The sequence below is a fragment of the Quercus lobata genome, chromosome 8 (genome assembly GCF_001633185.2).
Source record: "Quercus lobata isolate SW786 chromosome 8, ValleyOak3.0 Primary Assembly, whole genome shotgun sequence".
NCBI lineage: Eukaryota > Viridiplantae > Streptophyta > Magnoliopsida > Fagales > Fagaceae > Quercus > Quercus lobata.
In genome coordinates, this window is record NC_044911.1 from 26,708,860 (window position 1) to 26,779,601 (window position 70,742).

At 37.2% G+C, this 70,742-nt stretch overlaps 5 protein-coding genes across 8 annotated transcripts in view; 3 read left to right on the plus strand and 2 right to left on the minus strand.

Annotated features, from left to right (window-relative positions):
• Nucleotides 1-3,305, plus strand: part of LOC115955940 (protein DJ-1 homolog B) — an 8,221-nt gene extending 4,916 nt beyond the window's left edge. The window contains exons 6-9 of one of the 2 annotated variants that reach the window (XR_004084226.1): nucleotides 1,804-2,004; nucleotides 2,078-2,218; nucleotides 2,627-2,891; nucleotides 3,214-3,305. Coding sequence is in view for 1 of the 2 variants with exons in the window: in XM_031074355.1 (XP_030930215.1) it covers nucleotides 1,804-2,004; nucleotides 2,078-2,218; nucleotides 2,627-2,833 (549 nt within the window). In the remaining variant the exon portion in view is untranslated. Of the gene's footprint in view, nucleotides 1-1,803; nucleotides 2,005-2,077; nucleotides 2,219-2,626; nucleotides 3,101-3,213 lie in introns of those variants that run through there. The other variant, XM_031074355.1, reaches the window with a different exon arrangement.
• A 17,627-nt stretch (nucleotides 3,306-20,932) lies between these two features.
• On the plus strand, nucleotides 20,933-28,776 carry LOC115957329 (cold-responsive protein kinase 1-like). Of its 2 annotated transcripts, none has more exons than XM_031075549.1 (7): nucleotides 20,933-21,161; nucleotides 23,321-23,469; nucleotides 24,411-24,526; nucleotides 24,652-24,862; nucleotides 24,943-25,180; nucleotides 26,195-26,345; nucleotides 28,336-28,776. In XM_031075549.1, exons 2-7 carry the CDS (start codon nucleotides 23,397-23,399, stop codon nucleotides 28,735-28,737), a joined length of 1,191 nt encoding a protein of 396 aa, XP_030931409.1. In that variant the 5' UTR covers nucleotides 20,933-21,161; nucleotides 23,321-23,396; the 3' UTR covers nucleotides 28,738-28,776. The 2 variants fall into 2 exon arrangements, with proteins under 2 accessions (XP_030931409.1, XP_030931408.1); XM_031075548.1 differs by having other exon boundaries at nucleotides 23,353-23,469.
• Nucleotides 28,777-30,883: 2,107 nt separating this feature from the next.
• On the minus strand, nucleotides 30,884-32,974 carry LOC115957970 (ABC transporter G family member 10). Of its 2 annotated transcripts, XM_031076331.1 has the most exons (2): nucleotides 32,469-32,974; nucleotides 30,884-32,258 (listed from the first exon to the last, which is right to left on the minus strand). In XM_031076331.1, the coding sequence occupies exons 1-2, from the start codon at nucleotides 32,734-32,736 to the stop codon at nucleotides 30,898-30,900; spliced, it is 1,629 nt and encodes a 542-aa protein (XP_030932191.1). In that variant the 5' UTR covers nucleotides 32,737-32,974; the 3' UTR covers nucleotides 30,884-30,897. The 2 variants fall into 2 exon arrangements, with proteins under 2 accessions (XP_030932191.1, XP_030932190.1); XM_031076330.1 differs by having other exon boundaries at nucleotides 30,884-32,974.
• Nucleotides 32,975-39,642: 6,668 nt separating this feature from the next.
• On the plus strand, nucleotides 39,643-41,367 carry LOC115956667. Its single transcript, XM_031074976.1, has one exon. It carries the CDS (start codon nucleotides 39,643-39,645, stop codon nucleotides 41,365-41,367), a length of 1,725 nt encoding a protein of 574 aa, XP_030930836.1.
• Nucleotides 41,368-43,379: 2,012 nt separating this feature from the next.
• On the minus strand, nucleotides 43,380-44,104 carry LOC115956668 (tropomyosin alpha-1 chain-like). Its single transcript, XM_031074977.1, has 3 exons — nucleotides 44,072-44,104; nucleotides 43,755-43,997; nucleotides 43,380-43,646 (listed from the first exon to the last, which is right to left on the minus strand). The coding sequence occupies exons 1-3, from the start codon at nucleotides 44,102-44,104 to the stop codon at nucleotides 43,380-43,382; spliced, it is 543 nt and encodes a 180-aa protein (XP_030930837.1).
• Between the last annotated feature and the right edge of the window lie 26,638 nt (nucleotides 44,105-70,742).

Sequence of the window (70,742 nt, forward strand, 5' to 3'; positions counted from 1 at the left end):
ACAAGCTACAAATTTGAATGATTAGCGATTTTTATCTTTTTGTTTTGTAATAGGCTTTTTGTTGAATAATTTGTTGACTTGTTATTGGTCTGGTCTTTTTTTTTGGTTTATGTTTGTTATTATTTGGGCCAATATATTATTGTTGTTATTTAAGCTTTATTTATGTATTTATTTATAAAAGGGATTAAGGATTATGTTTCGAGGTAGAATTAATTTTGGAGTAATACTATATCCACAACATTTTTACAATAAATCTTATGAAAAAAGCTGTTATTGGGGGTTAAAAAAATAATATCAGTATTGGGCTTAAATTAGAATCAGTAACAGTTTATCACATTGGATTTGTTGTGAAATTATTTTGAAAATTAAGAGTGTGCATGGGTTGGGTTGAGGAGTTTTTTCAACCCAACCCACCATGGTGGGTTTAAAAAAATCCAATCCAATCCAACCCAACCCATCACAGGGGTCTAACCCAATGCACGTGGAACGGTTCGGTTGGACCCATGGATTGGATAGTTTTTTTTTTTTTTTAATTACTATTATTATTATTATTAAATTGAACATTAGAACAACACCATTACAAATAAGTGCAAATTTATAATTAAATAATCATGAGCATAATACCAAAGACACACAGACTATATGAGGAGAACTTAACTTAGGGTTTGAGTTTTATTTAGGAAGAGGGGCAAAAAAGTAAATAAAAAATTTGTATAATATATATCTTTAATATATTTTTAAAATTTTAAATATATATAAAATATAGGTGAGTCGGGTTGGGTTAGGTGAATTTGTGAATCTTATGACCTGAACCCAACCCAACCTACTATATAAAAAAAAATTCATAAACCAAGCCAGCCCACCAACCCTTAAAAACCAACCCAACCCAGCGGGTTGGGTTGGATCGAGTTGGTGGGTTTGCTGTATACTCCTATTGAAAATTTTGTGAATATAGCATTACTCTTATTTATGTTGAAGTTGAACCCAAATTTTTGTAATTCTCAAGTCGGGTGTTCAACATTTTTATTAGGGTGATTACAATAGGTTAGTTTAGCCTATAATATTTTTTTTGGAAAGTGTATACATTTTTTTGTGCAAGTCAGGGTGGTCACTGGCTTGCATGTGGAGCCACCAGTGATATGCTATATAATTAAGAAAGCAAAGAAATTAGATGTTGGTGCCTAGAACTGGCAATTGCAACTGAGTGACTAGATGTGCAAATATATCTGAAACTAAGTTTGATTCCATGCAGTCAACCCGAGCTACTTATTGTAGTTGTATCACTTGACCTTGTAATATGAGTTGTGTTATATTCTAATAAATTTTTAATTAAGTGTCCTTTTAGAAAAAATTAAAGTGTAATTTGAACATCAATTTGGTTGGATTACCAATTAATTAATGGTAGGGATCCAACTTTCCTTTTGTCATAATAATCCTCCCATTTACAGTCAACTTATTGAGCATGTGGGGTAGATGGAAATTTACTCTCTCCTGCGATTGTTTGAGGTTTTCACATAGTAAAAATCAAACTTGTAAAGCATTTTTGTATTTAGTAGTTTTAATATATTTAAGTAATGACTCTATCCTTGTTTGCAGTTTCCTTGTTATAATCCCTTGCCCTTAATAATGCAGAGAACTTGGTTGAGATATTTCTTTATAAAAGCACTGATATCTTGTCTCTCATATCTTGTCTTTACGAAGAATTTGTGATGTGCCTTATTGCTTGCATCTTTCTTTTTAAAATCTTGTTAGGAAAAATGTTTTTGACGAATTATGAGCATCTGCATTTGCTTTTTGTTTCAGATTCTTGTACCTATTGCTAATGGCACTGAGGAAATGGAAGCTGTGATGATCATCGATATTCTTCGACGAGCGAAAGCAAATGTTGTGGTGGCCTCTGTTGAGGATAAACTAGAAATTCTTGCTTCTCGTAATGTAAAACTAGTGGCAGATGTGCTCCTTGATGAGGCTGCTAATCTTTCATATGATCTAATAGTCTTGCCAGTAAGTTGGAGGATTTAGATTCTAATTGGCAATAAACAATTGTTTAGCATAACTACATTCTGCATATTTGTAGGGTGGACTTGGTGGTGCTCAAGCATTTGCAAACTCTGAAAAACTGACAAACCTGCTAAAGCAGCAGAGGGAATCAAATAGACCTTATGGAGCAATATGTGCCTCCCCAGCTTTAGTCCTGGAGCCCCTAGGCTTACTCAAGGTATTGCCTTTAAGGTGTCTGGATCAAACTTACCTTATTATCCAAACCACTTTCTCTACAATGTCAAAGAAAGATAATAAATTTTGCAAATAATATGCATGACTCTATCTATGTTGCACAACCTGATATTATCTTATGCAATCAAATAACACATTTATTCTTTTTCTTTTGTTTTTTGAGAAACAAATAACACATTTATTCAATTACAAGATTTGGAAGCAAATTATTTACTTGAATAAGTGCCGCTGTATAGACCATAATGCCCAAGTTCACCAGAAACACTAATCCCTATATCGTTATTGAATTTCCTGTGATCTATATTGTGATCCAATGCCTTTTTAATGATATCACCTACATGTTTCTTCCATTCATATTTTCTGCATTTTGGTGCTTACTACTTTGATCCAGGGTAAAAAGGCTACAGCTTTTCCTGCATTGTGCAACAAGCTGTCAGATCAGAGTGAAGTTGAAAACAGGGTTGTGGTTGATGGCAATCTCATCACAAGCCGAGGGCCAGGAACTGCCATGGAATTTGCACTTGGAATTGTGGAGAAGTTATTTGGGCGCGAGAAAGCACTAGAGCTTGCAAGAGCAATGCTTTTCATTCGCCCATAGACCTTGTGCAAGTGTATGTTGTCTGTACTTGTATTAACGTCTGCAGAGACAAAATATGGTGAGATGAATTCATATATATATATATATATATATATTTTTTTTTTTCAGAACCCAGACTTAAAAGCCTGGAAAAGATGAATTCATATTTGAATATGAATTCGCTTTGCAGTTATGTATGGCAGTTTTGTGTATAAATAAAAATATGAATTCACTTTGCAGTTATGTACGGCAGTTTTGTGTATGAATAAATGAGTTTCCTATGGCATTCGTTATAAGAATTGGAAACCCAACGTTGTCGAACCACTTTTTCTTGAAAGTTAAGTCAAAAATTAAGTTCATATTTTAATTTACTTTTGCTCCCTCTGTTACTTCCCATGCAGGTGGGATTTAATTGATGCTTCTTTAACTAATGATGCCTGAGTAAGGACACCGGTTAACAAAAGCTTGCTTTGGTTATGTTTCCATAACAGCAACCCAGTTAAGAAAGTCCTTGAATCGAGGGGTATTATTCTTGATGCTTGCTGCCCCTTATGTAGAAATCATGAGGAATCTATCTTACACACACTAAGGGACTGCCCGATTGCTATGAATTTTTGGAAAAAGTTTTGAACTCCCCAAAGCATGTCCAATTTCATGCATCTGAGCTTAACAGATTGGTTAAGCACAAACTGTTTGGACAGCAAGCTGAACCGAATCAATGGAATTCCTTGGTCCATTATTTTTCCTTTGGCTGTGTGGAATTTGTGGAAACATAGAAATAGCATGGTTTTCCAAATCTCTCCTTTAAATCTAAACCTCCATTCCCTTTGTATGAAAGTTGCCACTGAATATTTTTGTTGTGTGGGAAAAGGGCCGGCTTCCAAAAGGCATTTTGTCATTCCAGTTTGTTGGGATAAGCCACAAGAAGGGTGGTTTAAACTCAATTCAGATGGTGCTTCCTTGGGCAATCCAGGGAAGGCAGGAGGGGGAGGGCTCATACGTGACTCCTGTGGCAGATGGATGAAAGGATATATGAGATATATTGGTATTAGTACAAGCATTATTGCTGAATTTTGGGCTCTTAGGGATGGTCTCACGCTTGCCTCACAGCTAGGAATCACACACTTGGCTGTGGAGTTGGATGCCAAGGTGGATGTGGATCTTATCCTCTCAAACAGATCATATACATCACTCCTTAATGACTGCAGGTACTTACTCGGGCAATTTCAGCAGACCGTGATCAGGCATGTGTTTAGGGAGGTTAACAGAGGAGCATACAGCCTTGCTACAGGAGCTTGTTCCTTAACTTCTGATTTTGTTGTACTTGATGTTCCCCCTACCCCTGATCTAAATGTAATTGTAAATTCTGATGCAAGTGGTTTGTACTCGCCAATACTTCACCTTTTGTGGCTAGCTAATATAATTATCTCCTCTGTTGACAAAAAAAAAAAAAGAAAAAAAGAAAAAAAAAAAGCTTGCTTTCAAAGAGTAGCCATTTACCATTTTTGATTAATGTTATTTTCGTCCGTAGTAGATGTTGCAAAAATTATGTTATTTTACCACATCAAAGACCTACTTTATTATTTTACCACATCATTTTACAACATCTCATTTATCAGATGTTTTATCATTCAATTATATACATTAAAATAATATTTATTACACATTAAAATAATATATTATCACATTCTCATTATCATCCACAACATCAAAGTCCAATAAAATAATAATTTTTGGTTTACCACATCTGTTCGTACCATTGCAAATTTGCAATGGTACAAACACAAATGGTATAATTTTACAACATTTGCAATATCTGATAGGGAGCTGATTTTCCTGTTTGGTGTGGGATATGTGCCAAATATTTAGCATTTGGCACATATCCCACGTCTAATGTGGGTGCTTATAATCCATTTACCATTTACCATGATTTCTGATTAATGTTATTTTCGTTAGAGCACTAGCATTGAAAAATGCTATCCTATACTATTATACCATCCCAAAAAGTCACTTTATTACTTATAGCATCCCATTTTACAATACCTCCCACATCCTAAAACTCTATTCTTATTAAAATATTATTCTTTAATCTTTTTTTATTATTTCTTTTTAACCAATTTTTTTTTTTTTCAGTTCTACTTTCCTAGGCTTTCCAACCGTTTCTTTTTTTTTTTTCCTCTGCCTCCCTCAACACCAGCTCCTCTCACAGAACCACACAGACCCATCACCGATCAACCCACCACCGATCAACCCACAACCCAACCACTACCCAAACACGACCCAAACCCCGGACCCAACCACCACCCACAACCCCTTTAAGCACCGGTCATAGCCAGAAAAAAAAACCAGCATCACAACAGAACCATCACGCACAAACACACGCACAAACACAACCATCAAACCTTAAACAGAGCAACAAACACACATAATCCAAATATCCGCCGGCGATTCGATTAACTGATTCCGGCGACATGTACAAATGAGTTTCTCTAAAATCGCACCGGAACAAAAATCCCAATTAAAAAAAAAAAAAAAAAAAAAAACCAGCATCACAACAGAACCCGATCTCCACTCCGTGACCCACGTCGTGACCAATTAGCCATACCCACAACCCACTTCAGCCCACTCCGATCTCCGACTCCGCTACCCATGCCGTGACCCGCGCCGTGACCCACTTCAGCCACTCCGATCTCCGATCTCCGTGACCCACGCCATGACCCACTCCGATCTCCGTGACCCACAACTCACCTCAGCCATACCCACCACTTCCTTTAAGCACCGGTCACAGCCAAAAAAACAAAGCAGATGAGAAAGAGATGATAATGTTTGGGTTTGAAAGAGGAAAGAGCAGAGAGATTGAAGAGAGCGGAGAGAGCAGATGATGTTTGGGTTTGGAAGAGGAAAGAGCAGAGAGAATGTGAAGAGAGCGGAGAGAGCAGATGATGTTTGGGTTTGGAAGAGGAAAGAGCAGAGCAGAGAGAATGTGAAGAGAGCGGAGAAAGAGAGAGGAAGAGGAAAGAGCAGAGCAGAGAGAATGTGAAGAGAGCGGAGAAAGAGAGAGTGAAGAGAGAGAAATCGGTGGATTAAAATATATATATTTTTTATACCATTGTGCTACAGTACAATTCTAAAGATAGAATTGTACTGTAGCACTATTGTAAAAATTTTTACAATAGTTGTGTTTAGCATCCTTTGATGCAGCACATTTTAAGCCATAAAATGCTAAAAAAGGCTTAGATATAGCATTAGCATTTTTCAATGCTAATGCTCTAATACTCTTCCTAATCCATTTACCATTTCTGTCACATCACGCGGTCGGCACTTATTTAATTTTAATAGGACATAGCAATCAGTACCTGATTTTTAAAATAAACAGCAAGGTACCCATGAAGGTTTCATTTGATAGACATAGACATAGGGGCTGTAATATGTACAGGAGCATGAGCGTAGCCTGAAGTCAAGTCGGAGTAATATTTTGTGAGCAAAGACAACAAAATATGTATCTAGAAAACGTTTCTAGTGAAGTTAAATTTAAGAAAAGTATATATAATCCTCAAAAAGGCTGAACTTGAGATGAAATTCAAGCTCAAAAATCTGAAATATTTCAGTGTTGATTATTACCATATTAGAGGGGAGGTTGTGCCTGATGTATCTTTTTGGAGTTATCACTATTTATATACTTACATACATTATATTTATTTAATTATAAGTTTGTAAACATATAATTCAAAATCCACAATTTTATAAGTCCAAATATTACCCGAAGTACATTAAGCCAATTAGGTCATCGATGCAACCTACGACTCAATCGGAACTAAAATAAAATAAGCAAGAACAAATTGGTGATCATAGTGGAAAATTGGAAATATACCAATAACGAGGAGTATGAAAACCTAAAAAGTACTAGCAATGTGGCTCAAAATCAAGAAGAAAATCAATTCAGATGTCCTTTTGTGGACTAATGCCATCCTCGTAGTGTTAGAGCATTCACAGCAAACATCTTAAAATTTTAGTTTTTAACAATTTAAAACACTACTTTATCTATTTTAACACCTCATTTTATAATTGACAAAACTTAGGTACAGTACCTTAGGTGTTGTTCCTTAGATTCCCCTCTAAAGATTTAGCTATGTGACTATTTAAGTAAAAAATACATTTCCATCCCATGAGAAAAAATTCACATGGCAGAATATTAAAAAGGGAACCTTAGGTTCCCCTCTTAAAATTTAGCCATGTGGCTATTTAACTAAAAAAATACATTTTCATCTCATGAGAAAAAATCCACATGGTAGAATGTTAAAAAAGGAACCTAAGGAACAACACCTAAGTACTGTACCTAAGTCTTGCTCCTTTATAATATACTCAACATCAAAGATTCTATTTTTTTTTTTACTACTTCATTTAAATATTCTTTTTTTACTCTTTTTTGGGTAATCTACATGAATGGTCTATATCTAATTTGGTTCCTAACCTTTCAGTATCATGTCAATTTGGTTCCGTTGTTATCCTTTGAATGAAAAAGTTTGATGTGTCAAACAAAAAAATAAAAAATTTATTTACCTACCACATCAACTACTAACTATGCAACCACATCATACTAAAATAATAAAATAAAAAAAAATAAATAACCAAATTTCAGTTCTCACAAGTTAAAGTTTTGTGAAAAAACTAAAATCTATCGACCCTCCCTTCAAGAGGGAATTTGCAGGATAGCATTAGTGAGGGAAAGAATATAATAAGTTGACATGGATGAGGAACAATACTGCACACTAGCATCTCGAGTTTTAGAGGCTCGATTTCAATCTAAATATCGAGTTTTAAATACTCGAATTCTACTTGCTGATCTGGTACTTTTTGCCACATAGATCTCGAGTCTTATAGACTCGAGTTTGTAAATAGTAAATCCAAGTCTACAAGACTCAATTTCTATAGTGAGACAGACCAAAACAAATCAGATTGAGCAGGAACAGAGAAACAGAGAACAAAGGGATAGAGGCAAAGAACGAAGGAACAGATCAGGAAGGAAGAAGAAGAAGAAGAAGAAGAAGAAGAAGAGGAAGAATAGAGGACCAGATCGAGAACAAAGGACCAGATTGGGTAGGAAGAAGAAGAGTCAGATTTGAAAGGAAGACTCAAATGTGGAAGGAAGATGAAAAGAACTGAGGAAGAGGAAGGCTTAGATGTGGAAGAAGAACGGGAACTCGAGTTTTAAATACTTGATTCCCATATGGATTTTTTTCCACCTCATCCTCCCATCACATGCAATTCAAGTCTTAAAAACTCGAGTTCAGATTTGAACTCAAGTTTTAGAGTCTCGAGATGCTAGTTTGTTGTAGATGCTAGTTTGCTGTATAGTTTGCAAACCTGACAACTAACTAAAATATTTAAAAAATATTGTTAAAAGAAAAAAAAATTCCTCCCCTCAATAACAAGTAGCAACCCTCTACAACAAAGTCAACACCGCAAACTCCTTCCCCTTCACCAGTAACCCTTTGCCTCCTTCCTTTCTTAGCACTACCATTGCCTTCTCTGTTATCTCCAATCCTTGCTCCACCACCAGCGGTGAATAGCTTCACCACATTGGCACCACCGCCCTCTCCTTATTCTACTTTATCGAACAAAGCTTGTAAATCGTCATCAACACATATTTCTTCCCTCTATTGGACCCATTCAGTAACAACAAAACCAACAGTTAGATGGCCCCACAAGCCCCAATTAAACCCTTGTTCTCCGTCATAGCCTTGCTAAATCTCTCTCTACTTGAGGGGAACAAGATGGTAATTACTGATGTTGGAGCTACAAAGTTGCTGAGCTTGGCTTTGGTGTTGTTGGTTTGAAATCATCCTTATTCTAGTTAGATTAGATGTTGGCTTCCTGGAAAAATATCAACTACTCACCACTGCACATAAGAAACCTCCTTAGAAACCAGGCTTTAGTTTTAAGTCCATACATTGTCTTTTAATGGCGTTTTAGGGTCTGCTTATCTGTATGCTTAGTTCTTTTCTTGTGTGATTGTGTTTAGACTAGTTTGTATACTTTCTCTTTACATATAACTATGTTTTCTATCTTTTCACTCAAAAAAAAAAAAAAAAATTTGTAGGTAATGGAGTCAAATTGTCAAACTTAAACTCACATGCTGACATTTGGTTTTTTATTTATTTAAAATATGATGTGGCCACATAGTTGGCAGTTAATGTGACAAGTAAATCAATTTTTTATTTTTTTCATTTGACATGTCAGACCTTTTCATCTAAGGGATAACAATAGGGACCAAATTGACATGACATTGAAAGTTTAGGGTCCAAATTTACACAATTGAAAGGTTAAGGATTAAATTAAAATATGGTGTAAATGATAGGAACCATTTTTTTAGTTTACAATTCTTTTTTTTATTCATCATCTATTTCTCTTCCTTTCTCTTCCTATCTATCTCTCTCTCTTCTTGGTAGCAATAACAATCATAACAACCACCTACCGCCACCACGCACAACCATCACCAGCAAAACCAGTCACCACAACTCATGGCCATAAATCCACCAACCATACAATAAACCCACACCCACAAACCCAACAAACCACCAAAAACCCACCACACAAACCCAACCACCCACCAAAAACCCACCACCCATACCACAACCACCCCAAACCCACCACATAAACCCAACCACCCATCAAAAACCCACCACCCATGCCACAACCACCACAAACCCCACCACCCACAAACCTACCACCCATACCACAACCACACCACCACCAACCACATCATAACACATCGGCCTAAATCAATCAAAAACCACCGCATAAGTCACTGCCACCACAAGCAACTACCACAATCGTAACCCATTCCCACCACCACCCCTACCACCCAACTGAAACAACTAAGCACCCACCATCGTCCCTGCCAAACCAACATCGCCACCCACTCCCACAACCCACCATCGTCCATGCCAAATGATCTACAAAACCCAACCGCCAAAAATCACAAAACCCACAACCCAAACCCATGATGTGACAAAAGAGAAGTGAGAGGAGAGAGAAGAGATTGAGAGTTACTAGTAGCAACTTACCTTAACAAGTTGCTAAAAAAAAATTTAAATTTGGCACCATTGATGTAGGGACTTTTTTGTGATTGAGTTAAAATAACTTAAACAATTTTAGTGTGAATGCTCTTAGCAAACAAATTAAAGCTAGGATTGCAAGCAATGCTAGAAAATGTGTCTAACAAACCAAACTAATAAGGACAACCTCAAAATATGCTATCGAGAAAAGCAACAAGGAAGATTGTAGTTGTCTCATTTTATATGGTCCGACTCCTCTCCCATTTTTGTCAAGATGGACACGTGGCAAATAAATAATCTAATGGTAAAAAAAAAATGCCATGTCATATGCAATTTACTTCTCATTCCATTCAACCTCTTCTCTTTACAACATCACCACACTAGTGCCATTCTCCTCCTCCTCCTTTTAGCAACATCATAGCAATGTCACTATCTCCTTCTTCTTTTAGCAATATCATAGCTATGACACTATCGTTAGAAAAGGTGATCTATCAAGTGTCTATTAGGGAAGATGTCTCTACAACATAGGGGCTTTCAAATAGTCTAGAGAATTGAAAAAAACGGAGGTCGAACTGACGACCCTCTGATCCAGTCACAATTTTGCGATTCATGGCATTGCCATTTTAAATGCTAAAAAGTGCAAATGAAAATATGATGAGGTAGAACCAGAGATTCTTCACATTTTGATAATACTATCCTGACACACTAACCATCAAGTTGACACGCTAAATGTTTCTATAGATGTCCATTCTCATTAAATCACTTTTATGTTCTTTTTGGAAGATCAGATAAGAGACCACCTAGATCTGGATTCACTTCCCCAAATCAAACAATTTTTTATAGATCACAATCTCTCTCTCTCTCTCTCTAACTACATGACTCTTCCTTTCCCTTATTCTTCATAACCATGTCAGTGCCCCTAAAAATTCAAGGAAATGATTTCAACCCATACATCAAAAATCCTCTCTCTCAATCGGAAGCGACCATGGAAGATACTCTTTATTGGTTTAATTTTCTTGATCGAACTGTTGGATAATGAGAAGTCATTTTTTTATTTAGAGTGTACAAACCTCTTTCTTTATTTTTTTTCCCAGGTTGATTAGGATTTACACGTACGAGATGATGAGTAGGCTACAATTTACTTTGGCTGTTTTGTAACATTTACAAAGACAACTTCAATCTCACCTCCAATTCCAACCTCGTCCACTGCTTGATTGAATATGTTCCTAATTTATTTATTTTTATGTTTAAAAACTCATATTTTAAGATTTAGTACAAAATTGATGTAGCATTTAGATGGATTACTGGTTATGGGCGAATTTGATAGCACCAAAATCGGAGAGGCTTTTGAAGAATGTGGTAAGGGTTGATAGGCAGGAAGAGACAAGCCTATTTTAAATACCATGATAAGCTTTTTCTCGCCGGAGAAACAACAATGCAAAGCATTTCACCGGGTATTAGTGCTCTTCCAAGGTTTTACTTTATTGCTCTATAATCTTTCTAATATTTTTCTAATAAAGTATATTGATTTGTATATATATATATGGCTTTAATGTTCTCAATGAAAAAAATAGTGGTATTAGATAGTCTCAATTTGCGAAACCTCATTTTTTTTTTTTTTTTTTTTTTAAATTTTTTTTAACCATTGTTTTCACAAAGACTTTTTTCATTGGTTTTAGAAAAGCAAAAGGATTATTATTTTTAATGCTAACACAAAGCAATAATCCTCTAATATCCTTTGAATGAAAGTATATTATGAAAGGAAAGTTGTGAGTGAAGAAATAAAACCTATGAATGTGATCCTCCCGTTATGGAACCATTCTTCTTCACCACAATGCTCAGAGCACCTAATTGAGGAAGCGAGAATTTTTCTCCAATTAATTTTTTTGGTTGATTTGTAATTCACACTTGTAGGGAAGTTAATTTTGTAGCCTATAACATTGCTATATATTCTCTTTTTAATTTTTTGGGATTGATCCCCATCTCATCCATTCCAAACTTTTATAGAGATCATGGTGCTAAGGTCCAAAATATCACTAGTAATGTGTCAAGGCCCAAAATATTACAAATTTAAAGAAAAGAGCCCATTTGGGCCTTCAAAGAAAGGACAAGGCCCAAATTTGTTAATCAAGGCCTACTCGAAATGAGTGAAAGGAGGTCCAAACCCATGAATGGGCAAGCTCTGGGCCTTAGAAAATAAAGAAAAAGGAAAAAATGGAGTTCAGCCCAGCCCTTGTGAAGAAAACTTGCTGGGGAGCCCAGAAAAGGACCAGACCAGGATACTTGGGGATTCCCAGAAGCTCGGGATCCTCAAGATATGTAGAAAGAAGTCAGTTGGGATTAGGACAGCTCAAGAGAGCATGCTCATAGACACAAAGAATGAAGGTGGATGTGTCCCATCAGCCACCTATGGTTCAGAAAAAGGCTGATGGCTTAGGAATCAACACTCCAAAAGAAAAAGCCTGATACCTTGGGGAATGTAGGAAGGTGGACCATGAAAGAAGGTGGTTGAGGATCTTTCGGCCTGACAGAGAAGAATCTACCCATTTAGAGAAAATGACAAAAGGTGAAGTAGCCCAAAAGGTGGATCTAAAAAGTAGCATCTAAGAGCTTTGGAAAAAGGGATTAAAAGTCTGCCCCTAGGACTCCCCCAAAAGGGGAAGGTCAGTTAGGGACTTTTAGGAGGGAAATCTCAAAAGGGGAAATAATGAAAAAATGAGGAAGGGACCAACCACCAATGTTGCTGACACAACATTGGTTCTGGTACCCAAGGTAGCAAATGAAGGGAATAAGTGGTACCCCAAAAACCCTAGGGAGGCATTATAAAAGGGAATGGAGTCAACAGCAAAAACCAGTCAGTAATAGTGAATGAGATTGAAAAGATACCTTAGAAAACTCCTTTAGAATTCAAAAAAGGGAAAAAGAGGGAAAACTCCGTGAGGGATCTTAAGACAGACACTAGAGGATATACTTGAATTCAAAGGGATTCAAACCTCACAAGTCTTAAAAGCCTCAAAGGGCTATCTAAGTCTGTGACTTTTGAACTTATTTGGACCTTGTAACACATCCCAGTGGAAAGAGAACCTAATGTATTTAAAAACTCAAGAAATAATGAAGTATTATTCATCATTCTAAGAATCCCTAACGTTTCAAGTTATCTTTTGCTATTCTTTTACTATTCCTTATTGTACAATATATATTTTGTATATATGGATGTGTATGTGTTGTAGGATCCATATTTTGTGCACAACTTGGTTCGTAATCAGTTCAATATAGCTGTGATGAACCAAGCCCAGTCCACCAATCCACAAGCATAAGGCCTAGGATCCCTATCTCTACCTGGGCCTGGGCATTGTCAAAAAAAAAAAAAAAAAAACCCACTCATGGTTAATCCTATCCTCTGTAATCCTCTTTCCTTTTCTTTTCTTTGTTTTTATTTTTATTTCTTATTTTTAATCTCATTTGAATGAAAGTATTATTTAGAAAAGAAAAGAAAAAAACCAAGAGAAAAAAGTGAGTGGAGAAAGAGAAGTGGATTTGTTAGAAATGATGGAGGAAATTAAAAAAGATTCCCTCCCTTGGGAGTGGGACCTGAGAAGGTTCTTTAAAAATCAAATTTTATATTGTTAAGTAACTAATTGAGAATGGGGAGTAGATAAAATGTCGATGTAGATTGTCCAAACTATATTATAGTAGTTAAAACCTTAGTTAGGACCAAGCATAACTTACAAAGTGAGGAGGAGAAGAATAATTTATTTCTAATTAGTATTTGTCAAAAATAGACCACTTGCTGGTCAAAAGTAGCTCCAACAAAATTGTTATCCTTATCATTATGTCATCGGGTTGCTGTCTGAAAATTCAACTCAAGAGTTGTAGGTTCCTATTGATGTGGATGAATAGCTGGCAATAGAAAAATTACAATTATTGAGATGAATCAAAGTTCCACGTTCACATTTGATGTCTCATTTGCTTTAACTCGTCATAATTTCCAAATCTGTCCATAAAAAAAAGGGTCATGCTAACTTAGGGCACTCGTTAACAATTCATTTTAGGAAAATTTCGATATCATTTTTATGGAAAATGAAAAAAGCTATCAAAATATTAATTGTTTTTTTTTTCCCATAAAAACTTTCTTTAACTGGATTAAGGGCACTCGTTAACATTTCCCTAAAAAAAATAGTAATTCCAAAGATATAAATTTTTTTACAAATTGTTGATGTGGTAAGTGGTTATTAATAAATGAAAAAGTGATGTTAATGATGGACCTAAATAAAAATTAGTAAAAAATTGGCTACATTAATGGTTTATAAAAATGTTATTAAATAGTCTTTCCTTGTAGCATTACTCATAGAAAATTGCAATGATGGGCATGAAAAAGAGTTTGACATAGTACACATTTGAATTTGATGTCAGCATGGAAAAGAGTTTGACATTCACATTTGATGTCTCGGTTGTATTATCTTGTCCATAATTTCCAGATCAATGATGGCTCATTAAATTCAGCGTGTAAAATGCTAGTATGGTTATGTTTAGATTGATAAATTACTTTCAGTCCCTTCCTCCTATTTTTTTTATTCAATAAAGATAATAAATTAATGACAAAAAACACTAATTTTTTTTTTTGGTTAACCAAGCAGATAGCATAAACTAAGCAACAACTAGTCTATTACAAAAAAACTCAGCTTTATCAAAAGTTAGCATATTATCCATCACAGGCAATGGTTCATACAACAAAAGGAAATCAAAAAGCTGGATTGCTCCCATGTTAGCAAGCTTATTAGCACATCTATAAGCTTCCCTAAATATGTGGGTCACTGTGCAGTTAGGGAAGGCTTTGATCAGCTTCCTACAATCATTCAAAAGGGGGTTCTAACATGAGATTGAGAGAGGAGGGGTTAGTAAGTAAATGTACAAGAACATCAGCATCAAGTTCTATATTAATATGTGGGTACCTCTCTTTTTGAGTAAGTAGTGTGAAGTCGTCACTTATTTTTTATACAAAAAAATAAGAAAAAATAAATATATGATTGAATTGTTCCATTCATTGATTGAATAAAAAATTACATATTTGAAAAATTGAAAAATTACATAGCTTTGGGTCCTAGTTACAAACTAACAAATAATTACATAGCTTTTTGTTCTAGTTACATTTTACCCAAAATAAAATAAAGACAAGGCTAGATCTACTTAGCCAAAGACTTAAATCTGGAAGCTAGGTTACGGAATAGGAAGGTGTTAGGCACCCATTCCGCCCAAAAAAGTCTGGTCTTCTAGACTCTTGTGACTAATGTACCTTTTTATACATGTCATGAATGATATGTTGAACATGTAATGCCAAAATTAAATCACACAAATTTATTTATAAGTGAAGTCTCTTCTTTTGAAAAGAATCAGATCTACTTTAATTGGTAAAATAAAAATTGATTTTGATTTGCCAAAATACTAGATCTGTTTTGTGGTATGTGGAGAAAAGTGGTTTCCGGAGATAAAAAATTTAGATCTGTGTTTATTACATAAAACAAAGTCTTTTGATTTGAAAAATATTAGATCTATTTTCAAGAATTAAAAAAAATGGTTTTTTGATTTATAAAAGATTAGATCTATTTTTATGATAAAAAAAAAAGGGTTTTTGACAATAGAAAAACCAGATCTATTTTTTATATGTTTTAAAATAATGAAAAAAAAAAAAATTAAGAAGAGGGTTTCACTCATAATTTAAATTCATGCAACATGAATTAAATAAACCAAACACAAACACAATCATGTTTTATCCTTTTCTTTATTTCAAAAATTTGCATGCATTAAAAAAAAAAAAAATTCAAATCTATATCTAAGGAAGATACAAATCAATTTTTTTGATAAAAAATGTTCAGATTTGCATCTAATGAAGACACAAACCAGTTTTGATTAAGAGAAATCCATATCTACATCTAAGGAAGATGCAAATCTGTTGTTTTTTAAAGAAAAATTTAGATCTACATCTAAGGAAGATGCAGATCTGTTTTATTGTGAAGAAAAATTCAGATTTACATCTAAGGAAGATGCATATCTATTTTATTGTGAAGAAAAATTCAGATCTACATCTAGGGAAGATGCAAATTTGTTTTTATTTTAAGAAAAAGAGTTGTTCACATGCAGATTATTGATATTCAAGAAAGAGATTATAACAATTGCATAAAAACAATCATGCTTTAAACAAAACAATGATTAATAATTCATAGATTAAAAAAAAAAAAAAACATTCATCATTATAAACAAGAAGCATAAGAAAAAGAAAGAGTGATTGATAACAACCTCTTGCATGAGCACTCCTTGTTCTTGAGAGGATGTTTTACGGTTCAAAGAAACTTATTCAGTTATCTTTGAAACCTAAAAACCCTAATTTTTGTAGCAAATCTTAGGAAGGATCAGCAAGTATCGGCAATTTGAAAGCCTCAAAACATGTGCCTCCCAGAGCGTAAAAAAAGTGCTGAATTATGAGGTTCAGTCTCTATTTATAGAGGTCAGAGGACTCTAAAAAATAGGCACGGACAATTAGGATGTGAATCCGGACGCATCTTTTTGTGAAAAGATCGAAAAGGGTGTGCCTTATCGTCACCTGAACGGCCAAAGCCCAAAACATGGAAATTCGGCCCTTTTAAAGTGCCGTTTGGCACTCCAAAATTGCCGAATTGGCCTTTGGACACCAAACACTCTTTCATGTTCGAGTGCCATTTGGACTCATTTTTTAGGCTTTTTTGACCGGTCCTTGTACCTAGACGTGTTTTCATTCTCCGTCTATGATTTTTATCTCTTTTTTGGATAATTCAAGCTATTTAAGAACAATTATATTGTAGATAAATACCTTAAAATAAATCTTGATAAAGTTCAGATTATCCACAATTTTATTGTTATTCAATCATCCATTTTATTCCTATGCATGCAATCCTGCTTTAAACACTAATTATCAACCAATCACATAATTATTTAAATAATTTTAATGGTTTAACCAATCAGAATTAATTTAAACTAATCATGTGTGGTCGACCTTACCTAGACGCAATGCATGTTGACCGTGCAAACTTGATCATGTGATATCTTTCAATCCGATGGTACAATTTGAAAACCGGAAACACCGTTGCGACCATTAGAATCTCATAATCATTTTTATGATATGTAATGAATGACATGATGCATGTAATACAAAGACAAAATGATGCATGTAATGCAAGAACAAATTGACGCATGTGATGCAATTATGATTTTTGGGGTATATGGATGGTTATTCAAGTCATTCTCCTTGATTAAATCATGGGTGCAAAATTGAGTGTCTACACTAGTCCAGTTTGATATAAAGTACTTGAAAAAGACTAGTCACATTCTAAGAATTAAACTTTGTTAAAATTCAGAAATTAGGATGTTGGGTCTATCTCAAAATGCTTAAATAGATTAGATTCTAGCCAAGTATAGCATGTAATACTTCAAGAAATGATTCTTTTCTTTTAAGTTTGAAGTTCCTTTATAAAGGACTATACTCCTAAGACATATAAAAGGAAGAGCATATTAAGACGGTTCCTTATACCAAATCGATAGGAAGTCTTTATGCTATGCTAAATACTAAGCTAAATATCTATTTTGCGGTGAGCATGGTAAGCAAATATCAATTGAATCAAAGATCACTTAATTTAGTAGGAGTAAATCATATATCAAATATCTTAGGAGAATGAGGGTTATATGCTTGTCCACCAAAGTGAAGCTTTGATGGTTACTGGATGTACAAATACTGATTTGTAGTTTGATTGTGATTCATGAAGTTGGACTTCAAGATATGTATTCATCCTAGGTGGTGAAGATACACATTAAGCGTAAGTATTCTCTCATTAGAGAAATATGAGTACGTAAAAAGTAGTAGTAGAAAAGATAATTTATGCAATAAATCTGGTTGAAACTTGTTTCTAAACCTTGCCTTAGAGTGACTATGAATTACTTTAAAGGGAGATAGGTGTTGGATATATGGTAAATTGTCTTTAAGAGTAAGTGGGAGATTGTTGGGGTTTATGCCCTAAAATCTAATTTATTGGCATGTCATAAATAATTAAATAATTTAATCATATGAAACTATTTATAAATGAACTAATGAGATATTATCTTTATCCATGAGATGCATAGTATGTGATTTATGTGATTTAGTCACAGAAGATATAAATTACAAGTTCTTTGTAAATTCAGAATTTTAGTTCATAGTAGGTGATGAAATTGGGCATTTCATCTGTGAAGACTATAACATATCAACTAAGATGATTTTGTCTTGATCATGGAAGTGGAGACTTTTAGTTGATATGTTTTAAGAGTTAAGACATATTGAACTGGACCACTGTAAGATATATTATTCTCCTAACGACTGTCAAATAAATAATAAATCTCACAACTTCTATTTACATCAACTTTAAATCATGAGAGAATAATGAACCTGATTATGAGGTGTAAGTTGCTTTGTTATATCAGTAGTGAGATTTATAGTTACGATCAAAATCTCAGTATGTTAGGTAGCCACATTTAATGTTGATGGAACATATATTAAACTGGGTACTCAAGGATTAAGATGTAGTAATCTTCAAAGTGGCAGTCAACATTCGTGACTTTGTATTACTACGAATATTTTAATGAAGGGGTTGCATGTACAATAAAGTCTTGGGATATAATTTATTAATAAGACCTAGAGTGTAATTATAGGAAGCTTAAATTGCAATTTACACCCTCAAAGTTTGTGATAATTTTGATTTTGTCTTCTAAAGTTTCAAATTTTGGCTCCACACCTTTATCATTACGCAATGTTTGGATTTATTTCTTTCCAGCCAAAAAAAAAAAAAAAGTGTAATATTTGGATTTAACCCTTCCATCCATTTCCATTGAAGAGGTAGTCGTTAAGTGCCATATAAGCCTATAATATTTACAAATGGTCTAATTAAGGAAAAAATATTTTATATCAAATGATATCATGTCATCCGTATCAAAATCTAATAAATAAGAGATATGTGTGCAAATTAACTACCGACTAACACATATCTTTCATTTGTTAGCAGGTTATTGGGTTAGTTATTTTTTACTGACATATCTCATATTTATTGGATTTTGATACCGCTGACATGGAATCATTTGATACTAAATACCTTCTCCTAATTAAGATAGGCTACCTCTTTAAAAAATACACATAAGTAAATAAAATAATAATCAATATTTTCCTAATTAAAAAAAAAAAGATAAAATCTTCTCTCTCCTCTAATATCACTCTCTCACTCTTTCTCGGAGAGCCTAGAGCAACTGTCACACCCACCGTGGAGATGCAGTTGGAATCTAAAGGAAAAAAATGCAAGTGAAAAACTATGTGGGAAGTGAACAACTAGAGCCCACAGTTTATATAAATCGGTGACCTCTATGATGTGTAGATAAATTATTAGGTTCGACCATTTGGAAATTACGTCAACCCACGTACAAATAGTGGTTGTTCTTAAATACAACTATAGCCTTCATAATGAAAAATTTAATGCCCTTTGCATATAATTGCATTTAAAAGAAAAAAAAGAAAAGAAAAAAAAGAAGGTAAAATACAAAAACCTCTTCTGAGATTTGGGTTAATTCCAAGCACTTTCTAGACTTTTAAAAAATATCCAATTTGTTCCCTAAGCACAAATCACACTTAACACTATTTGTGCTCCTGTATCCAAAAACTAATTTATAATAAGTTTGATTGTCACAATGCAGTTCCACAATGATTATAATGTAGTAATCATATGCATGAGAGAGTGTTTTGGTAGTAAATAATAGATGAATAATAGCCAAAAATGGAGAATAAAGTAGAAAAAACTAGAGATAGAGAATGAAGTAGAAAAATACTTCGAATAGCAGAGAAACTTTCAAACAGCGTTAAGTACATTTATGTTTAGGGGGTAAATTAGATATTTTTGAAAAGTTTGGGTAGCACTTGTCATTAGCCCAAACTTCAAAGGTAGTTTTTGTATTTTACCCAAACGCACACTAAGTGTTTATCCTTCGTCTATGTGCTTTTTCCTTAGACGATTTGTTTTCCTTTAGACGAGCTTATCTTCTCTCTTGGATCCATCTTCTTCATTCTCTCTTAGACAACTCTTATGGACGATGACTCATTTTTTGGTTACCCATTAGGTTAAATAGGGTCAATTGGATGAGCAAGTTCTACACGTATATGATTAATTTTAGTGGGAATTATGGTGATGATGATAACTTGATAGTAGGAAGAGTAGTAACTATGGGGGGAAATTATTGTGTACTCTTGGAATACTATAAATGCATATTCTCTCATCTCACATGAATGGTAGGTCTCACTAATTAAATTAATGGTAGGACTCACTATTTATGTAAGAGGGAGAATATGTATTTATGGTACTCCGGGAATACATAACTATGGGTGATATGACAATAATAATATTATATAATTATGATGGGAAAATTTAATGGATTCCCTACGAGCATTTATTAGAATACATTTTTAGAAATTTTTTATAGGAAAATATAAAAATATTTATTTTTTTGGCTCATTTTTTATATTTCTAATAAAAATGGTGTCAGAATTTTTCTAAAATGATTTATTAATAATTTTTTTAAGAGTGCTTGTTAACATGATTTAATTATAATTTGTAAAATGACATTTTCATTCATACAATTTGAACTAAAAACTTGGATGCTTAAAAATCCAAGTTCAAAATTATAGGAAAACTTTGAATTACCTTACTTTATTAAGAAATCATAAATTTCAACGTTGAAGAAAATTGTAGCTCAAAGTGTCTTTCCGAGATACAACATACAGTAATTTAGTTTCGTTTTGCTGATAAAAGGGTGTGAGGAAATTTAAATTGATCGATCTTTACGTTTCCTAAAAGTTGTCCCGCGTGGAGCCCGTTTGCTCATAGCTGCTGATGTCCAAACTGTAAACAAAAAGAAAAAAAAAGCCGAAAAACATCACATCATAAATCGTTGGACTTAAAAATTTCTGGGTCAAACTCAAACAAACAACACATTGTATAAATTTAATAATAATAATAATAATAATATTAGTACAACGAATGAGACGGTGATATTATTATTATTGATTCCAGTTTGAGTTGGTTCCTTACAGAATCGGGTGTTATTTTAGTTTTACAACGCCAGAATAGCATTGAACTCTTGTTTGAAAGAAAGAAATAATAATATCACAAACTTATCGTACTGTTGGAAAGTAAAACCAAGCCTTTTCACCAAACCAGGAATTCTCTCTCTTGCTTTTTACAGTTCCTAAGGTAAAGCTTCTTCAATCTTCAATCTTCACATCTTTCCATTTTTAATGAAATGGTGCTATTTTGTCTGTTTGTTTTCTCTAAATGAAGTAAGACTATTATATAAGATCAAATTCTGGGTCTTCTCTTTTTGTTGTTGTTTTCTTTGCATAAAATCAATAGCTTAAGTCAAAGATTTTATATTTTGGGGTTTTTCTTCATTTTTCTCAACAACCAAACTAAGTAATTAGTTTCTTGATACTATATTACCTTCATTCTTATGTTGTGTTCTGTGCTTCTTTTAATTGTGACATCTAAATTCTCTATGTCAATTGGGTATTTAACTAATTGTAGTCTTAAGAGGTTGCTCATCCAGCTTGAGAAGCAATTATGGGTGTTTCATAGCTTAGATTACATGCAGTGTGCTGGTTTTGGTAAGTGTGAGGAAAGGAACAGTTTCAATTTCTGAGTCTTGGTCAACCCCCCCCCCCCCAAAAAAAAAAAAAAAAAAAAAAGAAGCTCAAATAATGTGATAAAAAATCCCATGGTTGTTTAATATTTACAATTGTTCTTCATCATCATGGTTGTATTTATTATTAATTGGTCTAATTATAGATTAAGCTGTTCTTGTATGCCATAATATGACAACCTTGTCCACCATCTGGATAGGACTATTTGAAGTCTATTGTTTAAAATTCATAATTTTTTAGTGAAAATCATACCATGGGTTTGGGTATTAATTTCAATTATTTGATTACATGAACTTTTGATAATTTTTTAAAAAGTTCACATGGAATGGGGTGCCTTTGCAATTATACATGTAAGGATTGTAATGTGAACTTGTTCCATAGCTCACACCATGTTTTCCAAAAACTGTATCTCTTTGTGTCTCATGGCTGTGTTGGGAAAGGGAATTCAGTTTATTGATCTCTGTTCTGCAGGATGTTTGAGGGTTTCTTACCTTTTTCCTAAAAGCACTCCCAAATATGCGTTTGTTTGTAGAAGTTACTTTGGGTAGTAATTGGAGAATTTGCATGAGTGGTGGATCTGGGTGGACGACGGTTATTGGGTTTGATTTTTCATGGGTCTGAGTTGGGAAGAAGTGTAAAAAAAAGATGGAAAAAACGTTTTTTGGGTTTGATTTTGTTGTGGGTCTGAGTTGGCAAGAATGAATTTTGGATTTGATTTTGGCGTGGGTCTGATTTCTGATGATCTGTGGGGTGAGTGATTTGTTGGAGCGGCTGTTTGTGGTGGTGCATAAACTGGGCTTGTAATGTATAATAATCAAAGGCATTAGTGTTGAGCATGTGGTTGAATGAGCTTCCAGACCCTGTTGCTAATATATTTGTAAAATGCATATCCTGTATTAATACAGAATGTTAGCTTCCAATGTGTTTGAAGTATTTAACTCAAAGACTACTGGATGAATAAGATTCCAAATTCCTGGAAAGGGTGATTCTTAAGTGGATTTTGGAAATAGCTTACTTGTGCTCTGAACATATTCAGTTCCAAAAAATAAACCCTAAGGTTCTCAATGGTTTATATTCGACATCTCCTGGTACATCATCCTCCATGCTGATATATATGTTTTTCTTTTGTAGGAAATATTGGTTGAGAACAGACATGATGATGAGGCTATAGGTTAAAGGATTATATGTTTAGATAAATATGTGTGCATGTTAAACCCCAACATTCTTTAACAAATAGACTGTAGTTAGGAAGTGGCTATTTGCAATGTCGTGGGCAGCCATTTTATAATTCTTTTTGCTAGATAGATATACACATAAAAGGAATAGCAGGACTATTGATGGTGCTGAATGTCCTATTCACATTATCAAACAGTCTGTGTTACTTTCTTTGTATGATTTGATGAATGCCTTAGGCAACATCCTTATTGTATCCTTTTAAGATTTCCTAGATTTGTTGAATTTCAGATTGTAATTGGAAATGGTTACACATCCTGTATTATTTAACTTGTCCTTTATTTTTAATAGATTATTTTTATTCATTAAAAAAGTATATGCTGATTAAAGAACCATGCATTTTAGACATTTCATAACTCTAGTCCTTGCTTAGGGCTCTTGTTTATGTAGCAAATGACTTTTGCAATCCCTATTTTTCCTTCCTCGTAGCAGAAATATTCCTTACCAAGATTTTGGTAGTAAACAGTTACATGATGGCAGGTTTATGTTCAATGGTTTATTTGACATGGCAGGGGTTTGATTGATTGGAGGTATTGATAGACGTAAGCAGTTGGTGATGACTTGTTTCTCTTTCTGTTTTACAAAAAAAAAAGCGTCCTCAGCTAAACAAACATTCGAAGCTGATGAAGGTACACATTTTAATAATTTTATTCTTTTGTTCCTATAATCAATTTAGCTGAGAAAGCCATATATACATGGCTAACTTGTACATATACTTGTTCAACTGGTTTCTATCCAGATATGGTCTGTGCCAATGTTGGTTACTTGGACAAAATTCCTTTTATTATATTTGCTGCTCTCTACCATGATATAGTGTAAGACTTATCTTAAATTCATAAAGTAGATTTTTAAAATCCCAAGGAGTAATATTTTGTGCTCTGGTAGAGGCTCTCTTCTTATAAGTTCCACTTTGATTTCTAAACCTGTTTACAGTCTAAAACAACTCAAAGGCAACCATAGCGACTCACTGTTCAGATGCTCAATAGTCAATAGTTGTTCTCCAATTGTTTGTGTATAGTAGACCTCTTTCTAACATCTTGACAATCTCTGACCTCTCACCAAGATCATATAATCAGACAAAATGGAGTTGCATTCTTTTTGTCAGATGGACTGCTTTGCTTGTTGGAGCTTGACTTTGGCTCTAAAATAGGGTATGGAGCAGCAGTTTTGACTTTTACCTCAAATATTTCTAGCTGGGATTATGTACAAAGAGGTTTACATTTTTTTGAATTATTATAAATTTATGCCTTAAGTAGCCCTTAACATATGTTTTTTAAGATAAATATTTTTGTAATTTGTTAAACTCACCTGCCGCTCAGCTGGCTTGATAGTTAGTCTTTGATTCCAGTCACGTCAGTTTTTTTCTAGGATAAATTAAGCAAAATCTTCTGAATTTTTAAACTATCTAAATTTCTTATACCATGTCTTTGACTATCTCATGTGTTCTCTGGAGCATGAGCATAAATTCATGCAAAACAGACACACAATTTGACATCCTACTTATTCTTTGTGTATATATTTGGAAATGCTTTTCTATGCCAAAACTTCTAATTGGTTTATATGTCTATAGGGCTTTCAGACATCAAGAATATTAATCTGTACAGTTACAAGGAATTGCGGGTTGCCACTGAAGATTTTAGTCCAGCAAATAAAATTGGGGAGGGAGGTTTTGGTTCTGTCTATAAGGTGATTGCACATTTTATATGATTATCGATGTTGTTTAAAGGAATATACCTGGTCATACCAATTTACTATGTTATTTATGCTTTTAATGATTGATTTCCTTTTCCAAAATTCTTATAAATGAGTAGGGAACTCTAAAAGATGGCACTGTGGCTGCTCTAAAGGTATTGTCAAGTGACTCAAGGCAAGGGGCGCGGGAATTTTTGACAGAAATAAAGGTGATCTCAGAAGTAGAGCATGATAACCTGGTTAAGTTGTATGGTTGCTGTGTGGAAGGAAACCATAGGATATTGGTATATGGCTATCTCGAGAATAATAGCCTTGCACAAACACTTCTTGGTAATTCACATCTATCTTTCATTGGAATCCATTAAATCTCCAGGTAATGACTAATCTTAGAACCCCTTTCTACTTTTTAGGTAGAGGCCACAGTAGCATCCATTTTAATTGGCAAACACGGTGTAAAATTTGCGTTGGTGTTGCCCGGGGGCTTGCATACCTTCATGAAGACATCCGCCCACATATTATTCATAGAGACATCAAAGCAAGCAATATTCTCCTTGATAAAGACTTAATGCCCAAAATTTCAGATTTTGGCCTTGCAAAGTTCATTCCACCTAACCTGACCCATGTTAGTACGCGCGTTGCTGGAACAGCGTAAGTTTGTAAATTCAATTTCTATCGTCTTAAATTGTGTATATAATCTTCAGCATGATATTGTGCCAAGGGAACTATGATTCTAGGCTGCTTGAATTGGGTTGTAGATGTTTAGTGTATAGACATTGTTGGGGTGGTTGTCCTATAATAAGGTCTGGTGTAGACTAAGTTTTTCCATGTGCTGTCATTAGGAGTTGAAAGGCAGGATGTTTTCACATGGTAGATCTAGCATGTCCAGTCAACGGACTGAACTACCGTAACAATCCCAGTCTCATCATTTTTAGGATTTTATGCTTACTATCCCCCTTTTTTTTGGTCTATCATCTAATATATCTTCTTCTGGCCCCGAAAAAATATATATATATATATATATATTATTTCTGCCTTGCCCTGTTTAAGACTACCTCCATTTGGCCTCCAAACTGAGGTTTAAAGATTAATTTGGATCTTTTGGCACATGAAGTTATACTGATGGCCTCTTTGGCTTAGATGTGTTAGTTGACTAAGTCTGTTTTCATTTTTTTAATATCAAATAATTTTGTGCTTAACCCAAAGACGAGATAAAAATTGTTTCCAGTGAAATCAATAGAATTACAATTAGGTGGGATAAATTTTATTTTATTTTATTTTTTATACTGAAGGCAGAATAATCAGACATGCTACATGAAAAAGTAATTTTGTTAACCTAAAGATAATATGAGAGAAAAATTGTTTCAAATGAAATTGATAGAGTCACAATCAAGTGGGATAATGGTTTATTTATTAAACCAAAGGCAGGATAGCAAGACATGTTACATGAATTTTTTTTTTTTTTTAAATTGAGCAATGCCAAAACATATCTATATTGTATGAGATAAAAGGTTTTTATTTGTATAGCTGTCACACATGTAATTGCTAACAATATGGAAACTCTTTGTTTTCTTTTGTGGATTTTTTTATTTGTTTTTCCCCAAATTTATCGATTTTCTGTAGATTATGTTCAAACATTCAAGTGCCTTTGTATGGTTTTTGTAGAGGTTATTTGGCACCTGAATATGCGATTCGAGGTCAAGTGACAAGGAAAGCTGATATTTATAGTTTTGGTGTTCTGCTCTTGGAAATTGTTACTGGGAGGTGTAACACAAACAGGCGGTTACCTGCTGAAGAACAATATCTTCTTGAAAAAGTAAGGACTTTGGGTTTTTCCTCCAATTATTTCCAGTATAATAGAGTCTTAAAGGATAAATTGATAGGCGTGATAAGTGGTAAACTGTTAATATATTTTATTTTAAAAAGTAGTCTTTTGCATGCATACAATGCATACATGCATGACTTCCAAAGCAACACATCTAATAAGAGTGAGGACTGAGGACTGAAGACCCACTCAGTCAACTTTATCTGTGGATGTTTTATTGATTTTGTGTTGAGTTTAGGATTATATATGTAGATATATAATCTTCACTGACAAAATCTTCTAAACAGAAGTGCCTAGACATCTTAGATTATATAATACCTCTATGTAGGACTTCTATGCCATCTTGAGCACTGAGAGCCCACTCCATCCACTAACCTGTGGATGTTTTAAGATCATGTGTTGAATTTTACCTAGGTGTAGAAGTCCCAGATGGAGATTGATAAATTACTAATTGTTCTGAAAGTTTAAGCCCTTAATAAGTGAGGCCATCATGTGAGATTTTTAGCTTTTTAAATGGGAGGTAGAGTGGAGATAGAGTTTGAACTCAAGACCTCCTCCTCAGATACCATAATAAATTTCCAATTGTCCCAAAATCTTATGCTGTTGGGAAATTGTGAATTTAATCATTTAATCATTATTCTAACAAAGGTATTATATAATCTTTTCATTTAAGGAAGTCGCAAAGGGTTGGAAAGCACTCCACATCCTTTTGTGTCACTATAACAGATTTTCCAAAACTAAATTATGGAAATATTTTTACTTATGAGCTCTCTTCAAGACTTTTGTCCATGATTACCCAGTTGTCTTTTTGTTCTAGACGACTCAATCTAGCTTCCCTAGAAGCTGCTTTTAGCTGAAAGCCTCACTGTTAACTTTAATGTTCATCCCTATATTTACTCTCTTTAGTGTTGTCGTTTTAATTTCAGAATAAAATATTTCATCTTTTTTCTGCATATTTATTTTTATTATTTAGTTAAATCCTTGGAACACCAAACATGAACCCATAACATCCATTTTGATGGACTGCAGTTACTTTCTTAAGATTTAGAATTTTCACAATCAGCTAGCTGGAAAGCCACATTCTTCCCATCAATTGCCAAACTTCCTACGCGTTTTAGAGTTTACTAGCCTTCATCGTTTCTTATGGAACCAAATCTTGCTCATTTCAGAATCCATTCTTCCATACTTTAATATGCTATGCCTTATATCAATTTACTTCAGAATTCTTAATTGAAGTTTCTCATTCAAAAGGTAAAAGAAAAGTGAGTCGAATCAAACATTAGGAAAGACTAGCTTACCTGTTCAGCATGGATAGGCCCTTTATGACGAGGCTTCCTAACAAAAAACTTACGAGAGTTGAGATTTCACTTGGAATATGGACCATATGCGTGTTTCATTTACTGTAACGAAAAGGATGAAATATAAAGTTATAAACATGTCAAAACAGCACATCAAGTTCCAGTATATGTTGTGTATAAGAACCGATTCACTGGCCTCAAGTGGCCCAGGTCAACTTTTTTTTTTTGTAGTTCATCATCTGATTTTATGTCTAATTATATCGGTTTCTTGACTTTCTTCTTCTTTCATCCACCATCCAAATGGGGGTGTTGGTTTTTCAATTGATATCAGTTGAAGTTTTAAACAGAAAATGGGAGATCATCATTATCAAGTGTTGGCACATTCTGTCATGATAAAGAGAATGAATCCAGAACAGCAATTTTGTTCCTAAGTGAGAAAGGGAAACCAAGGGCTTAATTGGTTTCATATCTTTTTAGTCCTATTTTAGAACTCTGTTCTGTAATTCAACAACATTGTCCAAATAAATAGCTTAATGATTTTGTCTCTTTATCTCCAATCAAATTGCATAATGAATAGTTGTGGCTGTGAGAAAAATAAAAATACATCCATTCCTCATTTTTGTTATCTGGAAGCAAAGTTAGAATTGTGACAAACTTATTAATGAGATACTACTTCTTTGCAGGCATGGGGGATGTTTGAGAAGGGAGAATTGCTGAGATTGGTGGATGCATTACTGAATGATGATTTCAATGTTGAGGAGGCTTGCAGATTTCTCAAGATTGGTCTTCTTTGCACCCAAGACATGCCAAAACTTCGACCATCTATGTCCACTGTTGTCGGTATGCTACTGGGTGAAATACATGTAAATGACAAGGAGATAACAAAACCAGGCCTGCTTTCTGATCTCATGCATCCAAAATCTAAAGCTGATAGAGGCCAGAAATATAAGGCTGAAATGAAGAATTCGACTGACATGGCATCTTCAGGCTTAGGAAAGCTGTATAATTCCTCTTCATCATCAGAAAACATTTCCTCCTCAATTGCTACCATGACCTTCAACTCAATATATGACCGAACCAATTAATTAGAGTACACAATTTTATTATTTATTGTTTCAATGTTCTTTTCTTGATTTGTTTTGAGAGAAAAAAAATCAATAAAAATATTCAAAATGAATAAAAGACCTACTAAGAATCTATAGTGCTAACTAAACAACAACTCAATATTATTTTCTATGGGACTTTCTATGGTGTAAATATTTTCTTAAATAAATTGTTAGGGTCATATTTTTCATGTATTGACATATCTTTTGATAAAACGTACTTTACTTGTAATTGGATAGTTCTTAAGTGATTTCTAGAATATCATGAAGTATGTTAAATAAACATGACAAGTAGTATTATTGAGGACATGAAGACTGCATCAAGAAACAAGTGAAAAAAAGCTGAAAAGTGAACCTCGACACTAGTCTCGATACTAGCATCTATCAAGAATAAATGAAGAATCTCGATACTAGTCTCGACATCTCTCAATCATCGAGCTTCGCAGATCCGAAATTCTCAGATTTGTTTTTCGGCCCATGATAACTTAGATCACTAGAGTTTCATTTACTAAACCTCTAGGGGATATAAAAACTTGATTTTAAAGTCATCACAAGACACAAAAACTCAATTAGAGAACTCATACACTATTGGTGAAACTATTATGTTTTGTAACCAAGTGCTTCCAAATCTTCAACGTGTATTGAAGTGAAGAGCTTCGCATTCAAGAACAAACATTAGTTGCTGGTAGTTAGTCACGTACTGAGATTCGTATAAAAGAAGCCTCTACAAAATCAAGTCCAATTGAGAATTGGTATAAAGGTTCAATTGTAGGTTCATACTTTTAGATAGTCCTGAGTAGTAGTGAAATTCCTTATACTTGTAACCGTTTGATTCTTAATTAGTGATTTTTGGGAGTGATGATTTGAAAATCACCTAATGGGGTTTTTGTTTGTGAGAGGTTTTTCCTATTAGTCAACAAATCATCGTGTCAATTTAATTTCCACCGCAATCTAGTTTATTTGGTGATTTGTTTGTGCATCCACATTATTATTTGTAATTTGACCTAATTAATCAACTTGAGTAATTAAATTAATTAACAAGGTCAATCTATTTTAACCCAATATAAATGATAGTAGTGGTAACGTGAATTGGCAAGGCGTAGCAAGTAGTTCAATAGAATGATATCTTTTGGGAAGCGTTCATGTACTATACTATAGGTGAGTATTATTTCTTTTTTTATTTTTCATTTGAAGATTGGAATTCGAGATTGGTCCCAACCCTTGTCACTTGTTTGCATCTCACGGTTCTTGCTCCTGCTCTGATCACTTTTTACTTGGGTCTGTTAGGATAGGGAATTTTCAATTCCCCTCAAACTACTATGCTCCATTTCTTACATGTTCTCAAATATTAATTCGTCTCTTTAGCCTTATGGAAAATTTTGGTGTGAGCGTTGCTATCTTTGGTAATCCATTAAATTTCTAAACAACATCAACATAGAATTTAAATAAATAAATAAAATCCTATAATCAGATGTTCAGAGTCAGACTCGGATGGTGGCAAGAAATGATGTCACCCTCAGCCCCACAAATCCTTCTTTCTTAAGTAATAGTATTACCCTTAACCCGCACAAACCCCTGCACCTATGGAATCCAAGTCTCCACTTTTAAACAGAGTATTATTGGCTACAAGATCATTGGTAAAAGAATGATATTTGGACATTCGCACGTCAATGTTCAAGAAAATACTCTAAACTTCAACTAGAAAATGAACTTTTAGGAACAAAAGCATCCAAATTTAGTTTTGACTACTGAAGCGCTTTTTCCTCCAAAAAAAAAAAAAAAGACTACTGAAGTGCTTTGGGAGAATATAAATCCTGTCTCATATATTAGCATTCAAGTACAAGTTATAGGGATCATAGATATGGAAGTGTTGTATTCTCAAAAAAAAAAAAAAAAGATACGAAGTGTTCATAACAGTTATTTTACTTGGATTGAAGCTGATAGTTTGTATTAGAGATGAAGTGATAGGAATCATATAAGTGATTCTCATATACAAATAATAAACATTATACGTATAAAGATGTACATTATTTTGACCATCCTAATGAAATGAGTAAAAGAATGGGAAACATAAGAGAAAAGAGCTGAAACAAGCTGTAGAGTTTATCTTTTTTTTTTTTTGAAAAGAATTGTAGAGTATATCTAGCTTCTGATTTTGTAACATCTGAAACACAAAATGAAAAAGCAAAGCACTCTATACCCAATGATGAAACCCAACATCACAGCTAAATTGCTCCATTTCTGTGACTCTTTCAGATCTCGCTGTCTTAGGAACCCATTTCCATACAAATTGCATTGTCCTTCCACAAATTGTATGCACTTAGTCCTCCCTTGCTCTCCTCCATACTCATTTATCATAAAACACTCAAAAGGGTACTTGAACAAACTCAAGTAATGCATGAAAATCCAATAACTAGGTATGTTTTCCTTTGATATGAAATACCCAGAAAAGAGAAAGAAAGAGCCCATTAGCCCTGAAATCACTGAGTTACCCATGATGAAGTTTGGCACTAGAGCACTGAAACACGCTACAAAAGAATTGGACATTAATAGAACCATCCAAACCACCATAGAAAAGTAAAGGAATCCATTAAAGTCCTTCTTTAAACCAACTAGCCAATAAACTGGGGTTGTGTAGAGAAGACCAACCATTAAAAGGAAAGGAAGAAAGACAAGGGTGTTCGCTATAATGTAAGAAGATACTCTATAAGCTCCTCTTGAAATCTCATTCATCAAAATTCTTCGCTCTTGCAAGAAAATTGGTAGGCCTTCTGTTGTGGAAGATAGCAAGAAGGTGAGACTGAAGGCGAAAAACCCAATTCGGGTTTGTAAGGCCACTTCCCCTTGTTCTCTGCCTGCATTCATGAAAATGGTCCCCAGTACTAAACCGGCCACCAAAGCTTGTATGACTCTTGTGGCAAAGAGTTGCGTGGTTCTGAATATGTTGTTGCAAAATCTTTGTCCTAATATCAAAACCTCCTCAAGTCGAGAATTTGGGTAGAAGAGAAGGTTTCCTTCTCCATTAATGTTGGGGTAGGCAACATTCCTCATTTTAAGAACTTCATCTTTATGTTCTTCAATATTACTTTGGTCAATGAGAGTTTCTGAAGTTTGAATAACCAAGCTTTCTATGACATCAATAGCAAACTCAAGCACATTGACGTGTGGGGGAATGCCATGACTAGCCAACTTAAGCCTCTCCTCAAGAAGATCCAGCGATCCGTTATGCATGACAAATCCATTTGAAAGCAAAACAATGCGATCAAACAACTCGAGGATTCGAAAACCAGGTTGGTGGATGGTTAAAACAATTGTCTTACCCTGATTTACCACCATTGCTCTAAGCAATGAGAGCACATGAAGAGCTGAGGCTGAATCCAACCCTGAAGTTGGTTCATCGATCAAAATAACAGCCGGATCATGAACTAAATCAACTCCAATCGAAACTCTACGCCTTTCCCCACCTGAAATGCCTCGATTTGATTTTCCGCCAATCCTGGAACCTGCAACATGATCCAACCCAAGCTCCTTCATTAGCTCTTTGACTCTAATGGCAGCCTCACCTCTCCCACCCCTTAGCCTTAGCAGAGCACTATACATGAGTGTTTCTTCTACTGTAAGTAATGGAAACAAAGCATCATCTTGGGTGACATATCCCGATATTCTCCGAAAAATTTTAGCTTCGATAGGCCAATCATTCACCAATACCTGACCTGAAACTTTCCTTGGTGATATCTTTCCGGCTAGAATCTCTAGCAGTGTGGTTTTTCCAGCTCCACTAGGACCAGCAATTGCTGTGATCTCTCCAGGCCTAGCTTCACAATTTACACCCTTCAAAATGAACTTATTAGGGGCTCTCTTTGGAGTTTCAAAACCACACACCCAATTTAGTTCATCAAAGAGGCCACATAATTTGTAGGACACATTTTTGGTTTCTATTCTATATGGGATTCTCCGGCCACCGGAAACTGGCAACTCCATTGAGAGAGACAAAGGGGAGTGAGAGAAAGAAAGTGTAAAATGTGATATGTTAAGATGTGATATGTTAAGATGGGATATGTGAAGAAGAGGAGATGAACTAACACACCAAACTAGTTGTGGTTGTTGCAAACGTACAAATTAAAAAGCAGGAGAAGCCAATATAGATATTTGGCATGCTTGCTTTGAGCTTAAACAGCTCTTTGGGATGGGCTTGCCTTGATTTTGCAAACTAATGGGACTTTTGGTGGGGTTTGGAAAGTTGGGGGGTGCTTCAAGAAAACTAAAGGAGGAAGGAAAATGGGGTTACTTGGAATGGAAAGCTTTTCCAGGTGAACCTAATATTGACTGAGCAGGGTTGGTGTTGGTTGCCTCACCATCTTCCCTACTCTTAAAACTCACAGCTCAGCAGTTAATTAGGTTGGAAACCGATAAGATGACCTATATGCATAGGAAACTTGTGTGCTCCAAACTCCAAAGCTCAAAATGGTATAGTTGTTTTTATTACTTCTATGGAAAAGTGCTATCAAGGATCATGATAATCTGACATTATAATATTATGGAACTCGATAAGTAAGTTGATTTTTTTATTAATATGATAAAGCTTAGAAGAAGAATGTTTGGGTCCATATATATATATATAATATAATATATTTAAGAAATCGTATTATAATATTCAAAGTTAAGCAAGTTGACTTTTACCAAAATTTATGTACTTCCAAACTCATGGATTTAAATCTTGTACTAATACATGGTTGCTTAATTGAAACTTGGAAAACTTTCACCTAAAGAAGTTGATCATCTGCCTTGTATTTTCATGTTTCAACCAAACCTTCCTTTAACTGGAGTGCGTCAAAATTACGAACCATAGAAGTAGTTTTGCTTAGCCCCAGGAGTAGGTATCCTCATTTTATAGTTTACTATCCAACATCAATTAATTTTTAGTGTAAACATAGTAAAATTCAAACTTAAATCTCTTTAACCATTAATGATTTTACCAATTTAACTAATCCTACAACAATCGTATTTTTAGATAAAGAGTAGTTGATTAGATATTAATAAGTCTGTTATAAACATGTTCGGCCTTATCAAAGGCCAACAAATGTTCCACCACATCTGGTAGTTCAACAAAAGATGCATAACGAGACACTAAAGTAATTCCTAGATTTGCAAGAGCGTATGTACAATCATTTGCTTCGTGGTATGCATGCTTAATCTACGTAGCAAATATATATACACACACATGTTGGGAATGGTTTGATAGAGGTTCTAGTAGTCGGTCAATAAAGGTTCCATAATAGCATTGGATGGGGAATTAAGTATAAGTTCAACCACAACACAGAGTCAAGTTCAACAATTAAGTTTACAATTCCAAAGCTTTGGCAAAATATTCAGTTTTGGGTTTTTCAAAGACATGTAGGCTCTGTTTGAGATTTTCTTATTTTATTGAAATTGAAAACTTTTTACTAAAAGTACTGTATATAAAAGTAAAAGTTAGCTAAAATAGTACAGTATGACCTATGAATAGTACTAAAAAGTGTAGTGAGGCTCATGAATAATAGCAAAAATAAGTTATCCAAACAAACATGTGGTTGGAGTTTGCAAAGGTGATTCTTTTTTCTTTTAGAATCGGGTTTGCAAAGTGAATTGTGTAGAATTTACAATTTAGTTTTTTTTTTTTTAAAAAAAAATTAAAAACTTAAGAATGATTTGGAAAATTGTGGAGGCTCCAAGGTTTAAGTAGCACAACATGAGGAAGCCAACTAATGGTCAAATGTCTTCAATCTTATAGTATTTATAGATAGATATTGGATGCATTTGGTTGGAGTGAAAATAAGGAGGATGAAAAATAGGGGTGAGAAAATAAAAGTGATTTTGGGTGAGAGGGGTGTTTGGTTGGGGTGATTTTGTGGGAGAGAAAATGGTGGGCCTCGATTGTTTTCTCTGCAAGCCCACCACTTTTCAATCCCCCCAAATTGGAGAGAAAATGGAGAGGAGAAAAGGTTGGATGAAAATTACACATCTAATCCTTCTCCTCCCCAAAACTAAAATCAACGTTGACTTTTTTTTTTTCTTTCTTTTAATGGGTTCTTTGTTGAATGCTTTGGCTATTTTATTTTATTCCAAAACAAAACTTTTTTTCCTTTATAAAATATTTATATAAAAAAGTTATGTAATAGGAGCATGAGAGTAAATTTATACAAATTCTATTTTTTTATTCAGAGAAATTATACTTTATCACCCTAAATTATACCTCGTGTTACACTTTGCACCCTAAACTTTTCGAATGCACGTTATGCACCCTAAACTATGACTTTGGTTACACTTTGCACTTTACCGTTAAGTTTACTGTTAACTTCGATGAAAATTCAAAGTTTAGGGTGCAAAGTGTAATAAAGAGTATACTTTAGGATGATAAAGTGTAAACTTAACATCAGGGTGTAAAGTATAACAAGGGTTATAATTTAGGGTGCAAAAAGTGCATTCGATAAGTTTAGAGTGCAAAGTGTAACATGAGGTATAGTTTAGGGTGGTAAAGTGTAATTTCTCCTTTTTATTCTTCCATTTTTTTTACCCTCTAACCAAACACAAATGAGGGAAACTAAAATCTCTTTAATCCTCCCACTTTTCCATCCCCTTACCATTTTCTATCCTCCCACTTTTTCTATCCCCCAACCAAATGGACCCTTATAAATATAAAATATAGACTAAGTTGTGACCATGAAGTTGTCGAAGAATAGAAAGATGGGTTAGGTAGAAAATTAAGAGATTAAAAAATAATAAAATAATAAAAAAATGAGGTGGAAAAATGTTAGGCCTTTGAAGCTTATGTGTCAACATATTATGAGTTCAACAAAAAGTTAGACGCTTTGGTTTTATAGTATATATAAATATAGTCATATAGACATAAACTAGTCGTTAACTAGTATAATGCATTGGAAAGTCTGACAAAAAATATTTATATATGATAACTTTCCTACAATTCAATGAAGTTGGAGAGGAGAGAAGTGGAGGGTAGGGGGTGTATGACGAGTGTTCAGGGGAAAGTTGTGCAAGTTGGTAAGTTTGTAAAAATATTTTAATAAGTTTTTTCGGTAAAATGTTTTAAATTTTTTTTAAAGGGTTTTACAAAGGCTCTTTTGTTTTTTGAGCAAGCAAAGGCAATAAACCTCAATGAAGATGCTGATCAACCACCCATAGTTGTTAAAATGTGAATCGCATTGTGAATCCTTTTTTTTTTTTTTTTTTTTTTTTTTTTTTGTATTGTCTATTGTAAGATACACAAACACTTAATAAAATTTATACAAAAATTATAGATATACATATATAAATAGTATATTCATTATAAATTTGGAATATATTCAACTTTTTTTTTAGAGAGTTTCAACTTATGGCGCGTCCACTCCTCATGATAGCTCTCTCTCATCAAACCAAGAAACTAATTGGTTTTTGGTGTAGATGGGAATTGAACTCATATTTCATATTCAACCATCAAAGACTTTACCAGTTAAACTAACTTGAACCAACAAAATATATTTAACTAATGACTAATTTAATATCACTTATGTAATAATATTTAACAGGTAAATAAATCAAATTAACATGGGTTTATAATATACATTGAAGGGGATAAAATATGGCTTGACGGGCTTGATTTAATGGGCCTAACGGATCCGGTTTCATGGGCCGACGAGGAGCTGGCCCAACTTTCGCCAAGGCCCATCGCTGGTAGATACACTAACAACCCTGGATGAAGAGTGCTTGCTGCCTACGACTAGATCATCCTAGAATCCCAAAGAAAATAGGAATCCTAGCGCAAAAGGGATTCCAGAAGATACGCGCGCCGAAGGAAGATCTTCTTTACAAGGAAAGATCTTGCTCACCATGTTTGGAAATATTCAAGTAGAGTCCTATAAGGAAAAGACTTCAATACCAAGGAAGAGAGGCCAACCTTCTACTACTATAAAAACCCCAATACCCTCACAAATCGAGGTATGCATAATTTACCCTCTCTAGCACTCTAGAGTTGTGAGAATAGTTTTAACTTGACATTCGGAGGGTATTTGGCCGGCACCACACCGGTGCTCTCTGTTGGGTCTCCTCTCTTTTTTGTTGTGCAGGTGCTACTTCGAGCGCGCGAGTAATATGTGGCTTATTGGTGATTTTTCGGCATCATCAGTTAGCGCCGTCTGTGGGGAACACGGATTATAAGCCATATTATCGCTTCCTGGACAAAAGAGTTGCATAGTGCTCACTCGCTCAATGCGACCACTAACGACGTTCAAGAAGAAGAACCCCCATGATCGCACTCGAGAAACAGGTTAAGACTCTCACCACGGTCGTGGAGCACCTTACCAAACAAAATCGCGACCTAGAAGAACAGCTGAACCAGAAAAACGCAGCACCAAATAACCAAGGAGCGGATCAAGAAGGAACCAGCGCTGAAAGGAGGAATCAAGAGGGACCACAAGCCAGTAACACCTCAAGCAGATCGGAGTGACAAAACATGAGCCTTCCTTCCCTTGTAGATACGGCTCTGTCACCTATTATTGTGGAGATACAGGCAATGAAGGAACAAATGGAAGTAATGATGAATGCTTTCAAGGGAAGAGTGTCCAGCGATCTTGACGACCTTGTTAACCGTACTGACTCGCCATTCATCGCTTCCATCAACTCCTTACCCCTGCCGAGTAAGTTTTGCATGCCACATATAGATAGTTATGACGGGGTCAAGGACCCTCTAGACCACCTAGAGACCTTTAAGACCTTGATGCACCTTCAAGGAGTAGCAGATGCAATTATGTGTAAGGCCTTCCCTACAACGCTGAAGGGTGTGGTAAGAGTTTGGTTCAGCAGGTTGACGCTTAACTCTATCAGCACCTTGAAGGAGCTGAGCACTCAATTTACTGCGCACTTCATCGGGGGACATAGATACAAAAAGTCTACGGCTTGCTTGATGAGCATTAAGCAGCGAGAGGAGGAGACGCTGAGATCCTACATATCCCGCTTCAATAAGGAGGCACTTTTGATCGACGAAGTCGATGACAAGATACTTGTAGCGGCATTCACTAATGGGCTTAAGACGGGGAAGTTTTTGTTCTCCTTGTACAAAAACGACCTGAAGACCATGTCAGAAGTGCTTTACAGGGCCACCAAGTATATGAACGCTGAAGACGTGCTACTGGCCTGAGAAGAAAAACCCAAGAAAAGAGAAAGGCAAGAAGACGCACGGCGGGACCAAGGCCGGAAGAAGGCAAGGACAAGAGACCGAAGGGATGAAAGATGCCCTAAGCCCTTGGAAGGAAGATTGACAAGCTTCACCCCATTGATCGCCCCGATAGACCAAGTCCTAATGCAAATCAAGGACGAAGGAGGTCTGACGTTCCTTGGGAAGCTGAAAGGTGATCCCAATAAGCGATCTAGGGATAAATATTGCCGCTTCCACCGTGACCATGGTCATGACATGGCCGATTGCGATGACTTGAAACAGTAGGCCGAGGCCTTCATTAGACAAGGAAAACTGCAGAAGTTCGTCAGTAAGGAGAGAACAGATCCACCCCCACAAGACCAGCACCCCCCGACGGGAGAATGAGCGACCGAGAACCCCCATAGGGGACATAAGGATGATAGTGGGAGGAACAGCTGCAGCTGGGTCGTCAAAAAAGGCTAGCAAAACTTACCTTAGGATGGTACAAGATGTTCAGCTGACGGGGACCGTGCCAAAGATAGCACGGAAAGAAGGCCCTATTATCGGATTCTCAGAAGAAGATGCGCGACGTCTTCACCACCCACATAATGATGCGCTCGTCATCGGCATATGGGTAAGAGACTACAACATGCACCGGGTGCTGGTCGACAATGGCAGCTCAGCAGATATCCTATACTACCCGACGTTCTAGCAGATGAGGATCGACAAGGAATGATTGATTCCAACAAATGCCCCGTTCGTTGGTTTCTGAGGGAGCCGGGTATTCCCTCTGGGCGCGCTCACATTGTCTGTTGTGGTAGGCGATTACCCCTAGCAGATCATCAAGGACGTAACATTCCTAGTGGTCGATTACTCGTCTACCTACAACGCTATTCTCGGACGACCCACGCTCAATTCATGGAAGGCTGTAACTTCAACCTACCATCTAATGATTAAGTTCCCTACCGACTATGGAGTGGGAGAGCTGTATGGAAGTTAGGTGGCCGCACATGAATGCTATATAGCCATGATGGAAATGGAGGATCAGGTCCAGGCCCTGAATATAGAAGAGCATTGGATGGTGATGGAGCCGGTAGAGAAACTTGAAGAGATACCCCTTGACAATTCCGATCCAGACTGAACGACCAAAATTGGAACCCTCGCTAATCCCGCAATCTGTCAAGAGCATAGCCTTTCTCAGAAGCAATCGAGACGTATTCGCTTGGAGCCATGAAGACATGCTAGGAATAGACTCTTCGGTCATGGTACACAAACTGAATGTATCGCCCTCCTTTCCACCAGTCCGACAAAAGAAGTGAGTGTTCGCCCCCGAGCGAGATTGGGCCATAGTGGAAGAAGTCCGCAAACTACAGGAGGCGAGCTTCATTAGGGAGGTTTATTGCCCCGACTGGCTGGCAAACGTGGTGATGGTTAAGAAAGCTAGCGGGAAGTGGAGAATGTGCGTGGATTTCATTGACCTGAACAAAGCCTGCCCTAAGGACAGCTATCCTCTCCCGTGGGTCGACGTTCTGGTGGACTCTAAGGCTCATCATCAACTATTAAGCTTCATGGACGCCTTCTCAGGTTACAACAAAATCCAAATGCACGAAGAAGATTAAGAGAAAACTTCCTTCGTAACTAGCCAAGGCCTTTTCTTTTATAAGGTGATGCCATTCGGCCTAAAAAATGCAGGCGCAACATATCAAAGGCTTATGAACAAGATGTTTGCGCAACAAATCGGGAGAAATGTTCAAGTCTATGTTGATGACATGCTAGCGAAAAGCCGAAGGGAGGAAGATCACTTGGAAGACCTTAGAGAAACATTCAACACCCTTCGCTCCTACAACATGAAGCTCAATTCGGGAAAGTGCGCCTTCGGGGTGACGGCGGGAAAATTCTTAGGATTTATGGTGTCTCAAAGGGGGATTAAGGCCAACCCGAACAAGATCCGAGCCATAATGGAGATGGCGCCCCCAAAAAATGTGAAGAAGGTACAAAGCCTCAACAGCAAAATAGCAGCATTGAATAGATTCGTGTTAAGAGCAACAGACAAGTGCTTACCCTTCTTTCGCACATTGAAGAAATCCTTCGAGTGGATTGTCGAGTGTCAGCAAGCATTCGAGGAGTTAAAAGCCTATCTATCTTCCCCACCGCTGCTGAGTCCCTCGCAACCAAGTGAAGAGCTTTTCCTCTACTTGGCCGTCTCCCCCCCTACTGTCAGCGCCGCTTTGATCAGAGAAGAGGATAGGGTGCAAAAGCTCGTATACTACGCCAGCCGGGCACTTCACGGAGCTAAGGAAAGATACCCGCCCATGGAAAAACTTGCTTTCGCATTAGTCACGGCAGCCTGTAAGCTTAAACCATATTTTCAAGCCCACACGGTGATTGTCCTGACCAATAAACCTTTGAGACGGGCAATAAGTAGTCCTGTAGCCGCTGGTCAATTGGCACTATGGGCCATAGAGCTGAGCGAGTTTGACATCCAGTATCAACCAAGAACCGCTATCAAGGGACAGATCGTCGCGGACTTTATAGCTGAATTTACGAGCGACGAGTGCAAGGGGGCAAATGATGTTCCCCAGTGGAGCATACATACAGATGGATCATCCAACAGACAGGATGGAGGGGCCGGCATCGTACTACTATCACCTAAAGGGGACACGGTTGAGTGTATGGTCCGTCTAGACTTCCCCACTACCAACAATGAGGCAGAATATGAAGCACTCGTAGCAGGGCTCGATTTTGCCAAAGCAGTAGGGGCCAAGAGCGTGATCATTTATTGTGACTCACAGGTCGTTACTAATCAAGTGAATGGAGACTATGAATGCAAGAACGAGAGGATGCGGAGGTATCTTGATCAAGTAAGACAAAGAGTAAGCGACTTGAAAGCCAAAGTCGTCCAGATCCGCAGAGGAGAAAATGAGCAAGCCGATCGCCTTGCCAAAGCCGCTTTGGGAGAACATATGATCACCCCCGGTAACGTACTCTCTTTTGTTCAGTTCTATCCATTAATAGATCCCAACAATGTACAGGAAATTGGCTCCAAGAACAACTGGACCACACCACTGGTTTCCTACTTAAAGAACGGCGTCCTGCTAGACAAGAAGGAAGCCGCAAGAAAACTGAAGGTCCAAGCAGCAAGATTCGTCTTGATGAAAGATGTCCTGTATAAAAGAGGTTTCTCCCGTCCGTATCTGAGATGCTTAGGAACGGAAGAAGCAGACTATACCATGAGAGAAATCCACGAGGGTATTTGCGGAAACCACTCAGGGGCACGGTTGTTAGTACACAAGTTGATCCGAGTTGGATACTACTGGCCTACAATGCTGAAGGACGCACAAGCTTATGTCAAGTCATATGACAAGTGTCAGAGGTTCAGCAACTTCATCAAGCAACCGTCCGAAGAGCTGACCTCGATAATGGCACCTTGGCTGTACGCTCAATGAGGACTAGACATCATGGGCCCATTCCCAACAGCGGTCAGGCAGCTAAAATTTCTGGTAGTTGGCATAGACTATTTCACTAAGTGGGTAGAAGCAGAGGTCTTAGCCACTATCACGGAGAAAAACATTCGAAGCATTGTTTGGAGGAATATCATATGCAGGTACGGGATACCTAGAGTACTGGTCTCTGACAACGGTAAACAATTCGACAACAGCATGTTCATAGATTTCTGTTCGGAGCTAGGAATCAAGAACCACTACTCGTCACCCGCGCACCCACAGGCTAATGGGTAGGTCGAAGTCACGAACCGGTCCTTGCTCAAGATAATCAAGACCCGGCTCGAAGGGGCAAAGGGTATCTGGCCAGACGAGTTACCAAGCGTTCTGTGGGTATACCGGACTACAACAAGAACACCCATTAGAGAAACGCCATTCCGTCTAGCATACGGAAGTGAAGCTGTCATTCCCGCAGAAGTGGGGCTCACAAGCTATCGAGTGGAGAACTACAACAAGGATGAGAACGAGAAGGCCATGCGCCTTCAGCTCATCTTGGTGGACGAAGTCAGAGCGGCTACAGAGCAAAGGTTGGCGCGTTATCAGAATCTCATGGCAAAACACTACAACTCCAGCGTCAGGTATAGAGACTTTCAGGTCGGTGATCTGGTACTACGGAAGGTAATGGGTGCCACTAGAGATCCATCTCAGGGGAAGCTCGACCCTAATTGGGAAGGACCCCTATAGGATCACATCGTGGCAGAGGAAGGGCACCTACCACCTGGAAACGCTGGATGGAAAAAAGCTGTAGCACCCATGGAACGCGGAACACCTACGAAAGTACTACTGGTAGAAGTAATATGGAGAACAGCAACGATCCCAATTGACCAGTTTATTTAATATTTAGCTACAATTACTAGTTTTTCCTGAACTATTCTTGCTACAATCTTTTTGTGCCTTTTTAAGCCCAAGGGGGCAAGTACTTTCTTCTACAAACGCATTTTCTTTTAAGAGGAATATTTAGATACAGCTTTGGTTTTCCACATGGATTTTTTATGAATGGATAGGTTACACAAGGTCTACAAAGTGGATGAATCATCCCAGGAGGATGAAAATTTGAAGTCCAAAATGGACGAATACAAACAAGTCCATAAAGTGGACGGATCATCCCAGGAGGATGAAAATTTGAAGTCCAAAATGGACGGATATAGAACAAGTCCACAAAGTGGACGGATCATCCCAGGAGGATGAAAATTTGAAGTCCAAAATGGACGGATATAGAACAAGTCCACAAAGTGGACGGATCATCCCAGGAGGATGAAAATTTGAAGTCCAAAATGGACGAATACAAAAAAGTCCACAAAGTGGACGAATCATCCTAGGAGGATGAAAATTTGAAGTCCAAAATGGACGAATACAAACAAGTCCACGAAGTGGACGGATCATCCCAGGAGGATGAAAATTTGAAGTTCGACATGGACGGATATTGACCCAAAGTCCACAAAGTGGACGGAGTATCTCTGAGAAAGTGAACGGATAAATCTAAATGCCCACAAAACACGACGGATCATAAAAGCTTCTTCAGCTCAAGTGGACGGATAAAACGTCCGCAAACATGACAAATCTTAAAAATTCTTCAGATCAAAGAATGAACGAACAGAAATAACGTCCTCAAGGTGGACGGATCATCCAAAGAGGGTGAAAATTTTAAAAAGAAACCCAATAAGGGGATGGATGCAAACAAGGTCCGCAATAATATGGACGAACCGCCATTAGAAAGTTCAGAGTTGATGGTTTAGCTCGAAAATATTAGAATACAAGGTGCAAATCTAAAAAGCCAAAAAAATTAAAATACTCGGTAGGACGGCCTTCACAAGTAGAACAAAATGAACGGATGCATTCAACAGAAACAACAAAGCTGAATAATATTAAGCCCTTGAAAGGAAATGTTTACATATTATCCACAACGAATGAAAATTGTTCTCCAAATATATATAAAAAAAAATAAAAAAATTATCTAACTATGGCAACTGTTGGACTTGAGTGTCAATCGTCTGCCCTACAACGTTTTCCAGATAAGGGGCTTCATTGGCAACAGACTGATGGGCCACCTCCACAACGGGTTGTACTTGTGCATTTTGGGCTTGTACTGACTCCTCATCGCCAAGAACTTCGTCATCAGCAAAGAGGTCATCAGTGTCCTCTGAGGCGACGGGTATGACGGAGGTTTGAGCTTGGTCCTCAACCTTGATGTTTGAAACGTCCAAGTCTGGGTAGGCCTTCTTAATCTGACGGATGGCATCATCGAAGCCTTAAAGGAAGGAGTCTCCTAGTTCTGAAATCAGGGCGTCAGAGTCACAGTACTCATGTATCGCAACCTCCTTAGCCTGACGTACCTCATCGTTCAGGTCTTGTATCTCCTTGTTCTTGCCTTCAAGGGCCTTCTTCGCCTCCTCCGTACTCTGCTCAGGACTTTTTCTCGCTTTTTTTGAAAGTTCAAGCTTTTTCTCCATCTTGGGTTTCCAACTTCGCAGTTGGTTCAGCTCATCCTCCGTCTGCTTTGATTTCGCCTGTACACGTTCCAAGGTCGTCTCGTGGCTGAGGTATCGTCCCATCAGCCCTTTCATCATAACCATTGCCTGAAATAAAAAAAAGGGGAGTTAGATTGAAAGCTAAAGTAATGGACGGTGGTAAAGGAGACAGGTAGGGTTACTTGAGAAATTGCAAAAAGGCCCGTCTCCCCCATGGCCTCCGTAGAGTGATTCCCCAAGTCCTCATAGTCCTCCGAGTAAATAATGGATGAGATCTACTCCAACGCATGTTTAGAATCCTCTTGAAGAAGGACGAGCGGCTTTTCTTGGTCTGTCGACGGACCCTTCATGATGCCTTTGCCGACCCCGTGTTTCGTTGGGGTGGCCATCTTCGCAGCCTCAGCCATAAGCCCTACGACGGGCTCCAAGGATACTTTTGCCTTTTTGGTAGGACGATTCCCCTTAGGCAGCGGTTTCCTCTTTACGAACGGGATACTTGGGCCCGTCCCAGTGGGAGCCACGTCACATGTTTCTTTCTTCTTTGTGGCCTTTGACCTGATCAACACTCTCCTCTTAGCATCGTCCATTTCTGAAAAGGAAGACGGGAAATGTTAGCTACCAAAATGAAAATAAAGACCGTTCAAATAAGAGTAAAGATGACGGACTTACGTCTTCGAGTCTTTTCCTCGTACTTGACAGCTGCTGGCGTTGGCTCTGGTCCGTCGCAATACCAGTGGATGGTGTAAGGTTGAATTTATTCAACCATCTAATTGGCTTTATTCCGTGCCAAATTTGCTTGTAATTCAGCATTTAGTAACCCTGTATTTAGGTGGGATTGATGTAAGGGTAGAGAGTGAGATAGAGTGAAGTTTGCTCAAGAGTGTGCAAGAAAACAGAGTGTCGCGGCTGGGACTCGCGGGTGACTCGCGGCTGCAAGCCGCCAGAAGCTGCACACGTGCCAAGCATGTTGGAAGATGAACAGTCATGCTAGCTGGAGCACTACAGGACAAAACAGGACAACTGGCCATACGGTTATCTCGCGACTGGATCTCGCGACTTAGTCAAGCCGCGAGGTCAAGCCGCGAGCCACCCCTGTTTTGTAAAAACCTGACGTTTCACATTCCTCTCCACTCCAGTATAAATACCCCTATTACCCACGATTGAAAGAGAGCTTCCAGAGAGAATTTTGAGAGAGAAACCCTAAAGAAAAACTAGATTGATTCACACACAATCTATACCTTAGAGACTCTTCAAATTCCTCAACTCTCTTCCTCTCCATTGTCAAATCCTTGAGAGGCATTATACCAAACCAGGTTCTCACCATCATCATCATTGTGAGATTGCTGTTTCGATTTCTGGGAAGCAGTTAGGAAGGAACTAATCTTCATTGGTTGATGCTACGGTGTAGTAGCGGAATCCGGGAAGCTAGAAAAGAAAAAGGTTCGGCGTAACCTCGTTGGAGCAAGAAGCTTGGAGGGCTTAGGTGCACTGGGTAGATTAGGCTTGGAGGGTCTATTGCTGTCCTTGTATCCCAACTATATTTTCTAGTGGATTGATTACCGCTTGGAGGGCGGCGGAGAGGTTTTTCGCCGAGAGCTTCGGTTTCCTCTTCGATAACACATCGCGTGTTGTCTTTGTGTTTGCATCTTCTATCTTTGCCTTTTTATTTATCTGCTGTGGATATTAATCTGTTATGGCTTAGATAGTATTTAATCAATTTCGTTTGATAGCATATGTTAAGTTTCCGCACACTAGTTGTTTGACATATTGCTTGAATTGATTAAGTTGTTATTTGGGGGTCTAAACGTTCAAAGGTGTTTTTGTACACGTTTTTGAACTTTCAATTGGTATCAGAGCGGGTACTCTTGTTGTGGTTTAAATACCTAAGTGTGATCCTTGACCCCTTGTGTTTATTTGCCATGGATTGTGCCTTGTATGATTCTTTGCATGATTTGGTTGGTGATGAATGTAACATGCCATGTATTTGTGAAAATGCCTCTATGAGTGTTAATCCTCATAAGTGTGATGACATGTTATTTGAATCCATGGGTGTTGTTGACAAACTCTTGAAGAAAAATGCTAAGAAGTTTCAAAAGAATTTGAGCAAGTTATTTTGTGAAAAGGATGATTTGATTGCTAAGCTCAATGAATCCAACAAATTGGTTGAGAAATATAAAAAACTTGCTGAAATTTCTCTTGAAAAGCTGAAAGAGTTTGAATGTTTGAATATGGACTTGGATGCTAAACTTGTTTTGTCTAACAAACTTGTTGATGAGTTAAAATGTGAAAATGAATCTCTTAAGATGCATGCCAAGTGTTTGATTGCTGAACCTATTGCTAAAAAGGATGATAATATTTGTTACAATCATGTTGTGGTACCCGATTTTGTGCCTAGTGTGTGTTCTACCTTAAAGGACAAATCGGTGTACATTCCTCCACATAAAAGAAATCAAAAGGTGGAGAGAAAGGCTGTTAAGTCAAAGCCTTCGTTTAGGTCTCAACCTAAGGTTTTGAATGGATCTAAGTTTGTTCCAACTTGCCACCACTGCGGTGTGATTGGTCATATAAGACCTTAATGTCATAAGTTGAAGAGGGAACAAAACCATGTTGCTAGATCCCTTCCCAAAAAGCCTAGTGGACCTAAACACATTGTTTGTCACCATTGTGGTGCCTTTGGTCATCTAAGACCTCAATGCTCTAAGTTTCATGATTTTAAAAGAATCAAAAGAAAAGAGAAACTTGAGCTTTTTGGAAGTGCTAAAAAGAGTAAACCGGTTTTGAGTGAAAATAGCATGTTGTTAAAGAAAATGTTTAATGCTCTTAACTCCTTGTCTATGTGCATCTCCGGTTCTCATTCTTCCAACCCTTGTCTCACTTCTCTTGAGATACTCATTCCAAACAATCATTCCGTTTGGATGAGGAAGGGTTCCTATGGTTGAGCCTTTGCTCTTTTGGTCCTTGATCTAATTCTTTCGATCTTTGTAGGACCCTTCATGCATTAAATGTCATAACTTCATGCATTTTGTGCATCTTGCATCTATTTATATGCATTGTTTTGTTTTTTATCTTACTTTTATATTTCAGTTTTGTGTGAGTAAAAAATCCAAAACCACATAAAAAGTGAAAAATTCAAAAAGTTTGATCGTATATGTTTGAGCACATATCACATGTGAGTTTGGCCTTGTACCTTTGTACAAATGGCTTTGTGCATTTACGAGCTTAGCTTGTTATTTTTGCACTTATATCTTTGTGGGAAAAATCTTGACATCTTTGTGTGATTATTGTAAATCGATCTTCAAGCTTGTCATGAATGATTTGTCAATAGTCATGTTGGTTTTGATACATGCGTAGACTCGTGCTTATATCTCTTCCCACTCTTTTATTTTTATTGTTTAAAGAGCTCAATAAATGTAAATCTCAAAATGAAAAGAGATAATGAGCTGCAAAATCCGTCGCACATACTAGTATTCGACTAGGAAAAAGGGAAAGCGACTTATATGAAAATGTATGATGCCCAAAAAGCCAAAGGCTTGTTCATCAATTTGAAATATCAAAAATTTCAGGCATCAATCTCAAAAATGAGATGTATTGCTCAAAATGAGTTGTATTGATTCAAAATGATCAAATGTTATGAATTGTAAAGAAGCCAAATGAAAAGCTTCATCATATGTAATCATTTTCTTGTGGGAGGTCATATATGCTCATTTCTATAATTGAGATAGACCACTTGACTTAGCACTAGTTGTGTATGACTTGATTGAATTGATCATTGAAGTTTCACTCTAGACTAAGGACTATTCCACATTTGATACACACACACAACACACATGCCTAATGTTCAATGAATGTCTTATTCATTTGTTAGATTGTACTTGTCTAAATGTGATGTGTGTGTGCTCAATCTTATATGGATTAATCCAAAAATATTTTTGATCATTTTATATGTTTTTGGAAGTGATTTTTATCACTTTTTGTGTTTATGTTTAGTGCTTACTGTGTTTTTCAATGTTTAAACATGTTCTGGTTTGAAAAACAAGTGTCAGATTTTTTGGCCACTCATTTTGGCTACTTGCGTGAGCTGCCAGCAAGCTGCCAGTTTTGGCTACTCGGTTTGGTGGCTTGCAAGCCACGAGTCTAAGCCGCGAGTTCATACAGAGAGGTTTCGCGGCTCACTCGCGACTTGGCTCGCGACTCGCCAGTCGCGAGTCGCTCAGAATCAACTTTTTAAAGAGCTTTTTCGTGGGAAACTTGTTTTAAACCTCTCCCATCCTCTCTAAAACCCCTCTTTCAATATTTTTACATCAAAACCCAACCAATTTGAATGGTTTTTCAATCCATTAACATCTCTAAGGTAATTATAAACTCTTTTCATTGATTTTGATCCTTAGATTATGTTTTGGAGAGTTTTGTACTCTTGGTTGGGATTTTCATCATAGGGGTTGGGAAAACTTATTTTTTGTCAATTTTCTTCATGGGATTGGTTTCTTTTGTTGATATGCATTGGATGTTGGCCCCTTGTGGCAGAAAGAACATGTATTAAGGGTGATTTTCATGTTGTTCATGCATTGTTTCACATTATTGTTCATAGTGTGCATGCTAAGTGTTTGATAAAATGCCTCTTAGACATTTTCTCGCTTGTTTGGACTCCGATGAGTACCAAAATTTGGGGTTTCTCATGTTTCCTCATTAGGAACATGTTTGGTTCATTGGTTGTGTATTTAACACACCTTGCCCCACATGTGCATTTTTCATGCATTGGTCGTGCATTGCACTTAGCCACCTCTTGCACACACCTTTGCTACTCTTGTCATGCATTGGTCTACACATTGCTTCTTCATCCTAGCATGTCATGTCTGTCTTATGCTTTGTAGCATTTTACTTTGTCATGGGTTTGAGCTTCATTTTCTCATTCATCTTGCACCCCTCATGCATCATTAGCATTGTTCATACCTTCTTCTCTTGCCCTCGTTTCTTCTTGACCCTTTGTCTATTCCTGACAAAAAGGGGGAGAGTATACTTTAGAGAATGTTTCGGAGTATTTTGTCATTTCTATATGACTCTTGTGCACATCCTTAGGGGGAGAAATTCTATTTCTCATGCACATTTGTAGGGGGAGAGATATTCCATAGGGGAGATGCATATACCAAGGGGGAGAAGACATTGTGTTAACTAGAAAACCTTGTTCTGTTTGTTTTCTTGTTGGCTTTATGGTGCTTTGTGTTATGCTTTGGTGTTCTCATTGCATCATGTTTGTGCTTTGGACATGCATATGTCCCTATGTTATTATGCTTCATTGAATGCATGTTCAGATGATCATTTGCTTTGCTATGTGATCATTGCAGTCTTTTCTATACTTGTTATATTATACTTGTCATTTATTACTTGCTTTACCTTGAGGGTCTAATGTGTTTTGTGCAAGTGTTTCAGGGTACAAGTATATATATGTTCCAAGTGCATCACAGCTTCTCATCACTTTGAAGGGGAGAAATTTTAAGCACTTTTAGTTTATATTGTTTAAGTTTTTATTCAATATAATGTGTTTGTACCCATGTGCTTGTGTAAGCTTTTAGGGTTTATGTCTTTTGCATAGTTTGTAGGCTTTATGGTATGTACCTTGCTTAATGCAGCCTTTATGCTATGTTGAAATCAGTACTTTAATTTAAATGGTATGCATTTTGGTTTATGTACTGTCACTCTTGTGCCCTTGTAGGATTGTTCCTAGATGCATATGCCTTGTGTGATATGCATTGGTTGAGTGTTGAGCATACAAGTGTCTTGCCTTGTGCTTGTTAACTTGTATGTCCTTTTGTTCATTCCAAGTGTGAATGAGCACTGTGATCACTACTTTGTGGTGTTCACTTGGTTGATCAAGCCATGGTTTGTTTCATAACTCCATCTTTGCTTGATCACATATTGCTTGTTTCATATGCATTATATAATTTTCTACTTACAATGATCATGGTGTATTGTTGTGTTTCAGGATTATTATGTTCATATGATTCAAGTGCTTCACAGCTTCTAGAGTTAGGTGTGAGTGAGTTTTGTTCAACTGTTCCCAACTCACATGTTAAGTCTAGAGTCTGTTTTAGGGTTTTGTCACGGAATAGCCAAAGGGGGAGATTGTAAGGTTGAATTTATTCAACCATCTAATTGGCTTTATTCCGTGCCAAATTTGCTTGTAATTCAGCATTTAGTAACCCTGTATTTAGGTGGGATTGATGTAAGGGTAGAGAGTGAGATAGAGTGAAGTTTGCTCAAGAGTGTGCAAGAAAACAGAGTGTCGCGGCTGGGACTCGCGGGTGACTCGCGGCTGCAAGTCGCCAGAAGCTGCACACGTGCCAAGCATGCTGGAAGATGAACAGTCATGCTAGCTGGAGTATTACAGGACAAAACAGGACAACTGGCCATACGGTTATCTCGCGACTGGATCTCGCGACTTAGTCAAGCCGCGAGGTCAAGCCGCGAGCCACCCCTGTTTTGTAAAAACCTGACGTTTCACATTCCTCTCCACTCCAGTATAAATACCCCTATTACCCACGATTGAAAGAGAGCTTCCAGAGAGAATTTTGAGAGAGACAACCCAAAGAAACTAGATGATTCCACACTAATCTATACCTATAAGAGACTCTTCAAATTCCTCAACTCTCTTCTCTCCATTGTTTATCTTGAGGAGGCTTTATTTACCAAAACCAGGTCTCACCATTATCATCATTGTGAGACTGCTGTTTTGGATTTCTGGGAAGCAGTTAGGGAAGGAACCAATCTTCATTTGGTATGCTACGTCTTAGTAGCGGAAATTCGGGAAGCTAGAAAAAGAAAAAGGTTCGGGCGTAACCTCGTTGGAGAAGAAACTTGGAGGGGCTAGGTGCACTGGGTTAGATTAGGCTTGGAGGGTCTATTGCTTGTCCTTGTATCCCCAACTATATTTTTCTAGTGGATTGATTTACGCTTGGAGGGCGGCGGAGAGGTTTTTCGCCGAGGACTTCGGTTTCCTCTTCGATAACACATCGCGTGTTGTCTTTGTGTTTGCATCTTCCTTCCTCTCTATCTTTGCCTTTTTATTTATCTGCTGTGGATATTAATCTGTTATGGCTTAGATAGTATTTAATCAATTTCGTTTGATAGCATATGTTAAGTTTCCGTACACTAGTTGTTTGACATATTGCTTGAATTGATTAAGTTGTTATTTGGGGGTCTAAACGTTCAAAGGTGTTTTTGTACACGTTTTTGAACTTTCAGATGGTATTAAGTGTAACCAATTTCACCCAAGTCCTTTCTTCCAGCAGGGTCTTAGAAAAAAAAATTTCGAGGAAGGCAAACTCCTTGATATCAACTTGGGGACGTCGTCTGACTGCAAAGAAAGGAAGAACGGTTAAAATTGTTAAAGAAGTTATGAAATGAACGGTAAAAATTTTTTTTACACACTAGGACGGATGCATACTGGACGGGTGTAATCTGCCCCAAGTCGTGTCGACGGGCATATGCTCCGTGTCCCCTGGGTGGCACATCCAACCGTCACCTTCTAGGAAGAAGTAACGGCTCTTCCAATCCCTATTTGAGTCCAGTGTGTCGTAAATAACCTTCAACAGTGGACTCCTCGGTACAAAACTATACATCCCTCTGGACCTATCAATCTCATCCGAACGATAGCAGTGAAGGAACTCCCTCACCGTCAGCCTCTTGGCACCGTCGGTCATGGCGCTGTACAAGACCTCCATTGCTATAAAGACCCTCCAAGCATTCAAGGAAACTTGGTTGACGGATAGTCCCAGGTATTTGAGGAGCTCACGGTGAAGGGAACTTAGTGGAAACCTAAGTCCTGCCTTCAACATCTGCTCATATACTCCGACACCCTCTACTCTGTCATAATAGCATTTCTCGGACTTATAGGGCAGACGGATGGAGATGCTATCCGGAATTTGGTAGTTATCTCTAAATGTTTTGAAGTGGTTTTCCTTGATGATGGACACGAAGTTATTCACCGTCCATTCTGGTAGCATGACGAACTCCCTAAGTCCATCAGCACCTATGACAGATCTTACTATCTGTTCCTCACCGTCATCAGAAGCCTCTTCTTATTCAACCACCTCCACATCCTCATTTGTTAAGGACGAGGAGGAGGCAGACGGACTCCTATCTTCGTTTGGACTCTCTTGGTCTTTATGACCGGACGGATATACTTCCTTGTAATCCACCCCGTCACGGACAACTGATTGATTATTTGACACACTAGACATTTCCTACACGTAACGACAAAACCTAAGACTTTGACGGATCTAGATATTATGATGGGTGTGTAAAGTTTAGAAGAATGAACTAAAACTAAAGGGGGAAAAATTATATCTGTAGGATTTATGGGAAGAAAGCACATACCAATCTTGTGAATGAACGGAGGTAGTATGGCGATGACGGACGTAGCAACTAGACGAGGTGGTCTCTGACAGGTATGACAGGTGCGCTCTGACAAGTGATTTTTAGCTGAAAATGGAGAAATGAGAAAGGAAGACTCTGTTATTTATAGGGGAGGTGCACAGAAGATGAAGCGACGCTTCGATCCGAGATAAAATCCAATCAAAGGGCGACACGTGTCATGCCTCATAATGGCTTCCAGACAGCCTGTTAGATGTTGGCGCAGTTGACGGTGTCTGCGACTCCGTCAACCCTTTAGCATTGCTCCGTCAATTCTTTGGCTTTACTCAATCAACCCTTTGGTTTCACCCCGTCATCCCTTTAAGACGAACCGTCATCTACCGAGCTTAGGATCGTCACCCCATGAGTCCTTCCACTCATCTATAACGGACCCATAGGGTGATGGGGGCAACTGAAGGGGATAAAATATGGCTTGACAAGCTTGATTTAATGGGCCTGACGGATCCGGTTTCATGGGCCGACGAGGAGCTGGCCCAACTTTCGCCAAGGCCATCGCTAGTAGATACAATAACAACCCTGGATGAAGAGTGCTTGTTGCCTACGACTGGATCATCCTAGAATCCTAAAGAAAATAGGAATCCTAGCGCAAAAGGGATTCCAGAAGATATACACGCCGAAGGAAGATCTTTTCTACAAGGAAAGATCTTGCTCACCATGTTTGGAAATATTCAAGTAGAGTCCTATAAGGAAAAGACTTCAACACCAAGGAAGAGAGTCCAACCTTCTACTACTATAAAAGCCCCAATGCCCTTACAAATCGAGGTACGCATAATTTACCCTCTCTAGCACTCTAGAGTTGTGAGAATAGTTCTAACTTGACATTCGGAGGGTATTTGGCCAGCACCACACTGGTGCTCTCTGTTGGGTCTCCTCTTTTTTTTGTTGTGCAGGTGCTACTTTGAGCACGCGAGTATTGCGTGGCTTATTGGTGATTTTTTCGGCATCATCATACATAAATTGATTATACTCAAAAATGATAATCCATGACAAATAACTCAAAATAATATTTGCATCATCTTGTCTAATAAACTCCATTCAAGTCAGTTTTATAATCATGTTCATTTTGTAAATTTATTTCTTCATTAAAATTTTCTTTATCATCATCAACATTGATTATCTCTTCTTATTCTTATATTTTAATAACTTTTTTAAAAAATATTTCTTCTCAGCATTCTAGCTTTTTATACTTATAAGTATAGCAATAATGAAACAAAATAAAAACAAAAATAATTATATTGTCAATTATTACCCTATTCATAGTAATAATATAGAAAAGAAATTTGCAAATATGAAAGTAAAGTGTAATCAATGGTGGAACTAGAATTTTTACTTTGGGGGGGGGGGGGAGACTAAACTATTACATTTATTCACAATTCAAGAAAAACTCTAAGTACCACACACACACACCCATAAACACACATAAGTCTTGGATTTTTAATTCCAAAGTGAGTCATAACTCATATATATTGCATACAAAAGTTATATTTCTACAAAATTATCTTATATGAAAGCTTTACATCTTTCTTTTACTATCCATTTTGCAAATAATCCAAACAAGGTCAATATCTCCTTTTATGGTGAATAGTGAAGTGTCATATTTTGTTAATGTCTTGCTGAGATCAATGGTTTATTAACATCATTGCATGCATGTCAGATATGCAGCCATTGTCAATCATGGAGCCCGGGCTTGAGGATGTCAGACTCTTGAGGTGGCAAGCAGATCATCGATCCACTTTGCTATGGGAAAGCCCTATCAATGTTCAAGTACATAGTTGTACTAAACTTCGGGCATTTGGTTATTATTTTGATGGTGAATGATCCTGTAAACACCGCATTTTGTACCCCTTATGGCTTAGGCCCCCATTCCCCAATGATGCTGAAATTCTAAGACCCAAGGTTGGTTTAGGGCCCAATCAGACATTAAATTGACTTAAGAAATGTTAAAATAAAAAATATAACTTTTAATGAGTAAATAAATATATTTTTGGAAAATAAGGACCAAGGGAACACTCGGCCTGCGCACGCAGGAATCAACCTACGCGCATTGCCACGGTGCATGCGTATGTAGGCTCAAACCTGCGCACGCATGGCGAATTCCAGAAACATAAAAAAGCAAGTTTTCTGCATTAATGCTGAGGTTTTGAATGAATCTCACATTGTCTGGAAGTCTTTCCAAACCCCCATTTTCACAATATAAATAGCCATACATGATACCTTTTCAAAAACACACAGAAATCCTAAGGGAAAATACTAAGATTCACTAGAAATAGTGAATCAAAGGGGGAGTTTTTTACAAAACATCTTCAAGGCAATTTTCTTTTAATTAGGGCCTTTTCTAGTCTTAATCTTTGAAGTTTAAGATTACTAATCATGTTTCTTATTGATTTTGAATAGATTTGACTGAGGGGAACGGTCAAAAATCAAGCTTGGAAAGCTGTGTTTGAGGTATTAATCTAAACTTTCTTTTTCTTTTGTTTTCCTTTTTATGCTTTAATCTTTCTACTTGCTTTAGTTCTTTGTCAATATATGTTTTGTTATCCTTATGTAGTTTTTATGTTTTAAAGCATGTTAGGATGTTAGATTTATCGTTTTGAAGCCTTGCTCTATTTTCTAGGTTTCTAGGGTTTCTGGGGTAGATTCCACGTGCACATAATCCTGCCTACACACTCAGGCTTGTCCATGCGTGCGCATGATCTTTCCCAAAAGCCCTAACCCTAATTTTTCTGAATCTGTTTCTTATTTCACATATAATGCTTTTGTTTTAGATCCTTTTATATATATATATATATATATATATATATATATATTTGTTGTTTTGAGCTCTTGTTTCACATGTTTATTGTTTGTTTGCTTTTCACATGTTAAAATTAGGGTTTATTTTCTTTTTCTTGCTTTGATGTTATGAACATGCATTCACGTGCCCATTCATTGATGCCATAGGTGCTGAGATGCAGTAAGGTAAGTAAGGTAAGTCATGTATTCACATGAACATGCATCTTTGAATATGATCTTGCTTTGACGATAGAGATGAACATGCTTGTTTGGATGAGTTTTTCTTAAAGTATAGAGATGAACATACTTGTTTGGGTTGTGATTTGCCATGCTAGATGAATGCGAGGTTGATATGATATGTATGCTAGATGTATGTTAGGGTATGCCATGATAGATGAATGATTAGGTCTTTTTGGGATGATTGATGCCATGTTGTATGCTTAGATGTATGCTAGTGTATGTGTGAGTTAGAATGAAATATTGAGTGTGCCTTTAATAGAGTTAAGACATAAGACACAACGAGAGGAAGCCAACCCTAGGGTTGGGCGGTTTTGGGTGCCTAACACTTTCCCAAAATCATACCTAAACTCCGAATTTTTAGGAAACTATAGACATTGCATTTTGTACCCTTTACGACTTGGACCCCTGTTACCCAATGATACTGAAATTCTAAGAACCAAGGTTGGTTTACGACCTAATCAAATGCTAAATTGCTTAAGAAATGCTAATATGAAAAATATAATTTTTAATGAGCAAACACTATTTTTAGAAAAATAAAGCTAAGGAAGCCCTCGACTTGTGCACGCAAGAATTAGCCTACACACGCGGCCATGATGCATGCGCACGTAAGCCCGAGCCTGCGCACGCATGTAGGGTTCTAGAAACTATAAAAACAAGTTTTCTGCACTAAATACTAAGGTTTGGAATGAATCCCACATCGTCTGAGAATCGTTCCATACCCCAATTTTCACAATATATATAGCCATACATGGTACCTTTTTAAAACACATAGAAATCCTAAAGGAAAACATTAAGATTCACTAGAAATAGTGAATGAAAGAGGGAATTTTTCACAAAATATCCTCAAGTCAATTTTATTTTTATTAGGGTCTTTTCTGGCCTTGATCTTCGAGTTTAACAATACTAATCACTTTTTTATTGATTGTGAATAGATTTGACTGAGGGGAACGGTCAAAAATCAAGCTTGAAGAGCTTTTGTTTTGAAGTATTGAGTTCTAAACTCTTTTCTCTTTCTTTTTATTTAATCTTGTTGTTAATCTTGTTTCTTTGCCTGTTTCTATGTTTTAAATGTTTGTACAACTTAGTTTTTAGATAGCCTTTGTATTTCTAAGCATGTTAGGTTGTTAGTCTCTTTATTATGTTTGCTTTTCTGTTTTCTGTGCTTGTTGCATTTTTGGGCTAGGGTTCCTAAGCAAGCCTGTGCACGCATGTATCTTACATGCACGCGCAAGTCAAAGTATGCACACACATGCAGCTGGCCTGTGCACACAGGCCTCTACATAGGTGTGGGCACAACGAAAAGTGTGTTGGAGTCGCCACCTAGTTTTTGCAATGATCTAGGAACCATGAATATAGCGTCTTCTCAAGAAAGGACCATTGATCTTACTACCAGGGATATGGTTTCAGAGTTAAGGTATGTTCTTGGGAAGGTGTTAGGCACCTAAGACCGCCCAACCCGAAGGTTAGCCTCCCATCATTGTGTCTTACGTCTTAACCTCGATAAAATCATGTTCAACACTTGTATTCTAACTCACACACACACACTAGCATACATCAAAACATACAACATGGTATCATTCATCCCAAAACACATACATATCCATCCATAAAGCATAAAGAACCAAACCACACACATATACAAACCCTAGCATTCATCTAGCACGTGAAGACCTTATCATATCATACATCTAAAATGAGGCAGCAACTTAATCATGGTAGCATGGTATCATGGCAATCACGAAATTATATAAAGCATGTAATTGGAATTAAAAGACATAAAACAAATATTCAAACAACATACATCATCAAATGCATGTTCATACCAATGCATGACTTACCTTTACTTAACTTTCAGCAACACAGCACCTATGGCATCATGTATGAGCATGTGAATGCATGTACACGTTATCAAAAAAAGGAAAATAATAAACAAACCCTAACTCTAACATGTGATAGCAAACCAAGCAAACAAACATGTGAAATAGAAACTTTGGAAGCATAAAAACATGGAAAGGAAGCTAAACAACATGTGAAAGCAGAAGCAAAACAAACAAAACAAAAATTAGGATTTCTAAGCAGTGGTTTGCGCACACAAGACAAGCCCGTGTACACATAATCAAGTCCGCGTACGCAGGCAAGATTATGCGTATGTAGTTTCTTGCCCAGAAGCCCTAAAAACACAAAAACAAGGCAGAACCTCAAAACGGAAATTCTAACAACCTAACATGCATTTTAAACATACAAACCTAAACTAGAAAAGCATATTAAAACATATTATAACAAACAAACAAAGCAAACAGATAGATTTAAAAGCAGAAATTGAAGTAAAGGAAAAAGAAAAAGTTTAGACTAGATTCCTCAAGGAAAACCTCTTTAAGCTTGATTTTGACCGTTCTCCTCAGTTAAGTCTATTCACAAACCAATAAGAAAGTGATTAGCAATATTAAACTAAAAGGATTGGGGGCCAGAAAAGGTCCCAATCAAACAAAATTGACATAAGGGTGTTTTGTGAAAAACTCCCTTTTGATTCACTATTTTCTAGTGAATCTTGTATTTTTCCCGTGGGATTTCTGTGTGTTTCGAAAATATACCATGTAAGGCTTTATATAGTGGAAAAAATGAGGTTTATAATGGCTCCCAGACGATGTGGGATTCATTTTAAACCTCAATCATTATTGTAGAAAACTTGCATTTTTTATGTTTCTGAAACCCTAGCTACGTACGCAAGAGTGTGCCTACATACGCATGCTTTGGCCCACATAAGCAAGCTGCTGCCCACGTATGTGGGCCGAGGGCCACTTTGGTCATTTTATTTCCAAAAATAGATTTTTGCTCATTTAAAAAGTTATATTTTCCATTTTAACACTTCTCAAGTCAATTTAATATCTGATTGTGCTCTAAATTGGCCTTGGGCCTTTGAGTTTAGGTATCATTGGGGAACGAGGGCTAGAGTCGTAAGGAGTACAAAATGCGATGTCTACAATGGGCACGCATACGTTGTCTAGAAACCCTTATTCAGATTTCTGCTTCATTTTCTTTGCTTTTGCACATGCTATACCTTTGTTTTGATTCCTTTTTTTTTTTTTTTTAGATATAAGTCTCTGCTCTATGTTTGTTTTTTGTTTGTCTTTCACATGATTAAATTAGGATTTATCTTTGGTTGCTTTGTTTTGAAACCATGAACACGCATTCACATGTTTTATGCATTAATGCCATAGGTGCTGAGATGCAGCAAGGTAAGTAAAGGTAAGTCAAGCATTCATATGTATATTCATTTTGTTTGTAATCTTGTTTAGGATTGATGAACATGATATGGAGGTTTGAATAAGCATGTTTGTGTTCTTAATATTTTCCAATGATCCCTTGATGATACCATGATTATTTGCTGCCTATTTTATGCTTTGACTTAATGTTTAAATGCTTACGCCTTGGATATGATATGATGACATGATGCTAGATGAATGCTAGGTTGATATGAGATGCCATGATAGATGTATGTTAGGGTATGTTGTGATATGCCATGATAGATGAATGATTAGATTTTGGGATGATTGATGCCATGATTATATGCTTAGATGTATGTTAGTGTGTGTGTGTGTGTGTGTAGATACAATATTGAATATGCCTTTAATAGGGTTAAGACATAAGACACAAGAAGAGGAAGCCAACCCTAGAGTTGGGCGGTTTTGGGTGCCTAAACACCTTCCCAAAACCGTATCTAAACTCTGAACCCATACTCTGATAGTAAAATAAAAAAAGGTTCTTCCTCGAGAAGACGCTATATATATATATATGTGATAGGCCAAAAACGAATTAACCCTTGTGATTAATTAACCAATTAATTTAGCCAAGTGAATTAATTAAGTTAATTAACATGCAAACACGTGGTAGCACAAATAAGTCACCAGTAAACTAGGTATGCAGCGGAAAATAAATTTGACACGGTGATTTGTTTACAAATGGGGAAAACCAACACGGCAAAAACCCCATCTACCAACTTACAGTTGAACTCTTACCCCAATACCCAATTGGACTTGTTTTGTAGTGACAATTTCTCACTTTGATGCATGGCTCCCAAGTACGTGACTAACCAATTGCGCGGATCCCAATACGCGACTTCAATCACCAACTAGAGAAGGTTGTTAGCTGCAAAGTTCTTCAGTTCATCCCAACGATGAAGTTCAAGAAGATGCTTGGTCACAAAACCCTACGGTGCACAAACATAGCAACTTCTTCAAGAACGATGAACTAGGACAAATTCTGTCTCTAGTCACAATTTGCTTGAACAAACTTTGCTCAACACTTGTGTAACTTGTGAACACTTTGACAGCCCTTAAAATAATCATTTTATATGTCTAAGGTTGTGAGAAAAGAAAGTCCAAACACATAAAACCGGATTGGAGTCAAAATAGAACTAGAATTCTGTTTTTCATAAAGCTCGATAGATACCTGTCTGTCGAGATGCTGTCGAGTAGCTGTCGAGCCACAGGGCTGGAACAACTTCTTAAGCTCAATGGATAGCTAGCTATCGAGCTTTAATGACAAGCACTTCTTCATCTTGTTTCTTGGACAAACTTGCATGTCTTCAACACTTGATCTTGAAACACAATTTCTTCAAGTATTAAACGCATCCTAGATCTACCCAAATACAAGTAAAATGTGTTTTGTCAAAAGATTAGCCAATTACATAAAATAGTGACATATGTTCCTAACAAGTGAATCACATATGTCCTAACAATCTCCATCTTTGACAATCCGTGACAAAACCACAACAAACAAATGAGATATGAGAGAAGTCATAAATCACTCAACTCATATTCACTTGTTGAATACAACAAAATCTATCCTAATACAAACTTTTGAAAAACTTTGCAAGAAGAGAGTTTATGGCAAGTAGACTTTCACAACTTGTATTTCTGAAACACTTTAAACAAAACTCATCAAGGCATCTTTGGGTGAAATAGAAATAATAGATTGCATACAAGTAATAAGAACCATATGTATAAAGAAGAAAAGAAACAATACATGCAAGGATAGGTGAAAAAAACATACATCATCATATAAAGAAAATGAGTACAATGTATGTCAATAATGGTCACAAGACCCATGTACAAGAATAAATGTATCTAAAATAGAGAAAAGAAAAAGATACATGTAATCCTCACTACATCCCTCAATAATATCAACACTCCCCCTAAGAAAATGACCTATACTAACTTTCCCCCTAAGAATGACTGCTCTCATATCCCAAAACTACTCCATTTTTTTTATCACGAGTGACAAAGGGTAAGAGTGTTAAGTAGACATCTCATCGGTAGAGCTAGCATCTCCATCATCATCATTAGAAGCATCATCGTCATCACCATCCTCATCCTTAAAAACGGAAGCCACTGGAGGAGGTGAAGGAGACGCCTCAAGAGGAAAGCCACCCATGGCCGCCTGCCGTCATGTAATATGACCACATGAACGTTCACCTGATACAGCTCTGTGGAGAGTGTATCAAGGCAAGCATCCACTCACTGCAGCTGCGCCATGATGTCCCCTAGTGTTACATCGCTCGAAGAAGAGAAGGGAGCGGATGTGGATGGAGCAGATCGAGATGGAGCTGAACGGGAGGGAGGAGCTACTGAATCCGACTGCCGTGACCTAAACTACACCTCGCTACATTTAACAGTAGCGTTGTCTATGGCACACATGACAGAAAAATGGTCGGAAGAGGGAAAAGGAATAGAAAAGTGTAATAAAATCTGCATGATAGCCGAACGAAAAATGAGCTTATCGCAGGTAGCCATATCCCTAAACACATCTATAATGGAAAGAATAAAATGTGAAGGAAAATCTATAGTGAGTTGCTCTAACAAAGAAAGCAAAAATCGAGCACGAGGCTTTGTGATAGAGTTATAGTGAGAGAGTGGGTGCAAAACAAAAGTCATCACCATGTTAATGAATCTAGGACCTTTAGCAAAGGCCTTACATAGTGTAAACTGACGATCATCCCAATCAAAAGGGCGCTCACAGAAAGCAGAGATCATCTCATCTTTGGAAACAGTCCTCAGACAATCACATCTGGAGTAGCTAGAATGCTCTACCTATGGAACATGGAGCACATCCACAACAAGCTGCGGTGTGACACAAATGCGCGTACCTCGAATGCGAGTAGAAAAGAGAGGTACTGAAGAATTAATTCCATGTATGTTGGAGTAAAAATCTTGAATCAACACAGAAGGACATGTGACTAGGACGTCACACAGTGACTCCCAACCCCGACTGTGAATGACATCGGGTAGGTCAATGTCGGCGAAGTCCACCAAAATGACTTGGCGTTCCAAATGAACACCTTGTCAAGAAAAGTTCTCTGAGAAGTCCTTTCGGGCATCCTCATCACAAAACCAAATAGAAGAAGGGGTAGGATCAGAAGATGAAGTGGAGGCCCTAGAATGCAAAGGGTTCTGGGACGGAGCAGATTTACGTTTTGGTGCCATAGACACGACTAACGTAAACAAGAGAGAGGGGGGGAAGAAAGAGACAATCAGAAAAGCTCCAAACAGTTCAAATATAGCAAGTATATTAAAAAAAATTATGTATGCATGGGGAATGCATGAACATGTGACATGCAAAAAAAATTGCATCATGGGCACAGCCCAATCCAAACCTACCAGCGCACAAGCAGTTCAACATGTATAGCACACAACTAAATGCATGAAAATACAGTTATAATGCACATGGAATGCATTGCATGAAGTTTTTTAAGATTGAATCTTCAAAACCCATCCAAAAATTGAACAAAAACCTTTTTGATTTTGAAAAACCCCAAATTTTGCAAAAATCCCTAAAACTTTGGTTTCAAAGAATGAAATGCATGAAAATGAGAGAATCAAATCTTACCAAGGGAAGAAAAACTTGATTAATCTCGAAAAATGCTTGAGGAAAAGGTGTTAAAGAAAGAGTATTTGGGAGATGAACAAGTGCAGACAGATCGAGAGAGATCGAGGAAATGAGAACCGGATCGCGAAGAACATATATATAGATCCTCAGTAATTCTTGACAGATAGAGGTGTCGAGAGGTGTCAAGACATCTGTCAAGGATGGTGTCGAGAAAAACAACGTCGACAGATGCAGCTGTCGAGAAGGTATCGAAGAACAAAGCAAAAACACAAGAAGAGAGGCTCGATCGATCCACTAGTTGTCGAGAAGCTATCGAGGGTCCAGGAACTTTCCTGATTGATCCACCTAGCTGTCGAGGATCTGTCGAGATTGCGATAAGAAAAAGCTTAAGAGCTCGACAGATAGCCAGGTGTCGAGGAGGTATCAAGGAGGTGTCGAGATTGCTTAAAAACCGTTTTTCAAGAAGGGAAAAACACAGATGTGAATGCAGTCAAGCATGCAACTCAACCAAGGATCCAATCAACATTTTAAGCTCTCAAAATCATCTCTCAACAACAATTTTAAGCAAAATGATCCCAAAAACACACACACATACTAAACACGTCTAACCAATTTTATATTTTTTTTAAAAATTTAAGACAGTTTAGTGGGCATACATTAACACATGTAAAATCTTGTGATGGCCAAATCACATTGTACCTGCACATGTATCAAGAGTAGCAAAGAATATTACTTGTTGTGTGTGAAAAACATCACAAGATTGCAAATGTGTCAACATGTTATGACGATTTGAGATATGAGAAAATAACTTTAACTTACACACAATCATAACTATTTGATGGAGACTATCACCTTCGAAGTACATCCTATAACTCCCACATTTCCTAGAATATACGCTTGCAATTATATTTAAAGCATTTGATCTTTTTGCTTTTTATTTTCTTTGCATATTTTTCTTTTTAAGCAAAACATGCATGGGCATATAAGAGATAGAAAAGAAATACCCAATTATGTTAAGCATTTGACATTCCAATTTTACTATGCCAAAGCACACAGATGTCATTGACATCATACTTTTGCCATGCCGAAGCATACAGATGCCATTTTAGGATTGGCGGGCAACAGTAGTGAGATGATTATTTATGCCTTTCTCTTAGGATTTTCTAGTCCTTTCTATCAAAAAGAGTGATACGAGTGTTAAGTACAAGAGATAATTTAATCTTACTCATCACAAACAAGAGCCACAAAGCTCACTTGCTTAGTTGTGCATAGAGATGCTCATCTAAGTTACAAAAGATACAAAGTTTAGAAAACTTTGTTTCTGATAGGCCACAAACTAAATGACCCCTTGTAATAGAAATTAATTAATTAATTAGTCAAGTTATTAATTAATCAATTTATCATGCAAACGCGTGGTAGCACAAATAAATCACCAATAAACTAATTATGTAGTGGAAAATAAAAAACACGGTGATTTGTTTATGAATGGGAAAACCTAACAGCAAAAACCCCACCGTGTGATTTTCAGGTCACCACTCCCAAAAATCCACTATTATCACAACAAGTGGTTACAAGTAAAGGAATCCCAAGTATCTTACCAACTTACAATTGAACCCTTACCCCAATACCTAATTGGACTTGTTCTATAGTGACAGTTCCCCTTTCTGATGCACGACTCCAAGCACGTGACTAACCAATTGCGCGGATCCCAGTACGTGACTTCAATCACCAACTAAAAAGATTGTTGGTTGCAAAGTTCTTCAGTTCATCCACACGATGAAGAGCAAGAAGATGCTTGGTCACAAAACCCTACGGTGCACATACACAACAACTTCTTCAAGAGAAAGAGATGAACTAGGGCAAGAACTTGGTCTCTGGTCACAATTTGCTTGAACAGAGTTTGCTCAATGCTTGTGCAACTTGTGAACTGTTTGACGGCCCTGAAAACAATCCTTTTATATGTCTAGGGTTAGGAGAAAAGAAAACCCAAAGACATATTCACGGATCCCAAGAAATCATATTAGAATTCTGAAATTCTTAAACCTCGACAGATAGGAGATGTCGAGCAGGTGTCAAGCACACCAGGCTTTGAACAACTTTCTTAAGCTCAATAGATGCAGTTGTCGAGTTTTAATGAATTTGCACTATCAGCTTGTCTTCTTGGACAGACTTGAAGGTTTCAACACTTGATCTTGAAACATGGTTTCTTGAAGTATTTAAACACATCCTAAATCTACCCAAATACAAGTAAAGTGCATTTTGTCAAAGGATAAGCCAATTACATAAAGTAGTGACATATGTTCCTAACAAGTGAAACACATATGTCTTAACAACCTCCCCCTTTGGCAATCCATGACAAAACCACAACAAACAAGTGAGCATATGAGAGAAGTCATAAATCACTCAACTCATATTCACTTGTTGAATACAATAAAATCTATCCCAACACAAACTCTTGAAAAATTTTGCAAGAAGAGAGTTTATGGCAAGTAGACTTTGACAACTTGTATTTCTGAAACACTTTAAACAAAACTCATCAAGGCATCTTTGTGTGAAACAGAAATAATAGATTGCATACAAGTAATAAGAAGCATGTGTATAAAGGGAGAAAAAAAAACAACACATGAAAGGGTAAGTGAAAGAAAAAAATACATCAATATAAAGAAGATAAGTACAATGTATGTCAATAAATGGTCACAAGACCTCATGTACAAGAATAATGTATCTAAAAAGAAAGAAAAGAAAAGATACATACTATCTTTACTACATCCCTCAAAAACATATCAGCACTCCCCCTAACAAAATGGTCCTATACTAACTCTCCCCCTAAGAATGACTACTCTCATATCAAAACTATTCTCCCTTTTTGTCACGAGGGACAAAGGGTAAGAGTGTCAAGTAGACATCTCATCGGTAGAGCTAGCATCTCCATCAGCATCATTTGAAGCATCATCGTCATCACCATCATCATCATCCTCATCCTCAGAATCAAAAGCCACGAGAGAAGGTGGTGAAGGAGTAGCCTCAGGAGCAAAACCACCCATGGATGCCTATTGCCATGCAATACGACCGACACGAACGTTCACCTGATACAACTTCGTAAAGAGTGTATCTAGGTGAGCATCCATGCGCTGCAGCTGCGTCATGATGTCTCCTAAAGTCACATCGCCCGAAGAAGAGGGAGGAGCGGATGTCGATGGAGCAAAATGGGATGGAGCTGAACGGGAGGGAGGAGCTGTTGAATCCGACTGCTGCGACCGAAACTGGGCCTCGCTACATTTAACGGTAGTTTAATCTATGGCACACATGATAGTGAAATGGTCGGAAGAGGGAAAAGGAACAAAAAAATGGCGTAAGATCCTCGTGATAGTGGAAGGAAAGATGAGCTTATCACGGGACGCCGAATCTAGATAAACATCTATAATAGAAAGAATGAAATGAGAAGGGAAATCTATAGTAAGATGCTAAAGAAGAGATAATAAAAATCGAGCACGAGGCTCTGTAATGGAGTTATAGTGAGAGAGTGGATGCAAAACAAAGGTCATCACCATGTTCATGAATCTAGGACCTTTAGCAAAAGGTCGACATGGTGTAAACTGATGCTCACCCCAAACAGAAGGGCGCTCACAGAAAGCAGACATAAGCTCATCCATGGACACAATCCTTAGACGCTCACAACTAGGATAGTCAGGAAACTCTATCCTAGGGACCCGAAGCACATCCGCAACAAGTTGCGGTGTGATAGGAATGCACGTACCTCGAATGCGAGTGAAGAAAAGAGGTACTGAACGATCAATCCCGTGCATGTTGGAGTAAAACTCCTGGATAAGCACGAGAGGACAAGTGACCGAGACGTCACACAGTGACTCCCATCCCCTACTTTGAATGACAAAGGGAAGGTCGGTGTCGGCAAAGTCTGACAGAATGATTTGGCGTTCTGAATGAATGCCTCGTCTAGAAAAGTTCTCCGAAAATGCCTTGAAGGCATCATCATCACGGAACCAAATATAAGACAGAGTAGGATCAGAGGATGAAGAAGCTCCGGAACGAAAAGGGTTCCGGGCTGGAGTGGATTTACGCTTATGTGCCATAGACACAACTAACGTAAACAGAAAGAGAGGGAGAAAAAAAAAAGAAAGACAATCAAAAAAGTCCCAAGCAATTTCAAATATAAAAATTACATTGAAAAGAGAGTACATATGCATGGGAAATGCATGAACATATGACATGTAAAAGAAATTTCATAATGGGCTCAGCCCAATCCAAACCTATCAGCACACAAACATATAGCACACATCTAAATTCATGACAATACCATTATAATGCTAATGTGATGCAATGTATGAGGTTTTAAACTTATTTAAGTGAAAACCCATTCCAAAATTTCAATAAAAACTCATCAATTTTGAAAAACCCCAAAAAATTTTCAAAAACCCCAAAACCTAGGTTTCAAAACATGAAATGCATGAATGTGAAAGGATTAGAAGCTTACCAAGTGAAGAAAAACTTGAAAAAGCTTGAAGAAACCTTGAGGAACAATTATTGGAGTGAGATGAGAGAGTTTGGGAGAGAAATCAGAGAAGTATCGAGAGAGAGATCGAGTGAAATGAGTTCCGGATCGCACAGGGAGCTTAAATAGTGTACCAGTAAATCTCAATAGATGAAGGTGTCGAGAAAATGGTCGTTGACAGATACAGGTATCGAGGAACAAATCATCATATACTAGATCAGAATCTCAATCGATCTAGCAGGTGTCGAGAAGCTATCAAGGAGGCAGAAGCATTCTCGATCGATCCACCAAGTGTCGAGAAGCTATCGAGGTGGCAGAAGCATTCTCGATCGATCCACCAGGTGTCGAGGCGCAGTCAGGATTACGATAAGAAAAAGCTAAAGAAGCTCGACAGACAGCAAGGTATCGAGGAGGTGTCGAGCAAGCTTTTAAAACCAGTTTTTCGAGATGTGAATAACACAGACATAAATGCAATCCAACATGCAACTCAACCAATGATCCAATCAACATATTAAGCTTTCAAAATTATCTCTCAATAAAAATTTTAAGCACATGAATCCTCAAAAACACACACACACACACTAAACAAGTCTAACCAATTTTATATTTCAAAAACAAGTCAAAACAGTTTAGTGAGCATATATTAACACATGTAAAACCTTGTGATGGCCAACTCAAATTGTACCTGCACATGTGCCAAGAATAGCAAAGAATATTGCGTGTTGTGTGTGAAAAACATCGCAAGATTGCATATGTGTATATAAGTTATAACGATTTGAGATATGAGAAAATCACTTTAACTCACACACAATCATAACTGCTTGATGGGGACTATCACCTTCGAGGTACATCCTATAACTCCCACATCTCCTAGAATACACGCTTGCAATCATTTTTAAAGCATTTTTGATCTTTTTGCTTTTATTTTTTTTTCTTTTGCATATATTTTTTTTCTTTTAAGCATATCATGCATAGGCATATTAGAGAGAAAAAAGAAATACCCAATAATATTTGACATTCCAATTTTGCTATGCCTAAGCACACAAATGTCATTGAAACGGCACTTTTGCTATGCCGAAGCATACAGGTGTCATATTATGATTGGCAGGCAACAGTGGTGAGATGGTTATTTATGCATTTCTCTTAGGATTTTCTAGTCCTTCCCATCAAAAAGAGTGATATGAACGTTAAGTACAAGAGACAACTTAATCTTACTCTTCACTAACAAGAGCCACAAAGCTTACTTGCTTAGTTGTGCATAGAGATGCTCATCTAAGCTACAAATGATATAAAGTTTAGAAGACTTTGTTTCAATGGTCATCCAAGGTACACAAGTACCAATGTACACAAAACACACATTGTTTTTGTATTTTTCTGATTTTTCAATTTTTTTTTAATTTTTATATGAAAAACAAAACAAAGCAAAACTGAAAAATAAACAAACAAAAACATGTTAAACAACCAAAGTATAAAAACTAGGCTGACTCAAAACTTAAAAGCAAAACACATAAGTAATGCACACACAAAAACAAGAAGAGAGAGAGAAAAGTGACATAATCACTTAGAGCCCTTTTCCTTCCACAACCTGGAAGAACCTTTCCTTTGATTAAACCCTTGAACCGGCAGTGAGGGGGAAAAACTGTTTAAGTTTGAAAGGAACATGAGGTCTTTGAGAAGATCTCCAAGGGGAGCAAGAGAGGATTGAAGCTGATTCTGGTTCCCAGATGCTATCATGCTGTTGCTTTGTTGAGTGGCAAGCCACTTGTAGTAATTTGGTCGAGTATGATCGGCAGCTCCATAATGATGACAGAGATGTTGCTTCTTTTGTTTAGGCTTTTGAGAGTTAGCTTTCTTAGCCCTAGGGTTTTTAACATCTTTCTTCTTAAGCTTAGGGGGTGCTCCTAAGATAGATTTACCCTTGTCTATGTTCTCACTAACTAATTCAGTTTTAATCTCATTGTTCTCAATTTTAACATTATTAGTAGGAGGAACAAAAATAGTAGTACTAGAAGAAGCAATATTAGAGGAAGAGAGACCATACCCTAAGCTTGTTCGATCTGAAGTAGATTTCTGAATGCTTAGCATCTCATCCAGCTTTGCGCTTGAAGTCCTTTCCAGTTGAGCTCTCAGTTGACACAGCTCTGCTTCAAGCTTCTTGGTCTTCTCAGCCAAGAAATTGTTCTCAAACCTCGGTACTCCAATGGTCTGATTAGCTTCATCAAACTTTATGCAAACCTCCTTGCGGTCAAGTTCCACATCACTGAGCTTCTTTGTGGTTAGCCTATACAGTTTCTCATGCTCCTCAAAAAGCTTGTACAGTTTTTCATAGGCTGTATGAATGTCATCTTGATCATCCATCTTCTCAAACTTAGATTCCACCAATTCCTCTTCTTCAACCACATCTTCAACAATCCCATCAATAGGATTAACAGTGGCCGTGAAGGCATTTACGATTCCGTCATCCTTATTGTCGGAATCATCCTTAGGCTCGGTGTTACTCAGGGTAACAGCAAGTGCCTTGCTCTTTCCAATGCTCTTGAGATATGTAGGACACTCATGCTTCATGTGACCGAAGCCTTAACAGCCAAAGCACTTAGGTCCTGTGGGAACAATGTACTGACCACCTTCCTTAGCATCCTTCTTCCCTTTTTCTTGGCCTTTAAACTGAGAAGAACCGGATTGCCTGCAGTCCTTGTCGAAACCCTTTCCATTTGCATTCTTCATAAACATCTTGAACTTCCTGATGATGTAGGACTTCATCTTGGAATCTTCATCATCAGAAGACTCATTTGTCTCACTACTCTTGGCCTTCAGTGCCATGCTCTTGCCTTTACCTATCTTGCCAATCCTTATCAACCTTAGCTCGTAGGTCTGCAAGTTTCCAACCAACTCAGTCAAAGGAATCTTATCAATATCCTTTGACTCCTCTATTGTTGTGATCTTGGCATGAAATCTCTCAGGTAGAGATCTGAGTACCTTCCTTACAATCTTGGGTTCAGGAATGATTTCCCTAAGATTGAAGGCTGAGTTCACTATGTCCTTTAGTTTGGCAAAGAACTCATCGAATAACTCATCCTCCTCCATTTTTATCTCTTCAAAACTTGTAGTGAGCCTCTGAAACTTTGAATCTTTTACAGCCTTTGTACCCTCATAGGTTGTCTAGAGGATGGTCCAAGCCTCCTTGGCAGTTTCAGTTGATGATATCTTCTTGAACTCCTCATTGGTGATTGCATTGAACAACGCATTCAATGCTCTGCTGTTGAAGTTTGCCGCCTTAATCTTGGCATTATCCCAGTCGGCTGGCGTTTCTGTAGGCTTAGTCTAGCCTATCTCCACAGCTTGCCACACTTTCTCATCCAAAGACTGCAAGAAAGCTCTTATGCGTACTTTCTAGTATGCATAGTTAGTGTCATCGAATAAAGGAGGTATGATTAATGACTATCCTCTATCCATGGCAAACAGGGGTCAATGGATCAACACAGCAAAGATTAAACCCTAATCAAAGTGTGCTTGCTCTGATACCACTTGATAGGCTACAAACTAAATGACCCCTTGTGATAGGAATTAATTAATTAATTAGTCATTTATTAATTAATCAATTTATCATGCAAACACGTGGTAGCACAAAAAAATCACCAATAAACTAATTATGCAGCGGAAAATAAAAAAACACGGTGATTTGTTTACGAATGGGGAAAACCTAACGGCAAAATCCCTACCGGGTGATTTTCAGGTCACCACTTCCGAAACTCCACTATTATCACAACAAGCGGTTATAAGTAAAGGAATCTCAAATACCTTACCAACCTACAGTTGAACCCTTATCCCAATACCCAATTGGACTTGTTCTGTAGTGACAGTTCCCCTTTCTGATGCACGACTCCAAAGTACGTGACTAACAAATTGCACAGATCCCAGTACGCGACTTCAATCACCAACTAAGAAGATTGTTGGTTGCTAAGTTCTTTAGTTCATCCACACGATGAAGATCAAGAAGATGCTTGGTCACAAAACCG

What these genes read in the sequence shown, in the direction of transcription:
- LOC115957970 (XM_031076330.1), bottom strand. Translation starts at nt 32,736, where the DNA reads ATGGAGTTGCCAGTTTCCGGTGGCCGGAGAATCCCATATAGAATAGAA.
- LOC115956667 (XM_031074976.1), top strand. Translation starts at nt 39,643, where the DNA reads ATGTTTGCGCAACAAATCGGGAGAAATGTTCAAGTCTATGTTGATGAC.
- LOC115956668 (XM_031074977.1), bottom strand. Translation starts at nt 44,104, where the DNA reads ATGGGGGAGACGGGCCTTTTTGCAATTTCTCAA. An exon ending in GCCTTTTTGCAATTTCTCAA is followed by an intron (nt 43,998 to 44,071) that starts GTAACCCTACCT and finishes TTTTTATTTCAG; the next exon opens with GCAATGGTTATGATGAAAGG. An exon ending in TACAAGACCTGAACGATGAG is followed by an intron (nt 43,647 to 43,754) that starts GTACGTCAGGCT and finishes GCCATCCGTCAG; the next exon opens with ATTAAGAAGGCCTACCCAGA.
- LOC115957329 (XM_031075549.1), top strand. Translation starts at nt 23,397, where the DNA reads ATGACTTGTTTCTCTTTCTGTTTTACAAAAAAAAAAGCGTCCTCAGCT. An exon ending in AACATTCGAAGCTGATGAAG is followed by an intron (nt 23,470 to 24,410) that starts GTACACATTTTA and finishes ATATGTCTATAG; the next exon opens with GGCTTTCAGACATCAAGAAT. An exon ending in CCTTGCACAAACACTTCTTG is followed by an intron (nt 24,863 to 24,942) that starts GTAATTCACATC and finishes TCTACTTTTTAG; the next exon opens with GTAGAGGCCACAGTAGCATC.